The sequence below is a fragment of the Triticum aestivum genome, chromosome 5A, assembly GCF_018294505.1.
Source record: "Triticum aestivum cultivar Chinese Spring chromosome 5A, IWGSC CS RefSeq v2.1, whole genome shotgun sequence".
NCBI classification, from domain to species: domain Eukaryota; kingdom Viridiplantae; phylum Streptophyta; class Magnoliopsida; order Poales; family Poaceae; genus Triticum; species Triticum aestivum.
In genome coordinates this window covers 496,529,706-496,601,794 of record NC_057806.1, presented here as the reverse complement: position 1 = coordinate 496,601,794, position 72,089 = coordinate 496,529,706, and the positions used below count along the sequence as shown (strand labels likewise).

At 45.3% G+C, this 72,089-nt stretch overlaps 2 protein-coding genes and 2 long non-coding RNA genes across 4 annotated transcripts; 3 read left to right on the top strand and 1 right to left on the bottom strand.

The window, feature by feature from the left end:
- Positions 1-32,750: 32,750 nt before the first annotated feature.
- On the bottom strand, positions 32,751-35,489 carry LOC123107369 (uncharacterized). The gene is made up of 4 exons (XR_006451653.1): positions 35,277-35,489; positions 35,121-35,170; positions 32,990-33,175; positions 32,751-32,885 (listed from the first exon to the last, which is right to left on the bottom strand). It is a non-coding gene; the product is annotated as an uncharacterized lncRNA (long non-coding RNA).
- A 1,451-nt stretch (positions 35,490-36,940) lies between these two features.
- Positions 36,941-39,495, top strand: LOC123107368 (uncharacterized). Its single transcript, XR_006451652.1, has 4 exons — positions 36,941-37,256; positions 37,529-37,568; positions 37,810-38,781; positions 38,867-39,495. It is a non-coding gene; the product is annotated as an uncharacterized lncRNA (long non-coding RNA).
- Positions 39,496-41,977: 2,482 nt separating this feature from the next.
- On the top strand, positions 41,978-47,700 carry LOC123104321 (probable protein S-acyltransferase 7). The gene is made up of 5 exons (XM_044526146.1): positions 41,978-42,444; positions 44,490-44,672; positions 46,043-46,342; positions 46,460-46,693; positions 46,781-47,700. Exons 1-5 carry the CDS (start codon positions 42,361-42,363, stop codon positions 47,303-47,305), a joined length of 1,326 nt encoding a protein of 441 aa, XP_044382081.1. The 5' UTR covers positions 41,978-42,360; the 3' UTR covers positions 47,306-47,700.
- Positions 47,701-53,011: 5,311 nt separating this feature from the next.
- Positions 53,012-54,684, top strand: LOC123107367 (bidirectional sugar transporter SWEET11). Its single transcript, XM_044529353.1, has 5 exons — positions 53,012-53,197; positions 53,322-53,358; positions 53,472-53,844; positions 53,938-54,057; positions 54,139-54,684. Exons 1-5 carry the CDS (start codon positions 53,140-53,142, stop codon positions 54,412-54,414), a joined length of 864 nt encoding a protein of 287 aa, XP_044385288.1. The 5' UTR covers positions 53,012-53,139; the 3' UTR covers positions 54,415-54,684.
- Positions 54,685-72,089: the final 17,405 nt, after the last annotated feature.

Below are 72,089 nucleotides of genomic sequence, written 5' to 3'. Positions count from 1 at the left end.
CAAAAATGGCATAGGTAATTATGGTGGAGTAAACACATTTTTATAAAATGCCTAAATACTTTAAATGAATTAAAACAGAAAACAAATAATAAAAGAAAATACAAAAGAGAAACAGAAAACAAAAAAAACTAAAGGGGGAGAAGCCCCCCCCCCCTGCTGGACCGCGGCCCAGCTGGCCATCGGGCCAACCAGGCCGGCCCAGGTCGGCCCCGCTCCTCTCCCTTATCCCCTCGGTCCAGCCCGCAACCCCCACCGACACCCCCCACTCCACCCACTCGCCCCCCCACCTCTCGCCCGATCTGGATCGGGATCCAGAGGAGACCACCGCCGTCACCCCCCCCCCCGATTCACCCAACGTCGGCGCTCCGCCGGCCCCCACCCGCATACGCCACCTCCCCGCCGGACCGCCTCGTCACCTCCCCGCCCCCCCCCCCCCGGAGGCCGCCGCTCGCCGCCTGAACACCGATGCTTCCCGGAGCTACCTCGCCCCCGCCGCGCGAGGACCGCGCCGCCGGAGCCCCTCACCGTCTTCCCCGAATCGCCGTCGCCTCGCCGGACCTCCTCGCCGGTCGGCTTCCTCCACGACGCGTCGTCCCCGACGTCCTCCTCACCCCCCACTGCCTAGACCCTACGCGCCCCTCCCCGTGAGCACCTCTCCTCCTCCTCCCCGGCGCGCGCCTAGCTCCGTCCCGGCCCCGACCGCGACCACCCACGGCCACCGGCGTAAGCCGTGCGCCCGCCCTTCGCACGCCCTCCCGTCGTCGCCCGCGCGCGCCCGGCCGCACTTGTTGCCGCCCCGGGCCGCGGCCTCCTCTCGGCGCCCTCCTCCGGCGACCGTCCGCCCTGCCGTGGCCGGCGCCTCGCCGTGGCCACCGGCCTCCCCTGCTCCCCTCGCCCTGCCGGCTCCGCCCACCCCCCTGGGCGTGCGCCCGAACGAACGGGTGCGGGTTGCGCCCGAACCCGCACCGCCCTGTGCCCGCTAGCCCCCCCGGGCCACTGACTAGGGGGCCCCGCCCCATAACGTTTTTTTTAAATAAAATAAAAATAATAATAATAAATAATAAAATAAATAAATAAATATATTAAATAAATAAATGAATAATAACTAAAATAATTAAAATATTAATTAATTAAGTAATTAAGTAATTAATTAAGTTAATTAATCCTGATTAGATTAACCTAATCACTAATTAAAATTAACTAACAAGTAATTAAACTAAACAGAGAATGACAGGTGGGTCCCACTGGACCCACACGTCAGGTTGACCAGGTCAATGGTCAACGTTGACTGCTGACATCACCCTGATGTCATGCTGACGTCAACTTTTACTGTTCTGGATAATGTTGGGTTAAATAATTAATTAAATTCCAGAAATTAGTAAAATCTTTAGAAAATCATATCTTTTAATCCGTAACTCGGATTAAAATACTTTCTACATGAAAGTTGCTGAGAACGAAGAGACGAATCCGGATACGCAGCCCGTTCGTCCGCCACACACCCTAGCATAGCAAACACGCAACTTTCCCCCTCCGGTTCATCTGTCCGAAAACGCGAAACTCCGGGAATACTTTCCCGGATGTTTCCCCCCTTCGTCGGTATCACTTACTACCGCGTTAGGGCACACCAAACACCGCGTATTGTCTTGTTACGCTTTGTGATGCTTTGATTGTTCTGTTATTTATTGTGTTCCCTCTCCGTTACTTCTTTCCGATAGACCCCGAGACTGCCGGCGACCCCCAGTTCGACTACGGTGTTGGTGACTCTTCCTTCTTGCCAGAGCAACCAGGCAAGCCCCCCCCTTGATCACCAGATATCGCCTATTCTACTCTATACTGCTTGCATTAGAGTAGTGTAGCATGTTACTGCTTTCCGTTATACCTATCCTGATGCATAGCCTGTCCTTGTTACTACTGTTGATACCTTTACCTGCAATCCTATATGCTTAGTATAGGATGCTAGTATTTTCCATCTGTGGCCCTACATTCTTGTCCGTCAGCCGTGCTATACTATCGGGCCGTGATCACTCGGGAGGTGATCACGGGTATATACTATATACTTCATACATGATACATGTGGTGACCAAAGACGGGTCGGCTGGTGGAGCACCCGCGAGTGGATCTTTGTGGCAGAGCGACAGGGCAGGTTGAGACCGCCTAGGAGAGAGGTGGGCCTGGCCCTGTTTGGCATTCGCGGATATTTAACACGCTTAACGAGATCTTGGTATTTGATCTGAGTTGGCTACGAGCCTATACGCACTAACCAACTACGTGGGAAAGATATGGGCACTCGGCGTCGTGGTATCAGCCGAAGCACTTCATGACGCCAGCGACTGAGTGGCGCGCGCCGGATTGGAACGTAAGCCTGCTCTTGTATTAAGGGGGCTAGTTCTGCTTTCGGCCGCGTACGCAACGTGCAGGTGTGCTATGGGCGATGGGCCCAGACCCATGTGCGCTTAGGTTTAGACCGGCGTGCTGGCCTCTCTGTTGAGCCTAGGTGGGGCTACGACGTGTTGATCTTTCGCGTCCGGGCATGACCCGGGAAAGTGTGTCCGGCCAAATGGGATCAAGCGTGTTGGGTAAGTTGGTGCACCCCTGCAGGGAAGTTAATCTATTCGAATAGCCGTGATCTTCGGTAACAGGACGACTTGGAGTTGTACCTTGACCTTATGACAACTAGAATCGGATACTTAATAAAACACACCCTTCCAAGTTCCACAGACAACCCGGTGATCGCTTTTCCACAGGGCGACGAGGGGAGGATCGCCGAGTAGGATTATGCTATGCGATGCGATTGGGGATGCTACTTGGAGATGCTACTTGGAGATGCTACTTGGAGGACTTCGATCTACTCTCTTCTACATGCTGCAAGACGGAGGCTACCAGAAGCATACTCTTCGATAAGACTAGCTATCCCCCTCTTATTCTGGCATTCTGCAGTTCAGTCCACTGATATGGCCCTTTACACATATATCCATGCATATGTAGTGTAGATCCTTGCTTGCGAGTACTTTGGATGAGTACTCACGGTTGCTTTCTCCCCCTTTTTTCCCCTTTCCTTTCTTTCTGGTTGTCGCAACCAGATTCTGGAGCCCTGGAGCCAGACGCCACCGTCGATGATGACTCCTACTACACCGGAGGTGCCTATTACTACGTGCAGCCCGCTGACGTCGACCAAGAGTAGTTTAGGAGGATCCCAGGCAGGAGGCCTGCGCCTCTTTCGATCTGTATCCCAGTTTGTGCTAGCCTTCTTAAGGCAAACTTGTTTAACTTATGTCTGTACTAGATATTGTTGCTTCCGCTGACTCGTCTATGATCGAGCACTTGTATTCGAGCCCTCGAGGCCCCTGGCTTGTATTATGATGCTTGTATGACTTATTTATGTTTTAGAGTTGTGTTGTGATATCTTCCCGTGAGTCCCTGATCTTGATCGTACACGTTTGCGTGCATGATTAGTGTACGATTAAATCGGGGGCGTCACAGATTTTCCCTTGAGTTTGCCCATAAAGGCCTCAAACTCATTAGTCTCCACATTAGCTCCCTCAAGTTCATTAATGCTATCTGTCGGAGAAGGATGATTAATGATGGTAGTTTTGATGTTGGGGGTTACCTTGTTGGTGGCTTTAGCCATGAGGCACTTGGCGGTGATGCTCTCATTGGGTGAGTCGAAGAGAGACACCCGTGAAGTCGTCGCAATGGCAGCGGAGGCCATGGCAACCGACTCATCACCTTCATCATCGTCATCATCCTCATTGTACTCTTCTTGTACCACCAATGCCTTGGGAGGAGTCTTCTTGGTGAAGTTGCTCTTGTTGGGGAACAACTTGGCCCTGTCCTTTCGGATGAGCTTGCCACCATTGTCTTCCCTCTTCTCATACGGGCACTCCCCAACAAAATGACTCACGTTGCCGCAATTGTAGCAAGTCCTTACACGTTGCTTGCTCTTCGTGCCACTTGAGTTGTTTTTGCTAAAGTTTGGCCTTGAGTTTTTCTTGCTCCAAAATTGCCTTGAAGCAAGTGCCATGTGTTCATGATAAGCATACTTCGTATCTTCGGGGTTGCTCTCCTCTTCTTCCTCTTCTTCTTCTTCAACGGTGAGCTTGGCCTTTAATGCAAGGTTAGGCTTCTTTGCCCATAGAGAACGGAGCACCGCATTGTCGGCAGTCTTGTCCAAAATGTTCATGGCCACAAACTCATCCAACACTTCTCTTGAGGCCAAAGTGTGGAAGTCCGGTCTTTGACGAATGACGGAGGACATGGCCTTGTGGTAGGGCATCATTGCCTTGAGGAATTTGCGCTTGATCCAATTGTCATCCGTGTCCTTGCTCCCGTGATCTCGTAGTGAGACCGCGAGTTTGGTTACTCTCCGATAAAGCTCACGAGGTTCTTCATCTTCTTTCATAGCAAACTCATCGGCCTCATCTTGCACCACTTCACAGTTGAAGCGTTGAATGCTTGCGCTTCCCCGGTAGACAGAGACAACACAATGCCATACAACTTTGGCCAAGGAGAAGGGACGAAGATGAGGTAGGTCTTCGGGTGGAATGTTTGAAATATGCCCTAGAGGTAATAATAAAATGGTTATTATTGTATTTCCTTGTTCATGATAATTGTCTATTGTTCATGTTATAATTGTATTAACTGGAAACCATAATACATGTGCGAATACATAGACCACAACATGTCCCTAGTGAGCCTCTAGTTGACTAGCTCGTTGATCAATAGATGGTTATGGTTTCCTGACCATGGACATTAGATGTCATTGATAATGGGATCACATCATTAGGAGAATGATGTGATGGACAAGACCCAATCCTAAGCATAGCACAAGATCGTGTAGTTCGTTTGCTAAAAGCTTTTCTGATGTCAAGTATCATTTCCTTAGACCATGAGATTGTGCAACTCCCGGATACCGTAGGAATGCTTTGGGTGCACCAAACGCCACAACGTAACTGGGTGGCTATAAAGGTGCACTACAGGTATCTCCGAAAGTGTCTGTTGGGTTGTGTTGACACACGAACACGTCACGTGTACCCTCGACGCCGGGGGTGATGCACCGCAGCTCACGTCGAAGGAGACCCGACCGACAGCGTGATACGCAAGACAATCAGCGGGCGCTTTTGAAGACCCGAAACCCCACACGCCCGGGAGGGACCCCGTCAGGGAGTGCGGCGGCTATGGGCTGCCCTAGGTCGATTCGCTCGCCCCTAGAGCCTCGAGGATCGCTGCCCTCCAACGCGAAGAATGAACGAATAACGAGAAAGAAAGATACAAGGGTAGGGGATAAAGATAGATGAACACAAAAGTGTAATAGATTGATTGGTTCGATTGGTGTTGTTACAATCGGCCGTCACCCCCAACATATATAAGAGGCGGTTGGACTTCCCGTACAAGCAAAGGATTTATCTAGGCTTTCCTTACAAGAAAATTACATCAATTCACGTCCAAAACCCTAGTCAAATTCGGACTGGTTTTATCCGAACTTTCCAAAACTGTTCGGTTTAAACTGGCTGCACCTTGCGGGTCTTTTTTGCGGTGGTAACCGATCTCGGATGAAAACAAGCCCAAAAGCAATCTTGACCGTTTCGACGAGATGAACAACTTTCATGTTGAAGGTTTTTTGATCAGAGATCATCTTGAGGGTCATATCGGTATCGCAATACAGGCTATCTCCTCGCGCTACCCGTCAGACATGTGTCTGGTGGGGCGCGCCACATCTCGCCTCGTGACAGGGCTGCACTCCGATTGCTCTAATTTTTGCATACAACCTCGGATTTGAACGATTTTTATATCAAAATCGATCGTTTCGACGAGACGAAGACAACCCGTGTAGATCATTTTTTCATTTGAGGTCGTCTTGGGGGCTTAACTGGCTAAATTGTACTTTGAATATAAGATCTTGGTACTTCGGGCATAGTTTCGGCCTTCGAGATGAAATCGGACGGCGATGACCCAAATTTCAAAGATGTTCATATCAATAATACGGAACTCTTTCATGTAGATCACTTCTCCATTTGAGTCCATCTAGATAATCATTTGAGCCCATCTTCAGCTTCTGGTCGGATTGACTATCACAACCTCCACCCCGGCAGGCCTTCCACCCGGGTAAGCTTTCCGCACCGACAAGGTTTCGGCAAGGTTTTTTACACCGTCAAGGGTTCTCCCTAGCTCGGCAAGGTTTCTACCCCGGCAAGAGTTCCTCCTCGGCAAGGTTTCTACCCCGGCAAGAGTTCCTCTTCGGCAAGGTTTCTCCCTCGGCAAGATTTCACACCGGCAAGCTTCTTCGCCGGCAAGCTTTCCACGCCGGCAAGCTTCTCCGCCGGCAATCTTTCCACATCGGTAAGCCCTCACATCGGCAAGGTTTTACCCCGGCAAGGTTTCATTCAGCCGGCAAAGGCCGAATACTTTCTCACTCAGGGCTGGCCCGTGAAGTGTTGCCTCTAACTTTTGCATACGAACCCTGATTCGTGACCATGCCAAAATCTGGTGTCAACACATGCCCTCCTGTTTTTTGGCAAAGCTTGCGTGCCGAAAAATAACTTGTATTGTGTTTGTTCTAAGGACGATGTCAACACTCCATCGGCCATTTATTTTCCTCAGGACGATAATCAGGTATCGGCCATGTTTGTGCTAAGGGCGATAATCATATATTGGCCATGTCTTGTGTGAACTTTCTGATGCAAACTTGGGTGAAACCTTCTCAGCTTCATTAACAATCCGGTGATAAAGTTCCATAGATATGTATCTCAATGTCATCCTCCGAACCATATTGTTCACCCTTTTGCTAGGATTTTGCAGACAATCAACAATAAACTTTCTCCAATCCTTACTTTCGCCTGCATAAAAATATCATTAGTGGCCGAAGTTGTGGACTCCAATTCGGCCTTACCTATGTTGGCAAGAATAAGCATCGGCTATTGATAGATGTGCAATACACCATGACCAACATGGTAGCCAAATGCTTGCTATGCCAACTCTCTCCAATTATCATGTCCAGATATATGAAGAATCTTAAAACAACCATGGTAAATTTTACATCTAGACATACCTCAAGATAAACTAAAAATAATTCGTCGAAACATTGATAACCATTGGATATTTGTTGCACTACTAGTAATGAATCACCGGAAGCATCAATATGTATAGCACCTATAGCAAGGCAAAGCTCCAATCCGAATGACAATGCATATTCGGCTTTGATCATTGTGCAAAAATATTTTAAGCGGCATGAGGCTTCACAAAATAGCACCATAAGGATATATATATAAACAACACCAACACCTTGGCCATTGCTACAAATTTAACCATCAATATATAATCTCCATGGTTCTAGAGAGATGAAGCTGAAATCAATATTATGCATGATGTCAATATGATGCTCAATAATAAAATCAACCATGATTTGGCCTTACATAAATTCTGAAAACTAATAAGCCAAAGCACACCCAATCAAAACATAAGTTCACTTTGCAATTTTGGTGAATTGGTCTATGCATAATATCTTCAATGGCATCAATTTGACAAATTCCTTTGCAAGCACTTATCTCAAACTAAGGACGATGTTAGAATACCACACCGGCCATTCTTAGATATATTCTTAGGGCGATAGATAAATATCGGCCATTACAATGAGGTCCATGTAGTATTCACCCACCAAGGTATGTATAGCTGAAATAAACAAATGAAATAGCAATAAGATATTTCGGCCCCTTTGTATTAGCAACAAAAATGTAACTAACCAAATGTATAGTGATTTGGTAATACTCTGTCATGATATAGAAAATTATGTTGCATCCATGGATCAAAATAAGTCCATGGAGGGTAACTGGTCATACCTGTGGATGAATTCCATGGCAAAGGCATCAATGGCATTGTTGAAGAAAATGGATGATGTGCTAACCGAAGATTTTGATGTTGTGATCCACACCTTCGGCTTAATTGTTTGTTGCTTCCATTCTTCTCTTTCTTCACTTTTATTGTACTTGTTGCAATAGAAGCATGCACATCATTTTTGTTATGAATGATCCTCTTGGGAACCCATGCCATGTTCTTCTGTCTCAGCTCTTGTGCACTAAGATTTTGTAATTCCTTCTTTTGCCAATACGTTAAGCGGAGTGGGCATCTCGGCTGTAATTCTGTTTTGACCAATGGCAGTTCCTTTTTGGCCTTATGCACTCTCAACTTCTTTTCTTCAGATTTGGCACTTTGACTTTCAATAATTGGTTGCTTTGTCTCATTGCCTTTAATAGCCAATGTTAACACTTTAATTGGCTCTTTTTTATTTGAGATCAAATCTGAAGTTGCACTCTTACGACCATGTCTTTTAACACAGTAAACTTGCTTGACCACCTCTTTCTTCATCCTTGAGCTCTGGACCGATTCCTTATGATTGAAACGGTCTTTAACATGTGATTGTTCAGATATTGATCTTCTCGGAGCTGCATAATATTGGTGAGATGGTCTAAAATAAGATGGAGAATGTGCCCTTGTATCATACCTGTCCCATGATGGATATGGATCTATATGAGCATAGGGAGGCATCCACGGTATTGGCATTGGCGGCCCAAAATAAGGATATGAATATGTTGCATTAAAATTCTCACTTTGCCAATACCGATCCTCATATTTGCGCCTTGGGGGTGATCTTGGTTTCCTTGCATGATTGGGCCGATAAGAATTCTTCTCTTCACTCTTCTTTTGATATTTATCTAATAGTTCAGCGAAGGTGATTTTTGATCTCTTACACTTGCGCTTATCTCGGCCTTTGTTTCCTTTTGGTTTGCTTTCATCGATCATTGGATTTGCTTGCTGCCCCCCAGTCCTTGGCGTCTCCATTGTAGTTTCGATGGAATTATTGCCCTCAAGATTATGTTCATTATGCTCTTCGACAACTTCTTTACTTGAAAGCTTGATCCCATCACCTGCAGTTTTTACCTTCTCTTCAAATGGATCGGCTTGAAGCAGCCGATGCAAAAACTTTCTACCATCGGGACCAATCGGAATAGACTGGTCAGCTCTTGGTGTCTCAACAAATTTCAATCATCCTTTATCAATGGACGATTTAACTATTTGACGAAACATGTTGCAATCCTCAAAATTACTCTTGGACGAATCATGCAACTTACAATACATTCGTCCCTGGACAAATGCCTCAACATGGTGATCAAGAATTCTAATATAATTATTCCTCAACAACAAATCAAAGATTTTATCACACATGTTTGAATTAAAGGTAAACCTTTTATTTTCTAGCCGATCTTGATGTGAGAACGGCTTTGGAATTAAGCAAAATGAATGGTTCAGATTTTGCACCACACCATTCGGCTAAGCATTGTGTTTTGCACTCTATTTACGATGTCTTTGGGTAAGATATTATACTAGCATCGGTTTTCTCAACAGAATTTAACCTTGGCTTTAAATTTCTAAAACGAAAATAGTTAGAACATACATGTCTCAATTGATACCAAGTGCAAGCCAAGTATGAAATAAGCAAAGCTACCCAAATAGATATGAACTTTAGATAAAGCAACGGGGAAAGCTTTGGCTGTAATAATAAGTCACTATAGGTCTTTATAAATGGCGTAATGGGTTGACCGATATGTTCAATAACAACTTTATTGCTAGCAAGTAAATTACCCTTCTTCATTGGTCTTTCAAAATTACTTATGAGGATTTTTCTAATAGATGTATCAACAATAAAGTCCTGACCAAATCTGAAAATAGGTAAATTACTTGTTAAACATACCTCTTCAAATATGTTGGGAGAGCACGATGGTGGTGTGACTTGAACAATATCTTGCTCCGCCTTTGGATGGCTCCCCAACGCCTCTTCATCATCTTTTTCTTGATTCCGTGCATCATTACATTGAAATTTTTTGTCAGCCGAACTTTGTTCGGCTACTTGGTCTTGTCCTTGAAGTTCATCATTTTCTCTGGCATGAAACTCATAGGGCAGGAAGTAGGTTCCATTAACTTTAGAAAAATCAAGTATGGTCGCTTTGCTATGCTTGCCATGCCCTTTCTCAATAATGCTTGCCTCTTTGCATTTGATGGATTCAGAATATATACTTCTTGATTCGGCTCTTTTAACTGGAGCACTTTCATGTTCTGAATCATCTTTTTTTACATTGCTTCTACCAATTGGCAATGCTTCTTTCACCTGAGTCAATTATGTTTCTTTTTGTTTCTGGCGGCGAGCGGCGAAATTGGCTTTAATCTTTTTCTCAATTTCAGCCCACTTCGGATACGATTGCCCCCAATGCTTTTAGATTCTTTCGGCAATGGCACATGGGTGTTGCCGAAACTTTGCAATTGTGTAGGTGATGTATAATATGATGTAGTATTAGGTGAAGGCATATGCATTGTTGTAAAACCATATTTTTGCTCGCCAATTTTGTCAATTGGCAAAGATTCATCTTCTTGTAAAACGCTAGCTTTTATTGCAGCATAATCAGGAAACAACCCCTTTTCATATTGTTCAAGGCAAAGAGCACTAACCCTCTTGTTTTGTGCCAAGCTCTTTTTTAATGCAGCCACAACCGCTTCTGGAAGGGATTGCTCCGCAACGCTTTCAGATTCTTTCGGCAATGATTCGTGAGTGTTGCCGAAATTCTTGAATTGCATAGAGTATGCATTATATGCTACAGTATTTGATGACGGCACATGTGTTCCTGTAAAATTTTCACTTATTCGGCTGTGGCCATGAAGATTCGGGGCCGAATTATGAACATCTACAGTTGCATACGATGCTAAAAAATTACTAACATGAGGTGTAGCATATGATGGTTGAGAGTAACTGGCCGAATAGCTAGTAGTAGAATGGCCAATTCTCCCATCCATTGGCAAGGTTGGATTCACATATTGCAAATCAGTTGCCGATGAATAAAAAGGTGAAACACTTTCTTGTATGCTATTGGAAATTTTAACATGAGGTGTTTCAAATTGATTAACCAAACCCATCATGTTGTTCATCGGCATATGGATTTGTGGGGTTGCTGATGCATGAGAGTTTGGATACATATGTGGTACGTTGCTAAAATCATAAGAATTTGAAGCATGAAAATTGTTTTGCATCGGCCCTTGCGCATAATTAGATGCATGATTGATAAAACTAGGGCTAGCCAATACATTATGCTCATTAGGTGATCCAGCAACAACATATGAATTATTTGCATCTACAAAGGGGAATTCGGTATTCATATTACCTTTGTAGATTTCAGCAACTTGATGACGATCTCTTTGTAGCAAGAACGGGCCAGAGACCGTTCGAAACTTGGTCCCCAGCGGAGTCGCCAAAAAGCGGACCGACCGACAGCGTGATACGCAAGACAATCAGCGGGCGCTTTTGAAGACCCGAAACCCCACATGCCCGGGAGGGACCCCGTCAGGGAGTGCGACGGCTATGGGCTGCCCTAGGTCGATTCGCTCGCCCCTAGAGCCTCGTGGATCGCTGCCCTCCAATGCGAAGAACGAACCAATAACGAGAAAGAAAGATACAAGAGTAGGGGATAAAGATAAATGAACACAAAAGTGTAATAGATTGATTGGTTCGATTGATGTTGTTTCAATCGGCCGTCACCCGCACCATATATAAGAGGCGGCTGGACTTCCCCTACAAGCAAAGGATTTATCTAGGCTTTCCTTACAAGAAAATTACATCAATCCACGTCCAAAACCCTAGTCAAATTCGGATTGATTTTATCCGAACTTTCCAAAACTGTTCGGTTTAAACTGGATGCACCTTGCGGGTCTTTTTTGCGGTGGTAAACGATCTCGGATGAAAACAAGCCCAAAAGCAATCTTGACCGTTTCAACGAGATGAACAACTTTCATGTTGAAGGTTTTTTAATCAGAGAACATCTTGAGGGTCAGATCGGTCTCGCAACACAGGCTATCTCCTCGCGCTACCCGTCAGACATGTGTCTGGTGGGGCGCGCCACATCTCGCCTCGTGACAGGGCTGCACTCCGATTGCTCTAACTTTTGCATACGAACTCAGATTTGAACGATTTTTATATCAAAATCGATCGTTTTGACGAGACGAAGACATCCCGTGTAGATCATTTTTTCATTTGAGGTCGTATTGGGGGCTTAATAGGCTAAACAGTACTTTGAATATAAGATCTTGGTACTTCGAGCATAGTTTCGGCCTTCGAGATGAAATCGGACGGCGATGACCCAAATTTCAAAGATGTTCATATCAATAATACGGAACTCTTTCATGTAGATCACTTCTCCATTTGAGTCCATCTAGATAATCATTTGAGCCCATCTTCAGCTTCTGGTCGGATTGACTATCACAACCTCCACCCCGGCAGGCCTTCTACCCGGGTAAGCTTTCCGCACCGACAAGGTTTCACCCCGGCAAGGTTTTTTACACCGGCAAGGTTTCTCCCTAGCTCGGCAAGGTTTCTACCCCGGCAAGAGTTCCTCCTCGGCAAGGTTTCTACCCCGGCAAGAGTTCCTCTTCGGCAAGGTTTCTCCCTTGGCAAGCTTTCACACCGGCAAGCTTCTTCGCCGGCAAGCTTTCCACGCCGGCAAGCTTCTCCGCCGGCAAGCTTTCCACATTGGTAAGCCCTCACATCGGCAAGGTTTTACCCCGGCAAGGTTTCATTCAGCCGGCAAAGGCCGAATACTTTCTCACTCAGGGCCGACCCGCGAAGTGTTGCCTCTAACTTTTGCATACGAACCCTGATTCATGACCATGCCAAAATCTGGTGTCAACAGGTTGGTACGAATCGAGACTGGGATTTGTCACTCCGTATGACGGAGAGGTATCTCTGGGCCCACTCGGTAATGCATCATCATAATGAGCTCAATGTGACTAAGCAGTTAGTCACAGGGTCATGCATTACGGAACGAGTAAAGTGACTAGCCGGTAACGAGATTGAACAAGGTATTGGGATACCGACGATCAAATCTCGGGCAAGTAACATACCGATTGACAAAGGGAATTGAATATGGGATTGATCGAATCCCCGACATCGTGGTTCATCCGATGAGATCATCGTGGAACATGTGGGAGCCAATATGGGTATCCAGATCCCGCTATTGTTATTGGCCGGAGAGGTGTCTCGGTCATGTCTGCATGGTTCCCGAACCCGTAGGGTCTACACACTTAAGGTTTGGTGACGCTAGAGTTGTTATGGAAAATAGTATGTGGTTACCGAAGGTAGTTCAGAGTCATGGATGAGATTCCAGACATCACGAGGAGTTCCGGAATGGTCCGGCGGTGAAGATTGATATATTGGACGAAGGGTATTGGAGTCCGGAAGTGTTCTGGAGGTACCAGGCTATGGCCAGCATGACCGAAAGGTGTTTCGGAAGCCCCGGCAAGTGTTGGAGGGCCTCATGGGCCAAGGGAAAGGGGCAAACCAGCCCACTAAGGGGTGGTGTGCCCCCCACACCCTTTCCCATGTTACTTGGGGAGGTGGGGCGCCTCCACCAAGCTTGGGAGGCAAGCCTCCACCTGCTTGGCTTGGAAGGGCAAGTCTCCCTAGGATTTTCCCTAGGGAGATTCAATCTGCTTGGCCGCCGCCCCCTAGGGGATACCCTAGGGCGCCTCCCCCTATCCCCTTGCCCCTATATATAGTGGAGGGATGGGAGGGCAGCCGCACCTCTTCCCTGGTGCAGCCCTCCCTCCTCCTATACCTCCTCCTCCATAGTGCTTGGCGAAGCCCTGCTGGAGAACCACGAGCTCCATCTCCACCATGCCGTCGTGTTGCTGGAGTTCTCCCTCAACTTCTCCTCTTCCCTTGCTGGATCAAGAAGGAGGAGACGTCCCCGGGCTATACGTGTGTTGAATGCGGAGGCGCCATTCGTTCGACGCTAGATCGGATCTTCCGCGATTTGAATCACCGCGAGTACGACTCCATCAACCGCCTTCTTGTAACGCTTCCGCTTAGCGATATTTAAGGATATGAAGATGCACTCCCTCTCTCTCGTTGCTAGTATCTCCTAGATTGATCTTGGTGACACGTAGGAAAATTTTGAATTATTGCTACGTTCCCCAACATGGAATTGCATCTTGAATGATGAAGAGAGCATTCTCATTGAATTGATTATCCATGGTTTCTCGAGGAGTGAAGTTGCTTGGATCATGCGGATAGAAACCTTCTTCAATGATTCTCCAAAGGTTAGTGTTCACATGATTTAAATGACGTTTAAAGCGGTAAACCCAAGAATCAAAGTCCTCATTTTTCACAATCTTAGGGAGAGGACCGGCATGATTCAAATGAGTAGAAGGAACTGGTCCACCATAAACAAGTGGTGGTTCCACATGAGCAAAGATGCCGGTGCCATTTTTACCACTAGAAGAAGGAGTCTTTTCACTACTAGCTTCCCCCTTGTCGGGGATAGCATCCGTCACCTTGTCGGTGGGGTCACCCACTTTTAACGGTGCGGTGGATAGTTTAAGCCCCTCAAGAAATTTAGTAAACATGCTTTCAACCTCGGTCGTCATGGAGGTTTTCAATGTCTCCAAGGCCACATTGAACTCCTCAGGAGAGACCGAGGTTCCCCCATCGCCCGTAGACGAGGTCCGATTCACACCGGAGTGTTCCTCCACACCGTCTACGGTATCAACCATACTCTTTGGACGGTAAAGTCCTTAATAAAGAGACGAGGCTCTGATACCAATTGAAAGGATCGATATGGTTGACTAGAGGGGGGGGGTGAATAGGCAACTACCAATTTTTAACTTTTCTTTATCAAATTAAACTTTGCATCAAAGTAGGTTGTCTAGATGTGCAACTAGGTGAGCAAACCTATATGATGCAATAACAACAAGCATACAATCAAGCAAGAGAAGTAACACTAAAGAGCTTGCACAAGTAAAGGTAAGAGATAACCAAGAGTGGATCCGGTGAAGACGAGGATGTGTTACCGAAGTTCCTTCCTTTTGAGGGGAAGTACGTCTCTTTTAGAGCGGTGTGGAGGCACAATGCTCCCCAAGAAGCCACTAGGGCCACCGTATTCTCCTCATGCCCTCACACAATGCGAGATGCCGTGATTCCACTATTGGTGCCCTTGAAGGCGGCGACCGAACCTTTACAAACAAGGTTGGGGAAATCTCCACAACTTAATCGGAGGCCCCCAACAAAACCACGAAGCTTCACCACAATGGCCTATGGCTCCGTGGTGACCTCAACCGCTTAGGGTGCTCAAACACCCAAGAGTAACAAGACCCGCTAGGGATGAGTGGGGGAATCGAAAATCCCTTGGTGGAAGTGTAGATCGGGGCCTTCTCAACCACTCCCGAGCAAATCAACAAGTTTGATTGGCTAGAGAGATAGATCAGGCGAAAATGGAGCTTGGAGCATTTAATGGAGCTTGAGCATTAATGGAGCTTGAGGGGGGAAGAGGTAGGTCAAAGGGAAGAAGGGGACCCCCTTTTATAGTGGGGGCAACAAACCAACCGTTGCCCCCACCAACCAGCCCTGCACAGGGCGGTACTACCGCTAAGAGGGGGCGGTACTACCGCTAGCTCAGCGGTACTGCCGCTCCAACCAGTGGTACTGCCGTGCAGAGAAGACTAGTAGGGAATAGGACCCAGCGCGGTACTACCGCGGTGGTAAGGGCGGTACTACCGCTCCTGAAATGGTACTACTGCCTCTACAATCGCAACTAGTGCCGCAAAACCCGACACGAGAAAAAGAGCCCTCGAGTCGAGGCGGTAGGAGCCAGACAGCCTAGCGGTACTATGGCAGCGGGGTCACGGGCGGTACTACCGCTGCGGAGCGGTAATGCCTCTTGTGACCCTTCGGCGGTACTACCGCTGGTAGTGCGGTACTATCGCCGGGACACAGAAGAGAGAGAGAGGATCTCTCCAAAGAGGCTGAGGATGAGGCGGTGGTGCCAGGCACCCCAGCGGTACTACTATTGTGGAGTCACGGGCGGTACTACCGCTGCGGAGCGGTACTGCCGCTTGTGGCTCCTCAGCGGTACTACCGCTGGGTTGCGCGGTACTACCGCTGGAACCCAGCCAGGACATAGAAAAGAGGAGAGATCTCTTCTATGAAGTGGAAGAGCTCGAAGGGTGAGAAGCTGATGTGTACGTGTTGATTCCACCGATGCAATACCCAAGCGGACCCCCTCTTGATAGTACGGTGCCCTCTACGCAACTAGTCCACCGATAGAGGAACGAAAGAGCTACACCGTCTTGAATGACACTCCGAAGGGAAGAAAACGTCTCGTGCCAGGGATGAATCTGTGAACTACTCAGAGCACATGATTAGTCCGCAAACATGTTGCCATCAAACACCAAAACTACATTGAGAGAGATATGCCTCAACAATACCCTTTGTGGAGACTACTATAACCCAAGATGGCACGTTGCTTGGAGCGAAACTCAAGTTTGTGTTTGTTGAACGGGCGCAAGTTAGGCCAAACAACACAACCAAAGATACGGAGAAAATTATATTTGGGTTTGGTGCCAAAGAGGCGTTCTAGTGGAGTTTGATTTTTGATAACTCTACTAGGAACACGATTAATGAGATATACCACTGTGAGGAATGCTTCATCCCAAAACTTAAGAGGCATAAAAGCATGAGCTAGGAGGGAGAGGGCAACTTCCACTATGTGGCGATGTTTCCGCTCGGCAGATCCAATCTGTTGGTGTGCATGAGGGCAAGCATGATGAGTGATACCAATGCGTTCAAAGAAAGAGTTTAGACTTTGGTACTCACCACCCCAATCTGTTTGCATAGCAATAATTTTGCGATTAAACAAACGTTCAACATGAGCTTGAAAGAGATGAAATTTCTCAAACACATCAGACTTGTTCTTAAGCAAATAGATCCAACTGAATTTGCTAAAATCATCAATGAAACTGACATAATAATTTTATCTGCCTACAGAGATGGGTCCAGGACCCCAAACATCTGAAAAAATAAGCTCTAAAGGAGCTTTGGATTCACTAACTGAGCGGGGATAGGGAAGTTGGTGGCTCTTGGCCATCTGACATGCATCACACACTAGAAGGTGATCTTGTTTATTGGACACAGGAAGATTAAAATCTCGAACAATTTTCTGGACTACCGGAAGGGAGGGATGTCCTAGACACTTGTGCCACTGGGATGTAGATGGTTTGATTGCTCCAAAGACTTGTCGTTGGGGAGCACTGTGGTGCCCGGTCACCGGGAACATACGCCATCTACTCTTGTTTTGAAGTATGGTCCTCCGGGAAGCCTGATCCTTGACAAGAAAAGTTTTAGGATGAAGTTCAATAAACACGACATTATCTTTCATGAGTTGATAGGCAGAAAGAAGGCTTTGCTCAGATTTAGGGACATGAAGAATATTATTCAAGTTCAATGACCCGGAGGGAGTAGATAAAACTGAATGTCCAACGTGTGCAATGGCCATACCTTGCCCGCTAGCGGTATGAATCTGTACGTTGCCGGTGTAGCGGTCCCGAACAACAAGCTTGTCGAGTTCGCCGGTGATATGATCGGTCGCACCGGTGTCAAGATACCAATTGGTATCTACACCGTATGAGTGTGCAGCGTTGGCAGACCGGTGTTGGCCGCCATTGCCACCACCGCCGCCACCATTGTTGCCGCCACCACCGCCTCATGCAGGGTTTCAGACATTGTTGTTGTAGCCCTTGTCGTAGCGCTTCCTACATTGCCACGCTCCATGGCCGTCCTCTTTGCAGATCTGACAGTGTTCGCGGTCACCGCGATCACCGTGATCACCACCTTGCTTGCGCGGTGCACCACCACCAGAGTTGTCGTTGTAGCGAAGAGGGCCGGAGTTGTTGTTGTAGCCACCTCGTCCGCCACTGCTGCCGCCTCCACGACCACCGCGGCCACCACCACGGGAAGCAAGATTGGCGGAGTGGTTGGGGGAGAAGGTAGCCTGTTGGGCGAGGATGCGTGACTCGGCTGCCAAGAGCAATGAGAAGAGCACAATGAGCCCAATCTGTTGGTCCATGGCAGCACGGGTGGAGATCGCGGAGACGAAGCCGTTGTATTCCAGCTCATGCACCAGGCCTTGGAGAATCTGGTTGACGAGGTCATCTTCTCCAAGGGGCTTGCCGGCGGCTGCGAGCTCATCGGCGATGCCCTTCATCTTGGTGAAGTAGGCAGCGGCCGAGAGATCCCCCTTGCGTGTGTTCCCTAGGGCTGAGCGGAGTTGGATGGTGCATGCCCTGGACTGCGAAGAAAAGCTCTGGCACAAGGCTTGCCAGATGCTAGCAGGGGTGGTGTGGTTTGAAACTTGCATGAGAACATCGCGGGAGAGAGAGGCAATCAGGAACGTGAGAACCTGTTGATCCTGCGTTACCCAGATGGCGTACTCCGGGTTGGGCGTGGTGACGGTCTCCTTCTTCCCGTCACCGATCTCCTTCTCAGAGAGGAGGGCGGCGTTCAGCTCCTTGATCGAGCCATCGAGGTAGCCCATCATCCCTGCCGCTTTGATATGCGGCAGGACTTGCGCCTTCCACACCAGGAAGTTCTCCCTGGTGAGCTTCTCGGTGATCGTGTGTCCAAGCGATGCGAGGGAAGGTGAGGCCATGGCGACGGGAGAGGAGGAAGAAGACATGACCTAGATGTGTTGGAAGGGTTAAGCTCTGTATACCATGTGGAAAGAGAGGCTTAAGCGTATGCAAATTAGCAGGGACGCGTGCGTGTTAATATAGCCACGAAGGGCTGCGAGATTACAAGGTTGTTAGGTCACGGATTGATCTCCAAGTCATAGGCTAGGATAAGATGCAATCGCAACAACCTAACAGGAGTACAACATCTACACGCACACATACAATATACGGTTTATAGATATACCGTATGTACATTGTTTAACACACTTTTTGACATATGCTCACGTCACTGCGCATGAGGAGTCACGCGAATGCCCTTGAAGATGAAGTACGATGAGCGCTACGCGCCGTACTTTAGGAGAGCCCGACTATATTATAAGAGCATTACTAGTAGTACCCCTAAACCCTCAAACCCTCATAAATAACCATTTTTTTTGCGGGTTGCAACAAAAAAACGCAAAGACTAGAACCCCTAAACCCTCAAACCCTAAAAAAAGTAAGGGTCCAACCCTCAAACCCAATTTCGAACCGTAGAAGTGAGGGTTGGAGGGGGGCGCTCGACCCCAGCCCGCACTCCCTTCCCCCGTCGCGCGGGAGGGAAGTTTCCCGTCCCCAACCTCCCGCTTCCTCCCTCCCAAGCCGCCGGCCGTCGCCCGCTGCCAATCCGGCCGACCCCCGCCTCCCCTCGACGCCGCCGCCGTCCCGCCCCTGCGCCACGCTCCCCGTCGCCGGATCCGCCCTTCCCCGCCTCCCCTCGACGCCCCCGCGCCCCGGCGCCCGGCCGCCCCGCCCCGAGCCCCGCCCCCCGGCCTCCCGCGTCGCCGCCTCCCGCCCCGGCGTCCCGCCCCCCGGCCTCCCGCGCCGCCGCCTCCTGCCCCGGCGCCCCGCCCCCGCCCGCCCGCATTAGCCGTCGGCCCCGCCCCCCGCCACCAGTCGCCTCCCGCCCCCAGCCGCCTCCCGCCCCCCAGAGGCCAGAGGCAGGCCGGCCTCCTCGAGCCGCCGCGCCAGACGCCCCCGCCTCCCCTCGACGCCCCCGCCTCCTGCCCCCAACCCGCAGGTATGCTTCCTGTTCTTCCTTTTTGTTTTATTTTTTTTCCTTTTTGATTCATTATTGGCACTCACAATTTATTGTTTATTGTATTGTGTAGATGGAGGTGCGCATTGGTCCATGATGTATCTTTGTTTTACTTTTCTATGTCCTATTTGATTCGAACAATTATGTAATTTGCTCAAACATTGTTGTAATAATTTGAATGATTATTGTTTTATTCGGTGTTGTAATAATAACTAGAATGATTATTGTTTTATGTCAAATATGATGGAATTTGTGATATGTCATATGATGAAATGTGTGATATATGAAATGACAGTTTTAAAGGTTGGGGTTGAGGCAAAGACTAGAACCCTCAAATCCAATCCTTAAAGCAGTTTAAGGGTTGGGTTTGAGGGTTTTAGTCTTTGCCCCTGTTTTTCAACCCTTAAAAATGTCAAAAAGTGGCACTTCTCAACCCTTAAAACTGCTATAAGGGTTTGAGGGTTTAGGGGTTCTACTAGTAATGCTCTAAGCACTTCATTATGAAGCGGATGGAGTATATATCAGGATCAGTGTATACGAAACAATCATACCATTCATATCCACCCGTACCCTACACTACAAGTCTACAAGTCTCCCGTCTAGACACCTAAAGTAGAGTGGCACAATCTGGCATTAATGTTATCATTTACGGCGTTCTGCAGCCATCCATGACGATTGCTCTCAGAGAGTCAGTCCGTCGTCACGGTTGTTTCCATCGCCGGACCGGCCGGCCGTCCACTACGTCTACGTGCATGTGGCAGCGGCGAAGGTACGTTTGTTGTGTAGAAATCTATGAACGACAACACTGTGGATCCACTCTGTTGCCTGTTGGAGTAAAGCATCGTCGCGATCGAGATCGAGACGATGAACGCAAGATGACGTGTGTTGCCAGGAGCTGCATGCCGATCCTTCGGACGACGGAGCATTGCTAAATGCTAATGGGAGTATCATAGGTAGGGTGATGCTTAGTCTGATGCTTAGGCTAGTTGTAATGGGAGTATCATAACTAGTATCATGCATGCCAAGTAGGCAATTTTGATGATGTGCCATAGAATTAAATAAAGAAAGAGATGGTTGAGTATACAATGATACCGTATCATAATAAATGCAAGGGACATTTACATCTATGCCCTTAACTCGAACCCACTACTCAATTTTGCCCCTAATTTTTAGGTATGCTCAGTTTTGCCCCTCCGCCGTTAGTTTCACTTATAGAAATGCCCTTCTCTGCCGTTACCATCCGGTCAAAGGTCTTTGACCGTCCTGAAAAAATAGCAAAAAAGATCAAAAAAATATGAAATTTGGTGGGATCGAAGATAGTCATGTCCGCAAGGCGCATGCACATTTTCATGCCGTTCGGACACTCCGGGAGCTCGTGTCAAAGGAAAACATAAATTTTATACGCATGCGAGCAGTAAATTCAAAAAAATAGAAAAAAATCAAAAAAAATATGAAAGTTCGTGGGACTGAAGATATTCAGGTTGGCAAGATGTGTGCATGTTTTTGTTATGTTTGGACATCGTAGGAGCTCGTGGAGAAGAAAAACAAATTTTAGCTCAAAAAAACTTTGAAAAAATGCAGTATTTTGTTTTTTTCTCTCTAGAGCGCCTCGTACGTCATTTGATCACCAAAACTTGCAAGCACCTTGTGCACTCAAGCCTCTTTGACGCCAAATAAATTCAATTTTTTTAAAACTTTTTTGCTATTTTTTTCGAATTTACTGTTCATAGGCATAAATTATTTATTTTTTCCTTTGCCACAAGCTCCCAGAGTGTCCAACCAACACAAAATTATGCACGCGCCTTGCGGACATGACTATCTTCGATCCCACCAAATTTCATATTTTTTGATTTTTTTGCTATTTTTTTCTGGATGGTCAAAGTACTTTGACCGGACGGTAACGGCGCAAAAGGGCATTTCTATAAGTGACACTAACGGCGGAGGGGCAAAACTGAGCATACCTGAAAATTAGGGGCAAAACTAAGTAGTGGGTTTGAGTTAGGGGCAGAACTGGAATTGGCCCTAAATGCAATGCTACTATGTGTCATGCATGGCAATAAATAAAGTCATCTATAATACTAGTACATGATACTGTGCACTAAAGAGGTAGGTCACGCACTAGTACCATATGCATGATACTACTAACTTATGATATTACCCATTACAAGCAGCCTCACCATTCATCGAGCCGGCTTGGACGTGCATGCATGGAAGTTGGCTTTTGCATTACGTGTGGATGTGAAGTTATGGCCCGCCCATGACATACATGCAAGTCCACGTCGCCCCCGAGGTGAAATTCCTCTTTTGCTCAAAGTAATTTCACAGAAGGATCTGATTTCATAGAAAGTAAATCTATAGGTCATGTTTGACTTGTAGGATTAGAATCCACAACAAACTTTCCTACGCCCTTCTTTGTGACTTTGTGTGCAACCAAACATGCCCATACGGCGTTACCCGAGTAACGATGCTTCTAACCCTTCACACTTCTCATTTACTAGTTAATGGTACATGTGTAAGTGCACTAAACACGGCAAGCATCTTGATGGAGATATTATAAGGACGCAATAATTTCATTGTGAGATGTCATTTTTTTTTATCAAATGTGTTGGTTTCTCACAACAAAATACAATAACGAATAATGATCATACGTTCCAGTATACCTATTCTTAAAACTTAACAAAATGTGTAATTTTCAAGTGTTAAAAAAATCAATGAAAAACATTATTGAGTGAAAACTTATCCGTGGAAATTTCGCAAATAATATGACCGATTTACAGTCTGGGTGAAAGTTCGAAAAAGAGAATGCTATGGTTTGAGATTCAAAACTTAATTTGCATATGTCTTGCTTTTATCCTGGTCACGAACAGTAAAAGAATATTTTTGGCAACTTGCACATGTATCTTCTTAATCAATACTTATGTGTATTGCTCCATGCAAAAAAATAATACTTATGTGTATTGCTGGAATTAAAACTCGAAGCTCGTCTTGGAAAAAAAAGGTTGACAAAAACAAAAATTCAAAGCTCATAAGCAAAATGAGTATGTCGGAACTCGGCTTGAACTCTTTGACTGATGAGTCGAGTCCAGTTTTAATCTAAACCCGCTGACAGAATGAGTTTAATGAGACAAGCTAACGAGTTACTCATTTAACTCGGTAAGCTTGTTAATCAAAAGGGTTAATCGAAAGGGATACAACATTAGTGGGGTACACCATGTGCCCTATGTGGTGTAAATTGTTTATTAATGTGACGTGTGAAGATATGTAGTACTTATAATAGCCACGCCGGCACGTTACTAACGAATGTTTGTTCAATATTTTTCTCTTTCTGAATGCAGTTACAATGGCCCTAAAGTGTATAGGACGGTTCTAAGCGGTACTTTGAGATAGTAGTTATTTCTATACCGTCCTGGAAACAACGAACCAGATTTTAATCCAGGTGAAGTGCAACGGCTCAACCGTAGATACCATGATTGACTCAAAACAAAGTAAAAAATAGGGAGAACTGGCTCTGGTTTGGTTCATACAGATCGATGCCTACTAGTACAAGTGCAATTATAGGCACGTGGAAGGAACACTTGGTAGTACGTGTGACTTTTGCCGCTGATGGTGGCCGTTCCACACTCATTGTGATTATTGTGAGTAGTAGTACGATTAATTCATTTTTTGACGAATCGTTGTCTAGTCTCTTTTGTGTCCAAGTACTAGCTAACTTAGTTCGCTTGTTGAAGTTTGAAACTTTAGATCAAGTCATTCCGACGGCGAAGTCAACGGAAATGCTTCAAAGATATCAGGAGAGCAGTAGATGTACAAATTAACAAGCCAAAATTGTTAATTACGGTCTTCGTGTTATTTTCAACCCCACTCTCCTCTCGCTGAACAGCTTACTTCTTTACATACAGTATGTTTTCTACTTGTACGGCTTTTCATTTTTAAACTCTACGACTTATACCGCTCCATTTCCTCGCAGTTGGATCATAGACTTGATCTAGTCTACTGTTGTCAGCAACACCCGTGCCAATGGTCGCTTGTTTGCTGCCCAAGACTGCAAAATGACAGGCGAATGATACAGATAGGGAATTCCCACATCATTTTGAAGAAATAGAGAACAAATCCCAGTATCGTAAGATCGTTATTTTCAACTTAGCAAAATAAAAATCCAAGTCTTTTGTAAAAATGTGAAAATTAATTCGCGTGGAGTGCAAATAAAAACATATGTGTGAGTTTTGGTACAATATATCACTATCATTTATGACATGTATTTAGTTGTGACTTTGGATGTTTTTTGCTTGCATTACAAAATCATGCCTTACTATCGCTTGACTTGTGACAACTTTTGTTCTTTCTAGACTCATAGATTATCATATTTTCTTCTTAATTTCCACATGTGTATGTGTCTACATATCTTTTACATGCTTGATTTTACACAATTTTGGGAACTTATAGTATATAGAAATGTAGTGTATGATTCTTCACTAGTGCCCCATTCGTTTGATAATGTAGAGTGTATGGATTATTTAAAAGTCAAACATTACAAACTTTGACCATCTTTATAGACAAAAAAACCTACGTTTAAAATACGTAATGCATATCACTGGATACATCATGGTTATACTTTCATGTTTTATGTGATTAGAACTGTACATATAAATAGTTTACTGAGAAAATCGATCAAAGTTTGCTTAGTTTGACCTTTTCGAAACTCTGTGCGCACTACATTGTGAAACAGATGAAGTATATATCACGATCAGTGTATACAAAACAATCATACCATTCATATCCACCCGTGCCCTATACTACAAGTCTACAAGTCTCCCGTCTAGACAAAGTAGAGTGGTACAATCTGGTATTGATAGTAGCATTTACGGCGTTGTGCAGCCATCCATGATGATTGCTCTCAGAGACTCAGAGAGAGTCAGTCCGTCGTCACGGTTGTCTCCACCGCCGGACCGGCCGGCCGTCCACCACGTGCATGTAGCAGCGGCGAAGGTACGTACATCGAACCGCGCCGCGCTTCGTCATGGCCCCATTTGTTGACACACGGCGGTTGAGCTGTGTTTTTACGTCGAAATCCATGAACGACGCTGTGGATCAACTCTGTTGCCTGTTGGTGTAAAACATCGTCGCCATCGAGATCGAGACGATGAACGCGAGATGACGTGTGTTGCCAGGAGCTGCGGAGGTGTTTGGTTGCAAAATGGTAACGCAAACGCAAACGTAAATGGGTTACACCGTCAACGTAAACGGCATGGGCAAAAATCATATCTTGTTTAGGTATACGCTGTAACGTTAATGAATACCAGAGTTGCGGATGTATCAATCGAGGACGAACCGCCGGCTGGAAGCATGCCGGCGTAGCTTCTCTACCAACATCATTCGTGTCTTGGGGGCGAGGTCCTGAGAGCGAGGCCAACGCTAACGACGACGACGCCGGATGCACTGACGGAGGCGGCGGCCGGTGGAACGACGGCGACGGCGCCGGCGGATGCAGCGACTGGGGCAGCGGCGGATGCAACGACGAGGGCGCCGGCGGATGCACCGACGGGGGCGGCGGCCGGTGGAACGACGGCGACAGCGGACGGAGCTGGCAGCGGCTAGTTGCGGCGGCGCACGGAGGCGTGGACGGCTGGTCGCGGCAACGACGCTTTCGCAGAGGAGATAGCGAGGGGGGAGACGGCTGTAGCGGCTTTTATTACGGACGATTTTGACCGGTAACAGATTTGTACTAGGCTGGGATCTAATACCGTGTTATGGGATTACGGAGCAACCAAAACAAACAAGATCTGAAACAGAAGCAAAAAAACGTGTTCCCCTCGAGTTAGGGTTTGAGTTCCTCCAGCGGCGCCGCCGCTGAGAGTTTGCATCTCCTTCGATCGCACATATCGATCCCCTCCCGTGGCACGTCTCTCTAATCGATCCCCATCTGGCGGAGAGTGCTGGTGGGTAGGGTCTCTTTTCTCCCCTCGATAGAGGGCTAGGGCTTGAGAGCTACTGGTGAGATGGCATCGCAGGGGGAGGCTGGTGGATCGCGTCCGCGTGGTGAGCCTGTTGAGGAGCTGCTGCGTCGTCTTGATCTGCAGGAGGATGAGGTTGACCAGTTTGTGTGGGAAGATGAGTTCAAGGATGAACAGATCGCGGCCAAGTGGCTAGCGATTGCAAAGGTACACACGGAAAAGGGGTTCAGTCCATCGGCCCTGTATGCGGATATGAGAGCGGCATGGAATCCAGCAAAGGAACCACGCTGGAGAAAGATAGAGGACAACCTCTTCACAGTACAATTCCATTGTTTGGGGGACTGGAACACTGCTATGAACATGGGACCTTGGCTATTCCGTGACCAGGGCGTCCTCATGGCTGAGTATGATGGATTTACCAATCCACGCTCTGTGGTACTGGACAAGATAGTAGTGTGGGCGAGGATCCTAAAACTCCCTGACAACTATCTGTTCCCTGCAGCGATCAAAGGGATGTGCAGGAAGATGGGCAAAATTCTTGATGTGCAAACCACTCTTCCGGCGGGATTTGCAGGAGAATTTGTTAGAGTGAGGGTTGAATTGAATGTGACAAAGAAGCTGGTACGATTTGTGGGTATAACAAAGAAGGAAGAGACAGAGTATTATCAGGTTCAATATAAAAAGTTGCCGATTTTCTGTGGGAATTGTGGTATGCTAGGCCACTGGTATCAAGAATGTGGTACTGGCGAGCACGATCTGACGAAACTTGAATGGGGGGATTTCATGCTAGCTGATGGTGGACGTGGAAGAGGAAGAGGTCGTGGATACGGCCGCGGCTCTGGACGCAGTTCTGGTCGCGGCTTCGAACGCGGTCGAGGTGCTCCCGGTGGATACACAGGCAATGCTAAAGAAGGTAATGAAAACCCTCCCTTTGTTCCTGCATGGGGAGCGGCACGAAGCTGGCGCCATAATGCATTATTTCATGAAGGAACAGCTGACATGGAAACGGAGGCCGGAAATCAGCAGAATGGTAATGAGAGTCAGGATGCTAGGAACATGAATATTTTAGGCAAGCGTACTGCAGAGTCTCTGGTGCCGGTAACTTCTGCGGCGCTGGCCATGATTCATGTTGTTCCTAATAAGCCTTCAGTGGTAGCGAGGCTTGTGGACAGAATAGAAGGAGAAACCCAGCCGGGTAAGACCCAAGATGAGATGAACACACCACAGAAGAACGCCAATAAGAAGAAACAGAAGTGCGATGATGGTGATGCAATCAACAGTGCGAAAGATGTTCCAACCTCTGAGATATCGGCGTCCTCCCTTGTGGGGGACGACCGGACGCAATGAAAATATTAGCTTGGAACTGTCGGGGGCTCGGGAACGCCCCGGTGGTTCGAGCGTTGCTGGACGTCCAGCGACGATGCAGCCCTGATGTGATGTTCTTGTCGGAGACTCATCTCAATATCTATCCGGCTGAGTGTTTGCGTAGGAGATTGGGGATGGACCATATACTGGTGTGTCCTAGTGATGGTAGGAAGGGAGGTCTCGCTCTCTACTGGAGAAATAATATCAAAGTTCATAGGTTAGCTCTTGATTCAATGTTCATTGATGTTAAAATTGAGGAAATAAATAATACTGTTTGGCGCTTGACTGGGATGTACGGAGAATTTAAGTGGGAAAATAAACATTTAACATGGAGTCGTATGCGGCAACTCCATCAGGCGTATAATCTCCCTTGGCTACTAATAGGCGATCTGAACGAAATACAGTTCTTGCATGATAAAGAAGGAGGGAATCCTAGACCTCCCCAATATATGCGTGCATTCCAGGATGCCATTGATGGCTGTGAATTACATGACATGGGCTTCATTGGTGACCGGTTCACTTGGTACAGAGGAAGAATAAAAGAAAGACTAGACCGTGGGCTAGTGAATGATGCTTGGATTAACATGTTCCCCCAAGCTGCACTGGAAAACTTGGAGTTCAATCATTCAGATCATCGCCCTCTGCTAGTGGATTCAGAATACCACCGTGGGGCAGCCCGATCAAGTAACAATGCTCAACCGAAGAGATTTGAGGCTCGTTGGCTGCGTGAGGAGAGTTTTAATGACACTGTTGAGAAAGCTTGGACTGATATCGGGTCAGACCCATCAATCAGCAATATATATGATAAACTAAACAAGATGCACGCCCTATTTCATGACTGGGACCAGAGGGTCCTCAAGAAACCAAAGAAGCGGCTCCGGAAAGCGCAAAAAGACCTTGAGAAAATTATGGCAGGACCAATGGACGATGCTAGTGAAGAAAGAAGAAAAGAATTAGCGGAACTGATAGAATACCTCTTGGAACTTGAGGAGATTCAGGTTATGCAAAGATCAAGAGCAAACCGGTTGAAGTACGGAGATCGCAACACAGGTTTCTTCCAGGCTTTTGCCTCGGCGAGAAGAAAAAAGAATTTTGTGAAACGGTTAAAGGATGATGAGGGTAATTGGCTGGAGGGAATGCCCGAGCTGAATAATCACATTCTTAATTATTTCTCTCACTTGTTTAGTTCAGAAGTGCAACATACAGATCCGGCCTTATTGCAGAAGGTCCAACACAAAGTTTCTGACCAAATGAATAACTTTCTAATGGCGCCTTTTACGGCTGATGATGTAAAGAAAGCAGTATTCAGTATAGGAGACTTCAAGGCCCCAGGACCAGATGGACTACACGCGGTATTCTTTAAAAGGTACTGGAACTTAATTGGAGAAGAAATAACCCTGGAAGTACTAGCTGCTATCAACTCCAAACAGATACCTGCTGAATGGAATGACACCATTGTTGTCATGATACCCAAGATAGATTCTCCAGAACTGGTAACACAATTTCGCCCTATTAGCCTTTGCAATGTGTTATACAAAATAATTTCTAAGATGCTAGCTCAAAGACTGAAAAGTATCCTGCCAGAGATTATTTCCCCTACACAAAGTGCTTTCGTGCCAGGACGGATGATTACTGATAACATCTTGATTGCATATGAATGTGTGCACAAAATCAAGAATAAGAGAGCTGGACAGACGGGATTGTGTGCGGTCAAGCTTGATATGCACAAAGCTTATGATAGGGTGGAATGGTCTTTTCTGCGTGATATGATGCTCACACTCGGTTTCGATAATCAGTGGGTTGAGATGATGATGGCATGTGTGAGCTCTGTGAGATATAAAGTAAGGTTCAACTCTCAAGAGACAGATTCATTTACTCCAACGAGAGGTATTAGGCAGGGGGACCCCCTTTCTCCCTATCTATTTCTCTTATGTGCAGAAGGTCTTTCTAGTTTACTGCAGTATGAAGAAGAAGCTGGTGGCATAGAGGGAATTAGAGTGTGTAGAAATGCACCGTCAGTATCACACCTTTTATTCGCTGACGATTCTCTTATTCTTATGAAAGCAGATGTTTTAAATGCAGCTTCCTTACAGCATGTTCTAGATACCTACTATCATAGCTCGGGACAGATGGTGAGTCTGCCAAAATCAAGTGTATTTTTTAGTCCTAACACTCCGGCCACATCAAGGACTGAGATTTGTCAGGAATTACATATTGATACTGAAGCATTGTCTGACAAGTATCTGGGGCTGCCGGCAATGGTGGGGGCTGATAGAAGCGATTGTTTCAAACATTTTTATGAAAGAATCAAAGAGAGACTAAAGGGATGGATGGAAAAGCAATTATCTATAGGGGGTAAAGAGATTCTTATTAAGGCGGTGGCCCAAGCTATCCCGGTGTTTGCTATGTCAGTGTTTAGCCTACCTAAAGGGGTCTGTAAAGACATCACCGATTTGATTGCCCAATTCTGGTGGGGTGATGACGAAGACCACAAAAGATTGCATTGGTACACCTGGTGGAAGCTTTGTTACCCAAAAAATGAAGGAGGCATGGGCTTTAGGGATCTCCACTCCTTTAATCTTGCTATGCTATCAAAACAATGCTGGCGTCTCATAACCAATCCAGAGTCTCTTTGTGCGAGGGTACTAAAAGTGAAATATTTTCCTAATTGTAGTCTGCTCCATGCTACATTGAAAAATGGATCCTCCTTCACTTGGCAAAGTATCATGAAAGGATTGGAAACTTTCAAATTGGGATACATTTGGAGGATTGAAAACGGTGAGAAGGTCAATATATGGACTGATCCATGGATCTCAGGGAGCCCGGATAGGAAGGTTATTTCAGGTCGTGGTCATACTCTGCTCAATTTTGTTAGTGACTTAATCGATCCTATATCAGGGACATGGGATGAAGCACTGCTTCGAACAATTCTGAATCCGGTGGACGTTAGGCGAATTATGCAAATCCCGCTGAGTTACAATGCTTTTGACGATTTTATTGCGTGGCATCCTGGCCGCAGAGGGATATTCACTGTACGATCGGCGTACAAAATACAGTGGTATCGGACTTTTGGGACACACACAAACATGGTTGAACGCCCAAGGCAATCCCAAGCTCCGGAAGTGTGGACTAGACTCTGGAAACTAAATATACCACATAAAGTTTCGATATTTTGCTGGCGTGCTCTTCATGGAATCATCCCTCTAAAATCCATACTGATGAACAGGCATGTGGGATCGGATGGTGCTTGTCCGGTTTGTCATGGAGCTGCTGAGGATATAAAACATCTTCTTTTTGAATGTTTCACGGCCAGAGAACTTTGGAGAGGCCTGGGCATATTGGAAATTCTTGACGAAGCTGCAACGGTGGATCGCTCCGGTTTGGTAATATTGGAGCATTTACTGTTGGCAGAGGATAAGCCAGTTCCAATGAAGCCGAACTTGGATATTAAACAAATTCTTGCTGTTGGTAGTTGGTACCTCTGATGGACTCGTCGCCAACACACTCATGATGGAGCAACACCCCCGCCAATGAGATGGCCTATGTCTGTCCTAGCAATTGCGAACAATTTTCATCAAGCAAATGAGAAGAACAGGGTGACAAATGAACAAAGATGGTTGAAATCCAGTCCAAAATTTGTTAAGTTAAATGTAGATGCCTCCTTCTATGCGGATGAGGGTGCTGGAGCATCGGCGGCAATCCTTAGAGATGAGAAGGGTAATTTTTTGGCAGCTCAGTGCAAATATATTCAGTATGCATCTGATGTAGTTACCTCGGAAGCTATGGCGATGAGAGATGGATTGATCTTTGCAGGCTCATTAGGATTCAACAGGGTGGAGGCAGAGTCAGATTCTTCAATTGTTATTGACTATTGCTCGGAACAGACAGAATGGTGGGATTCGGCTGCAGCAGTATTTGCGGAATGCGTTGACGTGTCTTTGTCAATTGGGAGGGTTATCTTTAAACATTGTGCTCGTTCTTCGAATCAAGCGGCGCATGTGCTAGCTAGTTACTGTTTTTGTAATAAGATTTGTAGTTCATGGACTGATGAGCCCCCGGCTTGTCTTGTTTCCAAACTCATAGACGATGTAATTCCTATTTGAAATCAATAAAGCTAGCCATGATGGCCTTCCCTCACAAAAAACAAACAAGATCTGACGGTATCCATTAACGCTGTAATCAGGTTACGATACAAAAAGGGCGAACCAAACACCTCCTGCATGCCGATCCTCGGACGACGGGGGACTGCTAAATGCTGATCGGTGCTTAGTGTGATGCTTACCCTCCGACGAGCCGGCTTGGACGTGCATGCATGGAAGTTGGTTTTGCATTACGTGTGGAGGTGAAGTTATTGGCTCGCCCATGACATGACATACACGTCGCCCCTGAGGTGAAATTCCTCTTTTGTTCAAAGTAATTTCACAGAAGGATTTGATTTCTTCGAGAATAAATCTATGGATCATGTTTGACTTGTAGGATTAGAAACCACAATAAATTTTCCTACGACCTACTTTGTGACTTTGTGTGGAAGCAAACATGCCCATGCAGGCGTTACCCGAGTAACGATGCTTCTAACCCTTAACACTTCTCACTTACCAATTAAATAATGGTACATGTGTAAGTGCACTAAACACGGTAAGCATCTTGATGGAAATATTATAAGGACGCAATAATGTCATTGTGAGACGGGAATTGGCAATGGCTCCTAGGTGCATATGCACCCATTGTCTAAATACATGTTTTGAAAGGTTGAAATTTTTTGAACAAAAACCCCGTGTGTATATCCAGACGTTCTATGTGCATGCACAAAGTTATTGGTGAAAAACAAGGTTTTTTGTAGCTTGTGTAAAAAAGACAATCTCTGATGCTTCATTACAACTATTCATTTTGCATTTCTTTATCTTTTTTACACAAGCCACAAAAAACATCGTTTTTCACCGAAACTTTGTGCATGCACATAGAATGTCCGGATATACCCGTGGGATTTTTGTTTCAAATTTTTCAACTTTTCAAAATGTGTTTTTAGACAATGGGTGCATATGCACCTAGGAGCCAAAACACCGCGTATTGTGAGATGTCATTGTTTTAATCAAAAGTGTTGGTTTCTAACAACAAAATACAAGAATGAAGAATGATCGTAGGTTCCAGTATACCGCGTCTTAAAACTTAACAAAAAATGCGTAATTTTCAAGTGTTGAAGAAAAATCAATGAAAAACATTATCGAGTGAAAACCTATCCGTGGAAATTTCGCAAAATAATATGACCAATTTAAAATTTGGGTGCAAGTTAGAAAAAGAGGAATGCTTTTGTTTAAGATTCGAAACTTAATTTGCATATTTGTTTTACTTTTATCCTAGCCACGAGCAGTTTTTTTTGCCAATTTGCATAGGTATCTTCTTAATCATACTTATGTGTATGGCTGGAATTAAAACTCAAAGCTCGTCTTGAAAAAAAAAAGGTCTGGCAAAAACAAAAACTCGAAGCTCGTGAGCAAAACAAGTAGGTCATGACTCGGCTCGGACTCTTTGACTAACTAGATGATACCCCACGCATTGCTGCGGGAATTTGCAGTAGTGTACATGAGGATTAATTTATAGTGAGAAATAGTGAAACTTATGGAAACAATAATGTAAATACGTGTCTATTTGAATCTTTGAATCATATAAAATGTCATGCAAATTAATATGTGGTAGACTATCTCCGTATTTGCATAATTAGAAGAATGCATCACCAACAGTAAGAGAAGTAACATATATTGTAATGAAATTTTACTCATAATAATTCAAGATAATATCATTTGGTTGTCTATTAGAAGAGCATCGGAGCAAGAAACAGATATATTTCATACTAATTTGCCAGCCTCGTGGTGTTAATGTCCCCGAAAGTAATCATCTTGCATTCTCCACCTTGATCCGCCTATTGGATGAAAGATAACCAGCTATACAAAATGTCATCGTTCCTGAGTAGACACATGTGCATTCCATTTTACTACAGAGTATTATTTAACACACGACCAACAAACAAAGAGCTAATAAATTGAATGACAATGAGAACAGCCCATACCTTATCCTCTCAGCGAGTTAAAACCTTTGAGGTTAGAATTGTTATTAGCAGCATAACAATCAAATACTGATAGTCACCACATAGTTATTTTAAATTTGAGAAAGAATGCAAGTATGTTCATAAGAGTAACTTCCAATATTTTTTTCATTTATGTACGTAGATGATTGTTGCGGCAACAGAAGAACCCTGCAGTACGGGAAGAACAACAATGTCAATCACACAATTGTATCACTCACATAATAGAAAGATACCATAAAATTTACAATGGAACACTACTCACAGGGAACAAATTTCCCGAAAATGAAACCCAGTGCCATATGTTGTGATTTTACAAAACAACCAGAGAAGAGCAATAAAGTACACAATTCGTACTAAATTAAGATGTGTGAGAGGGAGGGGAATTATTTATCCAAAACCACTACATTATGGGCTAGGGTAACAGATCGGTACCACATTTGAGGCAGGGCACAAAAAACCACCAACAATGGAGCTAATCTGTAACGCGGAGCACTGATTCTTCGTTTTAGCCCAGAAAACAGCAAATCCGACAGGTGGGTCCCTCCTGTCGGGCTGGCCTGGAAAAAAAATTCCAGGTGGGCAGGTTGACTAGTCTCTTTCTCCTCTCTCTCCTCTCTTCTCGCCGTTCCCGTCGGCCATGGCTGACCTCGGTTGCGCATACGCACCCATGCACACCTGCCATCTCTCCTGGTCCTGGCACGCACGCGCACTTGCAGCCGCCCCTGGCCGTGGCACGCACGCAGGACCGCAGCCGCCCTCGCCGCCACCGCAGGCGAGACCAGGAGCACTCCTGCAGGCTGCAGCCACCGCTAGCCGTGACGATTCCGGCAACCATTCAACGCTAGGCTGCGTTTTATAGGATGCTGGTGACCGTGCGCATCGACTGGTGGTGGTGGAAAGTGCTAGGTTGGCCGACAGAGTTGACGGCGGCGAGCTGGGCGGCGGCAGAGCTCCGGCTTGCGCGAGCGCCGGGTTACAGTTTGCAACCGAGCGGCCTAATAGTCCAGATGGCCTCCTGCGAGCTCTAGCATCTCGGTACGGTGCTCAGACGTGACCAATTCGTGCTCAAACGACGGCGGTGGAGACTGGAAAGGCACGTCAGCGGGAGCTCTCGGGCATGGCGGACGAACTAGTTATGGGACGAATTGACAATGGGGGAAAGGGGTAGACAGAGAGGGAATCATGGTGATTCAGATGAGCAGGCCGACGAGGCCGGGGGTGCTCTGAAGGTGGCGAATTCGCCGCCGCCGGCCGGCGGCTCCGAGGTTGAAGACGCAATCGATTATGTCGTTCTACGGCGTCTAGGCTCTTGTTCGTTGTTGAGGATGACCAGCGCGAGGAGGCAAAGCTCTAGGACATTATTTGTCGGCAAAACTACGGCGATGGCCACGCTAGCGCGGAGCGGCGTCGACGGCTAGCTCTCGGACAACAACGGGGAGAGGGCTGGAGGACGGGAGCGAGCTCCAGACGAAGAGGAAAAGGGAGAGGAGGATCTGGACGTCGGGTAGGGCCTCGGCTGCCATGGCCATGGAGCTCTCGACTTGCATCGGCAGAGATGGCTCGCCGCACACAAGCTGCTCGACACAATGCTCCATAGAAATAGAGATGGGATGAAGATGACCATGTAGTCAATGACAGGCGGGGCCCGCGGCTCATCTACCACCTCAGCTAGTCAAAGGTTTTTTGTGTGCTTGGTATTTGCCACGCCATCCCGACAGACGGGCCCCACCTGTCGGTTTCACCGTTTTCTCGACTAAATTCGAGTATCAGTGCTCCGCGTTACGCATTAGGCGCAAAAATGGTGGTTTTTTGTGACCTGGTCCAAATGTGGTATCAAGTTGTTACCCTAGCCCATAATGTGGTGGTTTTCGGTAAATAACTCGAGGGAGGGAGACAGAGAGATGCAGTTTTAATTGGGCAACAGTACGTGGTAGCTTCATCTGTTTGTTCTTTGCAACACAAAAGGAAGAAGAAATCATCATCTAGCGCCTCCAATAAGAAACAGCCGGATTGGAGAAACACCAATGATCCATCACATCTCGTCATATGTCTATCCGCAGTACTACTGCGGCAGTAGTTGAGTTAAAAGGGATTTGGGGGGAGAGAGACTTACCGGAATTGTTGCCGCGGGGAAGGTCGCTGGGGATGGAAAAGAGCTCCCTACTATGAAATTTCGGATCACACACAGATCAGAGCGTCAAAATAGCTAACTCAAAAAATATGTTCATATGTGAGAAGATTGAGAGGAAGGAGAGCACCGAGCACCCACCTCTGGCGCAAGTGATGTTAGAGGAGGAGATCGGCGGCGGCATGTACAACTCGCCTTGTCGACACCTTGGAGTAGTTCTTGGGCCATCATGACCAGCGACGGCGGGGATCGCAGGGTTCCGAGAGAGATAGAGGGAACAATCATGAGGCTCCGAGCCGGCAGCAGTGAGCAGATCTTCGATGGTGACAAACTGTGAAAGCTTTGGCCGCGGCAGTGCACACAGTATGGAAAGAGAGGTAGAGATAGGGAAGATGAGAAGAATTGGGGGGATTTTTTAAGGGAGTCGGTGGAGATTAATCGTTTGTGGAGGTTAGGCTGGTCACAATGGGCAAGAATATAAGCTAGTAACTTCACACTTCCCTAGACTATGTTACTACCTCCATAGTGGGTAGGAACATCTATGTAGTGTCATGCAATGATGTATTTATTAGGTTATAGACTCATTGTTTCTTGGAGTGTGTGATGTTCCGGTAACTTAGCTAGTTACCACAAACACCTCTCTCTTCATTAAATACGTGCCACATAAGTAAAGTTGTATTGAAGTGTGTGATGTTACTCCTAAGTTCCTCCCCACTGTGACCAGCCTTAAAGAACCTCCGGGAGTTCTGTTGATCAGATAAGCTAAGACGAAAGGTTAAAGATAACACCTCAGAAAAATATTCAATCCTTTCTACTCCCTCCGGCTTGGAATCTGAACTGGAATCAGTGCTGCGTGGCATTAAATGGATCAATTACCCACGTCCCCCGCATGCAAGAATTAATCCCAACGCTAGTTAGGCTGGTCATAGTGGGGAGTAACTTAGACTAGTGTCTAGTCTAAATTACTACCTTCATAGTACTAGTGTCATATGTAACCTTATTTAATAGCTTGTAGACTCATGTTATCTTGGAAAGCGCTATGTTACAGTAATATATTACTCCCTTCTTTCCGGTTTATAGGGCTTATCTCAAAATTTTAGTTTTTCCATTTCATAAGGTTTAATTTGATTGTTTTTCATCACATGTTCAGATTCCAAGGTGCACTAAATCATTGCATGCAAGTACTAAGAGAAAATTGACCAATGCATGTAATTTATGCATGCATGCATTGCAATTAATGCATTGGTAAACATACTTTTTTGAGGAAAACAAGAGCATTAATTGGGTGCTTTTGCAAACTACAAAAAATATTCCACCACTCACCATCTACCTTGGTTGGTGAGAATTTTGAATTGAGCCTTATAAACCGGAAAGGAGGGAGTATGTTACTACTTCTCATTAACTACTTGCCACATAGGCAAAAAATTCTTGAGGTGCGCTATGTTACTACCTAAGTTACTCCCACTATGACTAGCCTTAAGGAGAATGCATGACCTTTTACTATCTAAGAATTTCACCGTGAGGAGTTTTTGCGATGCCGGAATCACTGCATGCACGTATCGATGGACGCTTGCATGCAGAATCTAATGATACTTTTTTTCTAATCTACCATTTTTAAGAAGTTGCTCCCCATTACTTCTTATTCTTTTACCATGCACACTGTTCACATCAACGATGTGCCACATCATCCTATATAGACCTAAGCAGTGTGCCACATCAGCGAGTTAAACTTTTTTCTTAATAAATAATCATCTCCACGACACCCTTGGTTTCCTCAATTTATTTTCTCCACGACACGGTTGATCTCCTCTGTTATTGCCCTCTATCTTCCGGCCGGCTCCTCGATTCCACTCACGCCAAAAAACTGAAACGCACGCCGTGGTGGGGAAAGAAGGTTCCGAGCGCGCCGTTCTTCTTCTCTCATTGCATCTATCGATCTCTACATACTCCGCTATCTGCCAAGCCTTCGAGGTCTGCCACCACCAGAGATTTTTTGTTGCTGTCAACCTGGATCCCCATGGTCGCCACCGCCGTCGGCTTTGCTGGTCTGCTGCCGTCGGCTTTGCTGGTCTGCTGCCGGCCGGGTGCCGGCGTCCTCTTCCAAAATCACCTGGATTAGAGGTTGGGACTCTTCTACCTCTCAGTCTCCTCAGATTTGCGGTTATTTTAGTTGGCTTGGTTGGAGCTTCTGATTTGTGTGTGCAGGAAGTTCTTTTCTGTCCACTATCTTCTCCTCTGTGGTAGCAAGTCCGATCACACCCCCACACCCCCTCTCTCATGTTAGATTAGTACGAACAACTACACTATTGATACAGTCCTGCATCTCTCTCTTTCTCATGTTTGATTAGTAAAAAAATCGGTATCCAGTTTGAATTATTATTATTGTTTTGTAGGATCACAGGTTATGGCATATATAGTCCAGTTCATTTTCAGGTACGTTGTTTGCTGGCAGTATTATTCCATTGTAAACGACATGGGTTTGATATAATTCTCGAGTGATACAATTTTTTGATTGACTATGTTGTTCTTTCTGTACAAATGGTACACGATCATCTACTTACAATACAAAGTTGCTCTTATGAACGTACTTGTATTCTCTCTGAAATTCAAGATAACTATATTGATGCCTATAGTCCTATACTACATGCTTGCTAACACATATTGTATTGAACAGGACGCCTGCATAATGTTAGATAAATATATCGGAATACACCCTTCAGATATGTGATAGTAAAGCCCATGATCAAATAATGCACACTGATCCCAATTTCAAAGGTTTGTTTTTTATTTCCTTAATTTGCCGGCACATTACAACTTCCAAATGCCTTATGGTGTTCAGCTGCATGTTCTCCCTCCTCATGCAGTGGTAACTGACATAGTTTCTCTCCCATATAAGCAGTTGAGATTCTTTCTTCCTGCCGTCTTCACAGATTATGGTCCACAAATTACAAATTTTCTCAGATAATTTACCTTGATGGGATGAATTTGAAGTCTCTGTTGTGGACACCCGTTGTTTGTTGGTGCCGCGTGTGTTAGCTGGGACACATCTGAAGCCCTTGAAGGATAGACAAGATGTGGTGAACCTGAGCCAATCGTCCCTATAAGTTGCATCCCTCTCTGGACCAACTTATGCTTGGAGCCCCAAACTGGTATTCTGCTGTGCAGAGACTTTTGTCGTGCAGTACTTTGCACACAAAAGCAGGTGATAAGGAATTGAAATACAAATTTTCTCAGATCATAGATTGGTGTCAGTCCTGACAAACTCCATCCTTCTCGGAAAAACATCGCAGCTCCACCGCACCAATGTAGAGTGTATATCTGGACTGGTCCATTTTTTATATACAAAATTGCTAGGCTTTTTCTTAACCACATTGGGCTACTCTGTTTACACTAGGGTGGTAGGGAGTTCTTCACATGAATGTGCTTTCGTTAAGATTGTACTACTTAACTGTCTTTCTTTGTAATGTTATATCTACAGTTCTCTCCGTCGCAAGCGACTCTGCCGCTCCAGTCACCCGTGCCACCCTATTCGCCCTCTTCTCCTTGGCTGCAGGGCTCTGCCTTGCTCAGGATCGACCAGCACGTTGCTCTACCGACTGCCCTCCATTTGCAATGTCCTATCAACTCCAATCTTCCATTGGCAAAGGTACAGTTCAACCTGATTCCTCATTCATAAAACTCCTCTTCACTATGTGGCTCTTGCTATCGGTCTGAATCTTCTTTCTGTACAGTACAAGCCAACCTGATTTGGCGTATCACCGCAGCCTTCAATCCGCCTCCACGCGGTCGACTCGCCTCTCAACTTTGTTCAAAACTTGCATGGACGCTGCAATCCACCCGCAAACACGCCATGCTCCAACCACGTGCACCTATATCCCAGGCCTTAAAAATCTTCTCAACATGTACGTGTGCTGCAGCCAGCAATCCAAGTCTGTAAGGCTAATCAATATCAGAATAGAAGCGCTTCGCAATCCTGGACACCGTCGAGTTTGTCGCCCACCAAACTCAGGCAGGTAACCCCAAACATTAACACACATGCTTTGTTCTTGGCTCTACTATGCCTTTTGTGTAGCATTGAAGGTCCTTTTTCTCTTATCATAAACAGAGGCGATGTAATCTCTTTTAATATTCTATCTTTTGTAAGCATCAAGATGCATAAATTCTTTATATTTTAATGTCATTCTATTTTTCATGGATTGTATTAATACTCATCCCCTTTTCAGTTTCCATCAGGACATTTCCTGCCAATATTGCAATGCAGTTTCGTTGAGATGGAGAGCTAACTCTCTGTCCTCTGAACTGTTAGATGAGAGTTCCTGCCAATCACCAATGCCTATTTGATTTGTTGAATTTTTGTTTGCTCTTTTTGTGAGATTTTTCGATGAACAAATGATTTAGTGCTCACTATATTTGGTCACTTACAACTGAAAGACCAGTAATATTGATATTTCTAAAAGGAAAATGGAAAATATTTGTATTTGTATTGTGTATTGTTCAATCTCATGAAATGTGTTTAATTTATCCAAGAGACAACGTAGTCAACAAGTATATTCAAACTATCATAATTTCATTTGTGTAATTATCCAACTTTTATTGCTAAGATTCCCGCGACAACGCGTGGGGTGTTATCTAGTTATCTGATATACGGGGGAAGGCTGCCAAAGATTACGCTCGTCATGCCTGTTGGTGAAAGTCTATGTGGCAAATTGATGACGTGGATAGTGTGCATGTTAAGAGAATGCTAATAGTGGGGAGCAACTTTTTAAGAACGGTAGATGAGTCGAGCCCAGTTTTAATCTAAACCCGTTAACAGAATGAGTTAAACGGGACAACCTAACGAGATACTCATTTAACTCGGTAAGCCTCGTTAATCAAAAGGGGACACGTTAGTAGGCTACGCCATGTGCCCTATGTGGTGTAAATTGTTTATTATTGTGACTTGTGAAGATATGTACTTACAATAGCCAAGCCGACACGTTACTAAGGAATGTTTGTCCAATAATTTTCTCTTTCTCAATGCACTTACAATTGCCCTAAAGTGTATATGGTTCTAAGCGGTACTTTGAGATAGTAGTTATTTCTATATCCTCCCAGAAGCAGCGAGCCAGATTTTATTCCAGGTGAAGTGCAACGGCTCAACCGTAGATACCATGATTGACTCAAAACAAAGTAAAATAGGGAGAACTGGCTCTGGTTTGGTTCATACAGACCGATGCCTACTAGTACAAGTGCATTTATAGGCACGTGGAAGGAACACTTGGTAGTACGTATGACTTTTGCCGTTGATGGTGGCCGTTCGGCCGTTCCACACTTTTTTTTGATATGGAAGACTGTTCCACACTTATTCTGAGTGGTACGATTAATTTATTTTTTGACGAATCGTCGTCTAGTTTTTTTGGTGTCCAAGTACTCCCTCCGTCCCATAATATAAGAACATTTTTCAAGCTAACATAGTTTGAAAAACGTTCTTATATTTTAGGACGGAGGAAGTACTAGCTAGCTTAGTTCGCTTGTTGAAGTATGAAACTTCAGAGTAAGTTAGATTGCGAGAGAGTGGAGGAAGAGCCGCCGCCTTTTGTACCAAGTCACTCCGAAGGCGAAGTCAACGGTAATGTTTCAAACATATTAGAAGATCAATAGTTGTACAAATTAGCAAGCCACCATTGTTAATTATGGTCTTCGTGTTGTTACCACCCCCTCCTCCTCGTTGAACAGCTTAATTACTTATTTACATAATGTAGTATGTCTTCTACTTGTACAGATTTCCATTTTATACTTTTTTTGACAAATTTTTCATTTCCATTTTATGCTATACGACTTACACCGCTCCATTTCCTCGCAGTTGGATCATAGACTGGATCTAGTCTACTGTTGTCAGCACTCCTTTTGCCAATGGTCGCTTGTTTGCTGCCCAAGACTGCAAAAAAATGGGCGAATGATATAAATAGAAAATTTCCACATCAATTTTAGTCCAGTCACGCCGATGTCTGAGCATGTGGAGTACTTGCTCATGTCTACATTTATACCTCTTAAGTTTTGAAAACTTTAGGGCAATGTATCTCCACAAAAACATGGGGCAACAAATTGATAATTCCAATTATATGATCCCACGCCATATGACTTCAATTTCGACAATGGTAGGGCGCGTCGTCGCTGCATCGCTAATCCTTGCTACCTTTCTTTCGACGCCGCCACCCATTCTTCTCGTCTTTCTCCGCGTTGACCACCATTGTTGAGATCCGCCCGTCCACGTACACCTGAGGTTCGGCGATGCTTCCATTCAAGCTTGAGGGATGCCTAGTACCCACACGGCGCCAACGAGCCTCTGTGTCGTTGCTTTGAAACACGGCGATCATCGTATGGTTGTTCCAAGATCCGCCCCTCCCCACCTCCTCCCACATCTTCATCCTCCCCCGCTTTTCCATCAAGATCAAACGGCCACCGACCGTCCGTTCCAAAGGCAACGAGGGTGAACATCCAGTCACCACGTTTCCCTCTCTTCATCCACGACCATAGCCTAGCAAGCCCTGAAATTCTCCGATCACCAACTTAGGCACGGCCCGGTCAAATCAAGTGACGGCATCAATGCGGTCGATGGATCGATCGCTCATCGGCCGCTCACCCACTCGTCGTCCCCGGCAGCAGCAGTACCGCTCCCACCACCAGCAGCTAACCACGAGTCAGTCCTCCACAACAGAAAAAGTCAGATAAATCCTCCCACCATCATCACACACAGCCTTCAAACCCCACCGGTCTCCCAACGGCCCCCGTCCCCGCCCCCGTCGCTGCCACGCGGGCCCCACCGCGCGACTAACCAGGCCGCGCGGCTGGTGATGCTGCTAGGCGCACGCCGGCCTGTCCCCCAGCGCGCGTACACATCTCGCGAGTAGTCGCGCTCGACTATTCGTCCCCCCCACCCCACCCCCCTCCCTCTCCCCTGATTGCCTCGCCATTTCGCCTCTCGTCTTCGCATCGCGCGCCCCGCCGCCGCCGCCTCCTCCTCCTCCCCCCCACGCCCGTCCAGCGCGGCGCAGCCGCGCCGGGCCCGGGCTTGCTCCGTGCGGCGAGATCTCGGCCGGGGTTTACCGCGCGTGCCGTCGTAGAGTTGGAGGAGGCGGCGGGGGTGGTTGGTGGGCGGGGCCTGGTGGCGGCCTAGCGGTTCGGGCTCGCCGGAGTCGCAGCAGCAGGAGGAGGACTGGTCGTCGTCTAGCGGGTGGCGGCGGGGATGTACGTGCCGCAGTCGTCCCGCGGCGGGGGCGGCTCCTCCGGGGAGCAGCCTAGGGTTTACCAAGTCTGGCGGGGAAGCAACGTAAGCGCTCCCTCCTCCCTCTCCCTCTCCCTCGATTCGGTGCCGTGCGCAGCGGATCTGGATCTGGTCGTGCTGCTCGTGCGCGCCATGATTGCCTGCCTGCCTGCCTAGGGGTTTGCGTGCCGATGTAGCCTTTTCTAGGCGTCGATTCCGTTCGGCTGGGTGGGGAATCAGATGCTCAGCTGGTGCGGTGCGGCGTCCTTTGTTCACATGACTGGAATTCGTGCCTTGCTAGGTTTGGGATGCGCAGCTAGTTTACTGGGGGAGAATGGCGTCAAGGTGTGCTGCGTTGAATGAACCAAAAGTGATGTGGTCTACTCGTTTTTACTTTGTTAGCTGGAAAATATGGATGGCCCCAGTTGATTTAAGTAGCACTTGGTAGTGTGTTGTGGCTGTTGGGCTGCCACTTTTGGAATGTTTGTTGGTTGGCGTCCTGGATATGCATACTACGTGCAGTGTAAAAGAGTTCTCACATTTTCTGATGGTGTCGTGTGCTTGGTTCACCTGATAGGAATTTGTGCTTGGGCAGTATACCGGATGGCAACAAGATGTGCTATGCTGAACCGAGCGCAGTGGTCTAGTCGTTTTTACTTGTTAGCTGGAAATATGGCTCCGGTTGTGATATAAATAGTACTCCCTCCGTAAACTAATATAAGAACGTTTAGATCACTACTTTAGTGATCTAAACGCTCTTATATTAGTTTACAGAGGAAGTACCTGTTAGTATGTTGTAGCTGTACCTCTATGGAATGTTGGTCGGCATCTTGGATACGTGTGCTACATGCAGTGTAAATAGTTCTTATATTTTCAGCGTTTTTATCAAGTTGCTTGGGAAGTACTAGTTTGCATGATGCCAATACTTTTGTTGGAAATGTTCAACTTCTTTATGGACTTGGCTTTGTTCTGGTCTCATATGTATGCATCATGATTTGTCTTTAGCAAGTAGGAAAGGCGTGTGCTACTACCGGACATTATTTTGAGTACATTTGGCATAAGAGCTTTATGTTTGTAGTGCATGGTCATGCTTGACGGGGAAATACCAATTTACGTGGGATCACAAACTGCCTTTTGATGCACTTGACGTAGTATGGCATATTGCTAGTAGTAAATATCACCTTATCTGCAAATAAGAGGCACCCGTGCAGCTGTGCCCTGCACGTGTAATGTGCAGCACCAAATCTTCGCTCACACGTGTACCATTAAATATATCGGTCATTCATCTAGTTCTAAATGTCACCTTATATGCAAAGAAGAAGCACCTGTTCGTGCAGCGCCCTGCACGTGTAATGTGCAGCCCCATTTCTGCTCTCACATGTGTACTGCCAATAAAACAGCGCCCCCACACGTGTAATGTGCAGCCCATTTATGCTCTCACACGTGTACTGCCAATAAATATATGTGTCATCCATCTAGTGGTAAATATCACCTTATCTTCAAAGAAGAGGCATCCGTGAAGCTCCCCCCTGCATGTGTAATGTGCAGCCCCAATTCTGCTCTCACACGTTTACTGCTAATGAATTAACTTGTCATCCATCTATGAAACAAGGTCTACGGAGGCATTCTTTCAGGGAGAGTCTGCTTGGGCGGCAGTGGCTCTGCATTTTGTAGATTTTATAAGATAGAATTGTAGAAATTTCCTTCCATTTATAACCAGTTACAGATGTTACCAAGTCACTAATCCTTAGTAAATGTTTTCTTAACCGCCCCATGTAACAGCGCACATGATAGTGTCTGCGCGAGTGCTGTTTCGGAACTCCGTATCCACAGCCACTCAAGTATATGTTAGCATATCTCTTTAGTTTCGAGTAATTGTTCACTCTCTAGAGCTTTTAGTTTTCTATTGGCTTCTGTATTCCATCAACCTTTATCTTAATGTGCTGAGAGGATATTTGTGTTCCTTAGCGACTAAGGGGCTAAATTATTGCAAACAACATCATTTTTCATAGAATACATGTTATTTTGAGTTTACTACTTTTGTATTTGCAATTGTCGCTTTTACTTTCATCAATTGGTCTTTGTTGACGACAGTTTGAATGTTCTTTCAGGAGTTTCTCTTGCAAGGGCGGTTCATATTTGGACCTGATGTGAGATCCTTGTTTCTCACTATATTCCTCATCCTTGCACCAGTGTTGGTCTTCTGTATATTTGTTGCCAGACATCTGATGAATGATTTTCCTGATCACTGGGGGATTTCAGTTATGGTTGTAGCGGTTGTCTTCACAGTATATGTAAGTGTTGTTTTTTACTTCACTTCTGTTTTGCTCTGATCATTTTAGAACAACTTAACCAGCTGGTCTGGAGTTGTGTAATTTCTATTGACAGTTACACTATGCTCCCTTTCATGCTAATTGAAGTTTCTCTGCATACATAATTATTCATTGGACAGTGATGAATTATCATACACAGAGGGTCCCCAACTTTCCTACCTTGCTTTGGTTGCTAAAACATTGTTAATTCCAATTTTATTTTAGATAAATTCTTGCATCAATCTGTCAGAAGTGACCCTCGATTGAATGTGATGATAAGAGTGCCTAGAAATGCAAGATGATACTATTACACCTTACATATTTGATAATGAGTATTTTCAGAGTAGAGTGGTTCTTTGTGTCCGCCATCTCCACCCCATCTTCTATTGCACTAATTTCAGCTCAGCGTCTCTTGGTGTTGTGTTCCATGTTTTTCGAAATTCCAGCAATGATCCTCTTTTGTCTAGTACCGGGCAATGACCTACAAATAGTGTTGGGATGGATGGCCAAATGGCACCTCCCTTTTCTGGAAAATGGTGATTGGGGAAGCCACACCATGTACCATGAGTGGACCTCTTTGGTTTGCAGGAAAGAAGCACATGAATAGGATATCATGACACGTGAAGATGTGGAACCCTACACGTGAGGAGTTGTTTAGTTGCACCACAGGAAAAAAAACACAGGAATTATCTCTAGATAGTGAGTGCATGTCATAGTTGTCATAGACACAGAGGGAATTTTCCAAGAGGTCTAATAGCTAGCTTGGAATCCTAGGAATTGTAGTGTAGAGAAGCAATCAAAAAGAATTTTGAAGGGTTCATTTGTTTGAACTCCGTAGGAAAAATCTGTTATGGATTGGATTCCTACAACATTCATTTGAAATTACTTTGAACCATTTCTCTAATTTAAAATCAAACAATACAGAGGAGCTGCAATTCTTTCTATCTTGTTGATTTTCTGCTCAGATGAAGGTTGATCAGAAGGATTAGTTCATTTTACCTTAACTAGCTGAGCTCAGAGCTTAAATTCTTTTAGCGTTTCCCTTGATTAGCTGCAGTTAGGATATTTTGAGCAGTAGTCTTATTTGGGAATGCCTGTGTAACATTTTGTGTGACCTTTCAAAGGCGATGACTTGACCTCTTTTATGGATCCTTTTAATTGAAGGAAACACAGTATTTGAGAAAAGGTTTGTCATTTCTAATACAATAATCATGAAGATGAACATGGTAGGCAGGTGGGTGCGGTTGATACGAAAGTTAAAAATTGATGATTCTGTTCTTACCTGAGTTCCTATGAATATGCACTGTTGTAGAGTTCACACTTGTCTGAGCCTTGTTCCTTTCATTTTCCAGGATTTGACGCTGCTGCTTCTTACCTCTGGTAGAGATCCTGGTATAGTACCTCGTAACACGCACCCCCCTGAACCTGAATCCCTTGATGGGAACAATGATACTGGAAATGGTCAGACTCCACAACAATTGCGCTTACCACGGACAAAGGATGTTTATGTAAATGGAGTTGTTGTAAAGGTCAAGTACTGCGACACCTGCATGCTGTATCGGCCACCTCGTTGCTCTCACTGTTCTATCTGTAACAACTGTGTGGAGCGTTTTGATCATCACTGTCCTTGGGTTGGTCAATGCATAGGACTGGTAAGTAGCTTAATGCTTCACAGTCTAATATTTTATTGTTATCCGAATGTGCACGGTGACTCTCTGTTGCTACTATTAATCACTGATCGGCGCTAACTACCAGCTTTTCTGCTGCAGCGTAATTATCGCTTCTTTTATATGTTTGTCTTCTCGACCACATTACTCTGCCTCTACGTATTTGGGTTCTGCTGGGTGTACATAATTAAGATCAGAGATGCAGAAGGTTCATCGATTTGGAAGGCAATGTTGAAGACACCCGCCTCAATGGTTCTGATCATCTACTGTTTTATTTGTGTGTGGTTTGTTGGTGGTCTTTCTGTCTTCCATTTCTACCTGATGAGCACCAACCAGGTTCCTTCCCTTCCCCTGTTTTAAAACTTTTGATATTTAAAGCAGTTGGTCGCAACTTGGTAATCATCCAATCTTTCACCTTTGCAGACTACATATGAGAACTTCAGGTATCGGTACGACCGGCGGGCTAACCCATATAACGTAGGTGTGGTGAACAACTTTCTGGAGATCTTCTGCACTGCTGTCCCCGCTTCCAAGAACAATTTCCGAGCTAGGGTCCCAGTAGAGCAAGGTTTACAGCAATCACGCCCACCAACCAGGGGTTTCATGAGCCCAAACATGGGCAAACCTGTTGGAGACCTTGAATTGGGCAGGAAGCCAGTATCATGGGACGAACCTCGGTCAGGAGCTGATATAAGAGATTTAGGAGTTGGGGGCATGCTGGATGAGAAAGAGGGCAGAATAACCCATGCGTCACCGGATCTGAGCAGAGAAGCCCTTCCAGTTGAGCTCATGGAAGGCAGGGCTGTTATGCATTCGAGACGATCAAGCTGGGGTCACAGAAGTGGGACCTCAGAGTCGATGGACAGCATCGCCGTGCAGATGGGAGGTGGAGAAACTAACTGGGGCTCGGTCAGCAGTGGCCACGGCACAACCAGTGGAACTCACTAGCAAACCGTGCGCCGCTTTCTGACGCCGCACCGGGTCTGATCTCAACAAGGAACAACCCTGTCTGATCTCCAAAATGAAGAACCGGCCTTTCTGAGTATCCTGTGAGCTTGTGCCTTTCACCTAGGGTATACAATATGCCAATGCTTTCTTACCTGTGTCCGTTTCATCTTGGAAGGGCGTCAGTCCTTTTGATGTGCCTCTCGTTTGGTGTTTTAAGTAAGCAAAGAAAATAACAGAAGAGATTTAACTCCTGCTGCGTGGCTTGGATTGTCTTATCTGTGTGTATATATTTATCATTGGAACAGTGTGTAAGAAAGTGTGCTCTGTATGATTTGCTGCTTGTAATATTCGTAGCTTTGAAATCATGTTTTATAAATGTACTGTAGTTATCATCAGTTTAGGGTTGTGATTTGTGAGACATGGTTGCCTAGTTGACAAGTTGTAAACTCAAAGCTGCTTCCGTGGAATTATTATTCTACCAATAGCTGAGACTGGGCAGAGACATTCCACAATCTTTCCGGGATAAAAAAGAGATCGTTACACAGCTCATCCAGCGGTGCTACTTCTCGGGCGAAAGGTCAATGCTGGCTTGCGCTTTCCTGCTCCTCTAGCACGATCATTTTCCTTGCTGCACCCGTGGAATTTCGGTAGTGCGCTACTGATTTAATGCGGCGACCATTTCCTGTGTTTTTTCCCCATAAAAAATGACTTTCGTTGTTATCGATTTTTATTTATGGACCGTGCTATTTGGCACACGTGTGCCACATAGCTAAAACTACCACACATACCTTATCCATTTCCCTCTAAGTACAAAACAACTTCCCCTCTCTTCGATCCCTCATCCTCCCGAACAACCCCGCAGACTCGCCCAAAAAATCTGCTTTTCCCGCACATCTCGCGCGCCCACCCCTATGAAAACTGTCACTTCTTCTCGTCTCCCACATAATAAAAAAAATTGCGCATGTGGGATTCGAACCCACAACCCCGAGGCACCAAAGCGCACCATCACAACCAACTCATCCTTATGGATTTGTTGCTCAACTAAAGAAAACTATTCCTTTTGACGTTTTTTTTACAATCGTGTTATTACAGAAAATTACCATGATTTTCCCTCGGGTCAAAGTTACCATGGTATTCGTATGCAAGTTATCAGGCCTATGTTGCGTAACTTATCATGTTATTTATATAGAACTTATCAGGTACTATGTTTCAACAACTACACCCTCTTTCAAAGTTACCACTGTGTTCTATACATAAGTTATTCAGCTCCTCGATGCGTAATATACCGTGGTACTAACACATAAATTATCAAGGTATGTTTACATCAACCTCCTCCGGTCAAAGTTACCATGGGGGATTGTACATGAGTTACTGATTCTACGGTTCGTATATTATCATGGTACTTATACCTAAAAACCCGGGTGTGTTTCAGTAGCTTTTTCCATAGGTGAAAAATTACAACGAAATTTTTGCGTAACTTAATTTATCATGCCTATAGCGGGTCAAAGTGGACCATTTTTTTTTCGGCCAACTCACAAGCACGTGTGCCCCTCATGACACTAAACATTATGTGACTTTCTCGTGGCACACCATGTGTTGTGTTCATCCAAGAGCCCCCGCGAGACGAGTGTATGTTTTTAACAACTTTCTTTTCCTTTGGTAAAATGTTACCATGATGCTTATATGTAAGTTATCGGTTATGGGTGCTTGTATTATCATGTTATTTACACAAAAATATTTATCGGGAATGTTTTGAACAACTTTTTTCCGGGTCAAAAAGTTATCATGGTGATTCTAGGTAACCTATCAAGCCCGCCATGCTTAAAAAATCATGCTATTTAAACAAAAATTATCAGGGGTATATTTCAGCAAAAATTTCCCCCATGGATCAAAATTTATCATGGTGTTTAGTTATCGCAGTGCATATGTTTTCATGCTATTACACAGAAAAATACCAGGGGAAGGAGGTATACTACCGTGCTATTTACACATAAGTTACCGGAGTATCTTTTCAATAATTTTCTTCCCTATGGTCGAAGTTACCATGGTGTTTCTATCTCAGTTATCAGATGTGCGCTACGTATATTATCATCTATTTACACAGAAATTATCGGGTATATTTTCACGTTTTTTCCCCAATGTTTAAAGGTACGATGATGCTTGTATCTAAGTTATCAGGTCTACGGCGTGAAAGTTATCATGCTATTTACTGAAATTACCGAAGGGTTGGGGGAGGGGGGGGGGGGGGTGTTCAACAAATTTCTTCCCCAATCATCAAAGTTACCACGATGCTTTCACCAAAGTTATCACGCCTCCGGTGCTTATATGACCATGCTCTTACACATAATGTAATGTGTGGTATACAAAAGTTATCATGTTGGTGGTGCGTTAGTTATCATGATGGTGATGGAGAATTTACCACGGGAAAAGTTTATGTGTCGGGTTTGATAGGTGAAACGAAAAGATTTTCTGTGCTAACATATTAAAGGCAAAACATGTCGAAACCGTATTTTTCCTTAGCTTGTTCAACAATGAGTTGTACGTGAGATGGTCAGCTCCCTTCATTGATTATATGTAGACCAGAGATCAAATCCCATTGCAAGCACTATTTTTACCCAAAAATCAAAAACTAAAGAAGGAAGGAAATCGGAAGGGCGAGGCGGGCGCGCGCGATCGGATCTCCTAAAAATCGGGAGGCGCGAAAATTAGGGAGGTACATGCAGGTGCGGATGCGCGATAAAATCGGGAGGACGTGCGGGAAAGCTATAGAAGGAAGGAAATCGGAATGGCGGGGCAGGTGCGCGCGATCGGATCTGATGATGCTAGATGCGTGTGGTAGTTTTTGCAATCTGCCACACAGTTGCCACATACATATTTCGTTTATTTATTTTATAATAATAACTACGAATCTCCAGCTTCTGTCTGCGCGGCTTCTTTGTCATTTCACGGTACTTGGTCAGCTCAGTTGTTATTCTGTAGGTCAACCACACCACCACCCCATGAAATGACAGACGCTTCTTACTTTCTTCTGTTAGAAAAAACAGGAAAGGCGTTTCTTATGTATTTATATTCATTCTCCTAGAGAAAATGGTCTGATGTGAAGCAGCACGAGAGACATTCAACCAACGACAAGACAAGTAATGAAATGATTTTTCCGGCGAAATAATATCTGTGTTATGTTCCCCTGTCCGGCTGCAAGTAGAGCGAGCAGTAGGTGAAGTGGAAGGTCCACTGCAGCCTTGAGCCTTGATCATGGAGCAAATGGACGCCGGATCGATTGCTCTTCACTCATGGCATACTCACTAGGCCACCCACATCCTCCTAGTACGTCCAGTGCTAGCTAGTAGAACAGACACTTGCGAAGTTGCGAGCGATGATGCTACGGTAAGCCAGTGGCCGAGCAGATCGCAGCAAGTCGCGGAGGATGCATGGGATGCTAGAAGATAATTAGATACACGGCCGGCTCGTTCGCCCGAGTGTAAGATGAATGGATGGTGGTGCGCATGAGGAGGAGCACCCAGCACGGCGAGCCGGATGCCGATCTGCTGCGACTTTGCGCAGATGATAATACGGGGTGGCAGAGGTAGCTACGGCCACGGCACTCGCAATGGTGCCCTGGCATGGCATGGCATCATTGCGCCGTGCGCCCATGCGCATGTTCCTTGGCGACGCGCTGTGCTGGCTGGAAGTCTGGAAGCCAGACAGAATGAAAGCTGGAGGGGAGTACGAGTATATTCTTCTGCATGCACCTTAACAGAATCTGACTCTGCGTCTTGGCGGCAGGCACTAGGTGGAATCGGTGCCACTTGGCCGCCGAACGTACCGTGCCGTACCGCCTTGGCTCGATCATGCATCCACGCGTACCTTGCTCAGACACCATTTCATTTACCAGTTTTTTCTCGGAGGCCGGCCAAGAGTCTCCGAGGTCGGCCAGTCGGTTGGGTTGCACACGTACGAACCCCACTAGCCCGCTTGACCAAACGAGCAGCGCGTGCGTGCATGGATGGATGGATGCCAAGCCACTCGTGTCGCCGTCACCTTTGCCAGTCGGCCGATCTCTCTTGCACAAAAGCACGGCAGCTGCATTATTCACAGCAGCAGCAACAGGATCGATCGGCGCCAGTGAAACGAGCACCGAGGAGTTTCCGTTTCGTCGCCTCGCCAGTGGCAGAGGCGGAAAAGGCCCCCGTTGCCGCATATGCTTATACAGCCAGCTACTCTGCAGGTAATAATTTGCCCGCGGCCTAGGTATTAGGTAGCCTGAATTGATCGATCCATCGATCGTCGATGCTGCGCGTGACAGTAGCACTGAGATGTTTCCGCTTCTTCACCTCGCCAGTGGCACGGCGCAGAAAAGCACCGCTGCCGCATACACCATGCATACCAGCTACCAGACGAACTACGTGCGTGCGTAAAATGCCCCTCGTCCCTCGCTCCACCTACAGTGGTGGGATGCAACTGTAAAGTAAAAGAGACAGGGGGGGCAGTACATACATACATACATACACACATGAGGTGAAACGGAACAGGGGAGAGACCAATCGACGGTGACGGGTAACTTAATGGTATCACACACGATGGCGATCGTTAAGCCCGTGCATGCAGGTGCAATGTATCATGCATCAAGAAGTCGGGAAAGATCTCGCCCTAACTATCCTTTCTGCATCAAAACGTTCGACCTAATGAACCGGACTTCGGTTGTGTAACCGAACGGACCCAAAGATGTAACTGCATCGTTGAGTGCTGGGTGTGACGTGTCGGTTGTTAGGTCAGGTCAGGTCAGTCCACGCATTGACAGGAAGAGAAAATGCATAGCCCTCGCCGCGGCGGCCACTTCGGCACTCGCTGCAAGTTTTAGCTAGCAGCTTCGGCTACCGGCCTAACTGTAGCTGCATGCAAGCACATATCTTTTCAGCGGGATACAACGATAGCATCATATCCTGTTGGCGATCGATGGATCAGAGAAAGCATCCGCCGGTGATGCAAGGCTCATACCAGTTGGTGCACCATGGCATCGTTATTGCACACGTGGATTTTCACCGCTCTAATAAAGTAATCTAAGTGCTGTAAAGGCGTACATATATACTAGAGCCGTGCTATACATACGACAAAATATGTACGACTCATAGACGATGCTTAAAATATGGTCAGACATTCGTGCATACATCGGGCACGGGCCGCTGGATTTCGGTGTCGTGCATTCATCAGGCACCAGGATCATGCATGAAGCAGTTTCGTATGTACTTCGTTTTATGCTTTGGTTTCTCTTTCTGTTTTACTAGTAGCCTCGACGTACCCAGTGGTTCTGTGGAACTAATGTAATGTACATGCACGTTTGCATTACCACTTTCAATTTTGTCACATGTACTTGTAGACTGGCTACTCGCGCAGCACGCACGTGGTAATAACAGTAGTATATGGCAGTAACCGATCAGCCCTTTTTTGCTTCCGGTAATGTCCATACGGAATGCTGTGCACGTATTCTTCATCTTGGCTGGGAAAAGGATGCATGCGTACATGTTTACATGAATGGTACACCGATACACTTGTAACCGCGCACTCACGCACACTTGTTGAATTTTCACCACTGTGGCTGCCCTGGAATTCCACTACGTACTCGTCGTAGAGGTAGAGCGGGGACGGGGAGGGGCTCTGCTACTGCTATATATACACGGCTTGTTTCCATTCGAAAAACCACACAAGCACTGCCTTCTCTCCCTAGTCTTTTTTTTGAAGGTCTCTCCCTAGTCTTTGGGAAGGAGAAGAACATACAGTAGATACATTCATCTGATCTGCTTAGTTACCGTGCTTTGTACTCGTGATCACTGATCAGGATGGCAGAAGGGCTCTTCTCCATGGCTCACCCGTGGGCCTCCGCCTTTGGCATCCTAGGTAGGCATGCATGCTGCTCAACTGTTGATGCATCATCCATGCATGTATTTCCAAGCCATTTGTTTTGTCACATGATTAAGCCTTACTGACACAAAGTGTCGTTTCCCATTCCCTTTTTCTGCAGGCAACATCATATCCTTCCTGGTGTTCCTCGCACCGACGTAAGTGACATAATCCTCTTGCATCTTTTGGCCGTACGTCGTGCATGCATGGTCACTTGGTCAGCACGCGTTCTTAGTTTCTGACGAGCTAAAGCTTATGCATGTGTACGTAGGCCGACGTTCCTGCGGGTGTACCGGAAGAAGTCGACGGAGGGGTTCAGCGCGGTGCCGTACGTGGTGGCGCTCTTCAGCTGCATGCTGTGGATCTTCTACGCGCTGGTCAAGACCAACTCCAGCCCGCTGCTGACCATCAACGCCTTCGGCTGCGTCGTCGAGTCCTTCTACATCCTGCTCTACGTGGTGTACGCGCCCAGGAACGCCAGGCACCGCGCCCTCGCCTTCTTCCTCCTCCTCGACGTCGCCGCCTTCTCCCTCATCGTCGTCGTCACCGTCTTCCTCGTGCCCCAGCCCAGCCGCGTCAAGGTCCTCGGCAGCGTCTGCCTCGCCTTCTCCATGGCCGTCTTCGTCGCCCCCCTCAGCGTCATCGTAAGCTCTACCACTACTGCTCTTGCTTGAGTGATCAAGACCATGAGATCTAACTAACTAACTATCCGGCCGGTGAATAATGCATGCATGCAGTTCGTGGTGATCAAGACCAAGAGCGCCGAGTACATGCCCTTCTCGCTCTCCTTCTTCCTCACCCTCAGCGCCGTCGCCTGGTTCTTCTACGGCCTCTTCACCAAGGACATCTACGTCACCGTACGTCTTCTTTGGCAAACGTCAATACGTTTCATTCTTAACTATCGATCCATGGATGTCACTCAATATATGGGTATGCAGCTCCCGAACGTGGGCGGCTTCTTCTTCGGCGTGGCCCAGATGACGCTCTACTTCTGCTACCGCAAGCCGGACACGTCGGCCCTGGTGCTGCCGACGGGGATCCACGACGTGTCCACGGAGGCGGCGGCGCAGCAGGAGGTGGAGCTGCCGGAGGGCACCCACCCGGCGGTGGCCATGCTAACGGTGAGCACGCTGCCGATGCTGGCGGAGCTGCAGAAGATGGAGCAGGAGATCAGCTCGCCCACCCCGCGCAAGGGCTACATCAAGGCTTTCTGATCGATCAAGGGCTGATGCACGCACGGGTGCATGCAGGAGATGAATCGCTAACGATTGGCGAACCGACCGCCAAAAGAAATACTTACGTTTATATAGTTCTTAATTTCAGTCGTTCGTTTGTAATGGTCTGTAGTAGTAGTAGCACATTCGTGTGTGTTGTCGTCCAAGGGTCTGATATACCGGCCGGCCGGGCAAGTGACTGATCTACCATTCCACGTCTGCCCTGGGAAATAAAGTTATAAACAGAAGCTCGCGTTCGTTGTTGATTCAGTGATGCCACAGCGAAGTGATACTGTACTATGTGTGTTATACATGGATTGTCCTTGTTTATTCGTACGTACTAGTATTGTACTGTGTGCTCCACAATGCACGAGAGAGGTGCCGGGTGCGTGTGCCATAGAAGCTAGGAGTGGGAGTTGTCTGATTAGTCGGAGTACAACTTTTTTTTAACACCGTGCCCACATATACACGCATACATTCACCTTGACGAACGAACGCATGCATACCCTACCCATATGAAGCACCTTTGAAATTGCCTCGTAGTCGAGAGGAACATCTCCTCCCACCGAACGAGACTTGAATCCTGGTGGGCTGATTGCACAACAAAAAACCTAACCAGCTAAGCTACGCTCAATTCGCGAGTACAAGGCGATCGAAGGCGATGTTTAGCATTAAAACCGGAAACTGAGCAGGAAATATAACCTATTTTTCTTTTTATTTTATTTTGCAAAGAGGCCAACGGCCATATATATCAATTTAAGTTTTTTTAGGGATATATGTCAATTTAAGTGATCGAGCTGAGTTTGGGGTTGGCGTCTACTTGGCGCCATCTGCGCCCGTTTTAGCCTATTTTGCAAAACATCTCACACACCCGCCGTTCCTTCGATTCCTAATGGGCCGATCCATGAAGCTCACGAGAGGGAAGATTCCTCCCCTGTTTTGGGAAGCTTCCAATCCAGTTTAGGGAAGCTTTTGGATCATTTTTTTATGAACCGGGGATTGTTCTGTTTTTTGATTTTCTTTTCCTTTCCTTTTTTTCTTCCCTTTTCATTCCATTTCCGATTTTTCCAAATGCATAACTTTTTTTCAATTTTATTATTACTTTTTATTTTTATATACATGAACTTATTTAAAATTTGAAAACTTATTCAATTTTTGTGAACTTTTCTCAAATTCAGTGAACCACTTTTTTCAAAACTCTTGAACTCTTTTCAGATTTATGAACATCTTTTCTGATCCCGCGAACTTATTCAAATCATGAATATATTGAAATTCATAAACATTTCCCCAAATTACGATTTTTATAAATATGTTTTTTTTGGAAATCTGTGAACTATATTCAAATCATGTTTTTCCCATTTCATGATTTTTTTGAATTTATCCAAATCCATGAACTTTATTGAATTCATGATTGTTTTAGTTTTTTTGGGCATTCCCCCAAATTTAAAAGAGTTTCGGGTCAACTGGTCAACCGTGCACCGAGCGAACCAAGTGCGCCCTGGCAAGCGACCGCGTCGCCATGTGGTGGGCTAGCCCATGTATGCGAGCGTGTGGGCGCCAGAATCCCTAACCGGCGGCGCACAATGTGCCGATTAGGAGGTTTTGCGTGTGCATGCAATGAGTGGCCGTTCGCCTGCGAGCCCTGCCACGTGTTGTTTTCCCGGTTGGACTCCCAACCCCTTCAGCTTGGAACCACCTCACTCATCCGTCCGGGACTGACGAGCCCAACGACTATTTATCACATTAAGTGAGTCCACAAGGATCTCTTGCGTCCATGTGAACAGTGTCGGCCTGGCCCATTTAGCGTGCGTAGATTCAGAAAAAATGGAAATAATGAGGGCACCCCTAGAATCGAACCCTGGTAGGGTTTTCCTAGGGTTCCACCCATCCTCTGGCGATTTTGCCAGAGTCGACGTCAACTCTCGTCGGATTGCCGGGGTTTCCCGATAATCAGCGAGATCAACCATTGCTCGGCGGGCGTACGCATGTGCATGGCTGAATCGGAGTCAAGGGAGATGGAGGCCCAGGGGGTAGATCGGGCGGCGGCAAGTGTGGCGATGGCGCCGGGTGGGGGGTTTGAATCGGAGGATGGCGAGCAAATTCGGGAGGTGGGAGCAGATGTGCAGGCAGGTAGAAGGGAAGGATTAGGACGCAGATGGGGGGGTTCGACGGATGAAGAGGAGGATTATGGTGAAGATGTTGGAGCCGATCCAGATCTGGAGAACCAATTTGCGGGGATGAGGCTGCACGGGAAGGAGGAAGAAGATCTTGATTTCTCGGCTGAGGTAGACGATCTGGTCAAGGACGTCCGATGGCTTGCACTGTTCCGAGTTCATACCACTAAACCTTTTAGTCATGCGGCACTCCTATCCCAGATGTGTAATACATGCATGAAAGCGCAGGGGGTCACTTTCAACATCAAGGGGCCTAATCTTTTCCTGGTGCAGTGTCACTGTTTAGGGGACTGGAGGAAGATTATGAAGGGAGGTCCGTGGCTGTTTCGAAGGGCACCGGTAGTTCTGCAGGAGTATGATGGTTTCTCGGATGTTATAGAGTATAAACTCAACATGATACCGGTGTGGACTAGGGTCAAAGGCCTGCCTGATGGTCTGACAAGGAAGCGACAGCTTGCTGAAAAAGTGGCGGCGGAGGTTGGCAATCCTCCTTTCAATGTGATTGTCAATGAGGGGCGCATCAACCCAGCTAGCACCCTGCGTGCAAGGGTGTTTATTGATGTGAATACACCTTTGGTTCGTTTTGTTCATATAACTTTGAAGGAACGGAAGAAATATAGCGTCTACTATGAGAAACTCCCAGATTTTTGCTTTGCGTGTGGCCTCATGGGGCATCTTGCGGATGAATGTGGGGATGGAGTGCATGACCCGAGATCCTTTGAATGGGGGGAGTGGCTGTTGTGGGAACCGGAGATTCCAGCGGGCCAAACTTATGGTGCCCGGGGAAGAGGTGACGGTGGAGCTAGAGGAAGAGGAAGGGATTTTGGTAGAGCAGATCGGGGGGGACGGGGGGGGGGGGGTAGAGGTTGGGGGGCATCGGCAGGAGGCAGCGGTCGAGGAGAAGCAACAAGGCCTAAGTCACCAGCCCCGCAACGCATGGACATGGATATTAGTGGGGACAATCATGAACGTGGAGAGAAGGGAGCTCGCAAACGGCTGGTTAATGCGGATGTCTCTCTTACTATTATGGGGCAGACCATTTCAAACCTTGGAAGGTAGCTGGGATGGTAAAGCTACTCAAAGGTGCTACCCCGAGCTCAAGCAATACTGTGACGGTATCCACACCAGAGAAAGATCCGCTGGTCAAGAGGAGGAAGCAACAAGATGATGAGGAGTTGATCAAGGCACAAGCAATGGAGGCGGCCTCCTTCGAGGAGGGTTGTCGAACCAAATGAGAGCTTTATGCTGGAATTGTCGTGGGATTGGCGACCCTGCGACAGTCCATGAGCTCCGCTATCTCGTGGGGGCTAGTGCGCCATCGGTTCTTGCATTGTGGAGACTCAATTAGCAAAAAATCGAGTGGAAGGCTTGGCGGCCTCTTTAGGTTTTCAAAACAGCTTTGCAGTATCTAGTAGTGGTTGTAGTGGTGGTCTTTGTATTTTCTGGAAGGCAGATGTTAATTTGATAATAAAGAATTTCTCGCAGTATCACATAGACTCCTGGGTATCTGAACTAGGGTCTGAGCAATGGCGCCTCACATGCTTTTATGGAGAGGCAAACCGGAGCCTGAGGTACAAAACATGGGATACCATGAAAATGTTGAGGGAAGAAAGCACATTACCTTGGCTCTGCATGGGCGATTTCAATGAGATACTTCGCCAGGAGGAGCAGATGGGCCCTAACCCGTGGGATAGCGGTCAAATGGAGGGGTTTAGGGAAGCTGTGGATGTATGTGAGCTGGCGGATTTGTGCTATACCGGCTTAGACTGGACTTTTGAGAAACGTGTTACAGGAGGCCAGTTTTGTAGGGTCCGGTTGGACTGGGCTCTAGCTTTGGCAAGTTGGTCGAACATGTTCCCGTTTGCACAAGTGGAGCATCTAACAACAGTTAGGAGTGATCATAGCCCTATCCTGCTTATGAATGAAATGGAAGCTGGGAATCAGCGCATCGCGGTGAAGAAACCTTTTTGCTATGAATGTGTCTGGGAGAGAGATGGTCCTTTCAAGGATGTTGTGGAAGCTGCATGGAATGGCGATGGACCTGCCTCGCCGGTGACGAAGTTGGCCAACAAACTACAGTCGGTGGCCACTTCTCTTTCGAGGTGGGGATTGAGCTCTTTTGGATCGGTTCGGCAGGAGCAAAGATTGCTTCGACGGAAACTTGCTATGCTGCGTGCAGATCTGATGAGAACCGGACCAAGCGAGGAGGAACGCAAGGTCGAGGAGCGCATGGTGGAACTGGCGTACAGAGAGGAAATTATGGCGAGACAGCGGTCACGCATCACATGGCTGTCCGAGGGTGATAGTAACACCAAGTTTTTCCAGAGGAAGGCTAGTGCTAGACGGGCCAAAAACAGCATAACCCAACTTGATCGTGCTGATGGGACTACTTGCACGGATCCGGTGGAACTGGAAAATATGGCTACGACATTTTATTCAAATCTCTATACGTCGGAAGGAACAATAGGTATGGAAGAGGTGTTATCGCACATACCGGTGAGGGTGGATGGTAATATGAACGCCTGCCTAAATGCCACTTATAGTAATGATGAGGTTAAGGAAGCTCTCTTTCAAATGTTTCCAACTAAGGCACCGGGGCCGGACGGTTTTCCTGCAAATTTTTTCCAGAAGCATTGGGACTTATGTGGTGATGAAGTTACGAGGATGATCATCAGAGTGCTTGATGGTGTGGACTCACCGGAGGAGATAAATAGCATGTTCACCATTTTAATTCCAAAGATAGCAAGTCCAAAGGTTTTAGGACAGTTTCGGCCGATAAGCCTTTGTAATGTGATCTACAAGATTGCTTCAAAGGTCTTAGCTAACAGGCTGAAAGTAATCATCCCCGAGATCATTTCCGAAGAGCAGTCGGCTTTTGTCCATGGACGTCTTATCACAGACAACTTCATCACAGCCTATGAATGTTTACATTATATGAAGACTAAGAGGGTGAAGGGTAACAGATACTGTGCTCCGAAATTGGATATGATGAAAGCGTATGATCGCTTGGAGTGGTCATATTTGAGAGCTGTAATGCTCAAGATGGGTTTTAGCCCCTGCTTCACTGACACAGTTATGAGATGTGTGACGTCCGTATCCTTTTCGGTTCTGTTTAATGGAAGGAGTCTGGATGGTTTCAAGCCTTCTCGGGGTTTGCGCCAGGGCGATCCGAGCTCGCCATATTTGTTCTTGTTAGCAGCTGAAGGGCTTTCGTGCTTGCTGAAAGCTGGTGCAGGAGTACGGGGGATCACAGTTGCACCGAATGCACCATCTGTTAATCATCTACTCTTTGCTGACGATAGCCTACTTTTCTTTGAAGCAAATGATGATAGTGCCACCCGGATTGATGAGCTATTGCGGATCTATTGCAACGCCTCCGGACAAAGGGTAAATATGGGGAAGTCATCCATTTTCTTCAGTAAAGGAGTACCCAACTCTGCTCGTGACTCCATAAAGAATATCCTCGCTGTCCACAATGAATCGTTGACAGAGAAATACCTGGGCTTGCCTTCGGATGTTGGGAGGGCAAAAGAAGGACCATTTAAGTACTTGAAAGATAGAATCTAGAAGAAGGTGCAAGGGTGGATGGAGAAGTGCTTATCAGCCGGAGGGAAAGAGGTACTTATAAATTCTGTAACTCAATCTATCCCAACGTACTCTATGTCATGTTTCAAACTGCCACGGGGCTTGTGTGAGCATATCAATGGTATTCTCCGGAAGTTCTTGTGGGGAAGCAATGATGGCCAACGGAAAACTGCATGGGTTTCATGGAAAATTATGTCAAAACCTATGTTCATGGGTGGATTGGGCTTTAGGGATGTGGAGTTGTTCAATCTAGCATTACTCGCACGCCAAGCATGGAGGTTACTACAGGATCCGGACTCGCTCAGTGCTTGTATTCTAAAAGCCAGGTACTACCCAGATTGCCACCTCTTGGAGGCCACCTTGGGTGCAGGTCCGTCCCAAGTTTGGCGCTCCATACTAGAGGGAAGAGATGTTCTAGCGCAAGGGCTCATCAAACGCATTGGTTCTGGAACGCATACGAACATATGGCACGACAATTGGCTGCCGAGGGATTACAAACTCAGACCAATATGCTCACGGTCGGCCAACCCGCCAGTTCTGGTCTCAGATCTGATTGATCCTACCACTAGGTCATGGAACAAGAAGGTACTCATGGAACATTTTATCGCTCCCGATGTTGAAGTCATTTAGAACATACCACTGAGTACCAGGGTACAGGATGATTTTTGGGCCTGGCACTACGATAAGAAGGGAGTTTTTTCGGTTTGATTGGCCTACCGTATGATTTCTGTAGTCAAGGCTCAGAGGGAGGATTGGCTTGATCATCGGCCGGGACACTCAAACATCGCAGCCGATAGGAACTCTTGGTCGCAACTGTGGAAAGTATGGGTTCCCTCCAAGATCAGGGTTTTTGTATGGAGATTAGCACATACCTCGATCCCGACGGGGCTCGTGCGACATGAGAGAAATATGGCAGATTCACCAGCATGCTCGATTTGCGGGGCAAATGAGGACACTTGGCGTCATTCACTGTTAAGCTGCTGCATGGCGCGATGCGTATGGGCATTGGGCGATGAAGAGTGCTACCTCTTGAGCACTGTGTTGGTTTTCCCCGAAGAGGAAGAGATGACGCAGCACAGTGGCGTAAGTATTTCCCTCAGTTTTTGAGAACCAAGGTATCAATCCAGTAGGAGGCTACGCGCGAGTCCCTCATACCTGCACAAAACAAATAAATCCTCACAACCAACACAAATAGGGGTTGTCAATCCCTATAAGGCCACTTACGAGAGTGAGATCTGATAGATATGATAAGATAATATTTTTGGTATTTTTATGATAAAGATGCAAAGTAAAATAAAGGCAAAGTAAATAGCAAAGGAAATAACTAAGTAGTAGGAGATTAATATGATAAAGATAGACCCGGGGCCATAGGTTTCACTAGTGGCTTCTCTCGAGAGCATAAATATTCTACGGTGGGTGAACAAATTACTGTTGAGCAATTGACAGAATTGAGCATAGTTATGAGAATATCTAGGTATGATCATGTATATAGGCATCACGTCCGAGACAAGTAGACCGACTCCTGCCTGCATCTACTACTATTACTCCACTCATCGACCGCTATCCAGCATGCATCTAGAGTATTAAGTTAAAAACAGAGTAACGCCTTAAGCAAGATGACATGATGTAGAGGGATAGACTCATGCAATATGAAGAAAACCCCATCTTGTTATCCTCGATGGCAACAATACAATACGTGCCTTGCTGCCCCTACTGTCACTGGGAAAGGACACCGCAAGATTGAACCCAAAGCTAAGCACTTCTCCCATTGCAAGAAAGATCAATCTAGTAGGCCAAACCAAACTGATAATTCGAAGAGACTTGCAAAGATAACCAATCATACATAAAAGAATTCAGAGAAGATTCAAATATTATTCATAGATAGACTTGATCATAAACCCACAATTCATCGGTCTCAACAAACACACCGCAAAAAGAAGATTACATCGAATAGTTCTCCACAAGAGAGGGGGAGAACATTGTATTGAGATCCAAAAAGAGAGAAGAAGCCATCTAGCTACTAACTATGGACCCATAGGTCTGAGGTAAACTACTCACACTTCATCGGAGGGGCTATGGTGTTGATGTAGAAGCCCTCCGTGATCGATGCCCCCTCCGGCGGAGCTCCGGAACAGGCCCCAAGATGGGATCTCGTGGATACAGAAAGTTGCGGCGGTGGAATTAGGTTTTTGGCTCCGTCTCTGATCGTTTGGGGGTATATAGGTATATATAGGAGGAAGGAGTACGTCGGTGGAGCAACAGGGGGCCCACGAGGGTGGAGGGCGCGCCTGGTGGGGGTGGGCGCGCCCCCTACCTCGTGGACTCATCTTTTCTTTCTTGACGTAGGGTCCAAGTCTCCCGGGTCTTGTTCGTTGAGAAAATCACGTTACCGAAGGTTTCATTCCGTTTGGACTCCGTTTGATATTCCTTTTCTTCGAAACCCTAAAACAGGCAAAAAACAACAATTCTGGGCTGGGCCTCCGGTTAATAGGTTAGTCCCAAAAATAATATAAAAGTGGATAATAAAGCCCAATAATATCCAAAATAGTAGATAATATAGCATGGAGCAATCAAAAATTATAGATACGTTGGAGACGTATCAAGCATCCCCAAGCTTAATTCCTGCTCGTCCTCGAGTAGGTAAATGATAAAAACAGAATTTTTGATGCGGAGTGCTACTTGGCATAATTTTAATGTAATTCTTCTTAATTGTGGTATGAATATTCAGATCCGAAAGATTCAAGACAAAAGTTCATATTGACATAAAAATAATAATACTTCAAGCATACTAACAAAGCAATTATGTCTTCTCAAAATAACATGGCTAAAGAAAGTTATCCCTACAAAATCATATAGTCTGGCTATGCTCTATCTTCACCACACAAAATATTTAAATCATGCACAACCCCGATGACAAGCCAAGCAATTGTTTCATACTTTTGACATTCTCAAAACTTTTTCAATCTTCACGCAATACATGAGCGTGAGCCATGGATATAGCACTATAGGTGGAATAGAGTGGTGGTTGTGGAGAAGACAAAAAGGGAGAAGATAGTCTCACATCAACTAGGCGTATCAACGGGCTATGGAGATGCCCATCAATAGATATCAATGTGAGTGAGTAGGGATTGCCATGCAACGGATGCACTAGAGCTATAAGTATATGAAAGCTCAAAAAGAAACTAAGTGGGTGTGCATCCAACTTGCTTGCTCATGAAGACCTAGGGCATTTTGAGGAAGCCCATCATTGGAATATACAAGCCAAGTTCTATAATGAAAATTCCCACTAGTATATGAAAGTGATAACATGAGAGACTCTCTACTATGAAGATCATGGTGCTACTTTGAAGCACAAGTGTGGTAAAAGGATAGTAACATTGTCCCTTCTCTCTTTTTCTCTCATTTTTTATTTGGGTCTTTTCTCTTTTTTATGGCCTCTTTTCTTTCTCTTTTTTATTTCTCGCCCGGCGTCTCATTCGGACTTGTGGGGGAATCATAGTCTCCATCATCCTTTCCTCACTGGGACAATGCTCTAATAATGATGATCATCACACTTTTATTTTTCTTACAACTCAACAATTACAACTCGATACTTAGAACAAAATACGACTCTATATTAATGCCTCCGGCGGTGTACCAGGATATGCAATGACTCATGAGTGACATGTATGAAAGAATTATGAATGTTAGCTTTGCCACAAATACGATGTCGACTACATGATCATGCTAAGCAATATGATTATAATGGAGTGTGTCATAATAAACAGAACGGTGGAAAGTTGCATGGCAATATATCTCGGAATGGCTATGGAAATGCCACAATAGGTAGGTATGGTGGCTGTTTTGAGGAAGGTATATGGTGGGTATATGATACCGACGAAAGGTGCACGGTATTAGAGAGGCTAGCAAAGGTTGAAGTGTGAGAGTGCATATAATTCATGGACTCAACATTAGTCATAAAGAACTCATATACTTATTGCAAAAATATACAAGTTATCAAAGAAAAGTATTACGCGCATGCTCCTAGGGGGATAGATTGGTAGGAAAATATCACCGCTCGTCCACGACCGCCACTCATAAGGAAGACAATCAATAAATAAATCATGCTCTGACTTCATCACATAACGGTTCACCATATGTGCATGCTATGGGAATCACAAGCTTCAACACAAGTATTTCTCAAATTCACAACTACTCAACTAGCATGACTTTAATATTACCATCTCCATATCTCAAAACAATTATCAAGTATCAAACTTATCATAGTATTCAACACACTCATAAGAGAATTTTTTTATTCTTGAATACCTAGCATATTAGGATTTTAAGCAAATTACCATGCTATTAAGACTCTCAAAATAATCTAAGTGAAGCATGAGAGATCAATAGTTTCTATAAAACAAATCCACCACCGTGCTCTAAAAGATATAAGTGAAGTACTAGAGCAAAATTATATAACTCAAAAGATATAAGCGAAGCACATAGAGTATTCTAACAAATTCCAAATCATGTATGGCTCTCTCAAAAGGTGTGTACAGCAAGGATGATTGTGGTAAACTAACAAGCAAAGACTCAAATAATACAAGACGCTCCAAGCAAAACACATATCATGTGGCGAATAAAAATATAGCTCCAAGTAAAGTTACCGATAGAAGTAGACGAAAGAGGGGATGCCTTCCGGGGCATACCCAAGCTTTGGCTTTTAGGTGTCCTTAGATTATCTTGGGGGTGCCATGGGCATCCCCAAGCTTAGGCTCTTGCCACTCCTTGTTCCATAATCCATCAAATCTTTACCCAAAACTTGAAAACTTCACAACACAAAACTTAAAGTAGAAAATCTCGTGAGCTCCGTTAGCGAAAGAAAATAAAAGACCACTTCAAGGTACTGTAATGAACTCATTCTTTATTTATATTGGTGTTATACCTACTGTATTCCAACTTCTCTATGGTTTATAAACTATTTTACTAGCCATAGATTCATCAAAATAAGCAAACAACACACGAAAAACAGAATCTGTCAAAAACAGAACAGTCTGTAGTAATCTGTAGCTAGCGCAAGATCTGGAACCCCAAAAATTCTAAAATAAATTGCTGGACGTGAGGAATTTATCTATTAATCATCTTCAAAAATAATTAACTAAATATCACTTTCCAAATAAAAATGACAGCAGTTCTCGTGAGCGCTAAAGTTTCTGTTTTTTACAGCAAGTTCAACAAGACTTTCCCCAAGTCTTCCCAACGGTTCTACTTGGCACAAACACTAATTAAACACAAAAACACAACCAAAACAGAGGCTAGATAAATTATTTATTACTAAACAGGAGCAAAAAGCAAGGAATAAAAATAAAATTGGGTTGCCTCCCAACAAGCGCTATCGTTTAACGCCCCTAGCTAGGCATAACAAGCAAGAATAGATCTAGGTATTGCCATCTTTGGTAGGCAATCCATAAGTGGCTCTCATAATAGATTCATAAGGTAATTTAATTTTCTTTCTAGGAAAGTGTTCCATGCCTTTCCTTAATGGAAATTGGAATCTAATATTTCCTTCCTTCATATCAATAATTGCACCAATCGTTCTAAGGAAAGGTCTACCAAGAATAATAGGACATGAAGGATTGCAATCTATGTCAAGAACAATAAAATCTACGGGCACATAATTCCTATTTGCAACAATAAGAACATCATTAATTCTTCCCATAGGTTTCTTAATAGTGGAATCCGCAAGGTGCAAGTTTAGAGAGCAATCATCAAAATCACGGAAACCTAACAAATCACACAAAGTCTTTGGAATCGTGGAAACACTAGCACCCAAATCACATAAAGCATAGCATTCATGATCTTTAATTTTAATTTTAATAGTTGGTTCCCACTCATCATAAAGTTTTCTAGGGATAGAAACTTCCAATTCAAGTTTTTCTTCATAAGATTGCATCAAGGCATCAACGATATGTTTAGTAAACGCTTTATTTTGACTATAAGCATGAGGAGAATTTAGCACGGATTGCAACAAGGAAATACAATCAATCAAAGAGCAATTTTCATAGTTAAATTCCTTGAAATCCATAATAGTGGGTTTAGCAACATCTAGGGTTTTAATTTCTTCAATCCCACTTTTATCAAATTTAGCATCAAGATCAACAAATTCCGAATTCTTGGAACGCCTTCTAGGTAAAGGTGGATCATATTCAGTCCCATCATTATCAAGATTCATATTGCAAAACAAAGATTTAATAGGGGACACATCAATAACTTTTAGATCTTCATCTTTATTTTCATAGGAACTAGAAGAACACGCTCTTATAAAGGCATCTTTCTTAGCACGCATCCTAGCGGTTCTTTCTTTGCACTCATCAATGGAAATTCTCATGGCTTTGAGAGACTCATTGATATCATGCTTAGGTGGAATAGATCTAAGTTTCAAAGAATCAACATCAAGAGCAATTCTATCAACGTTCCTAGCCAAATCATCAATCTTAAGCAATTTTTCTTCAATCATAGCATTAAAATTCTTTTGCGAAGTAATAAATTCTTTAATATTAGATTCAAAATCAGAGGGCATCTTATTATAATTTCCATAAGAATTGTTGTAGGAATTACCATAATTATTAGAGGGATTACTAGGATAAGGCCTAGGATTAAAATTTCCTCTATACGCGTTGTTACCAAAATTGTTCCTACCAACAAAATTCACATCCATAGATTCATTATTATTCTCAATCAAAGTAGACAAGGGCATATCATTAGGATCAGAAGAAACACTCTTATTAGCAAATAATTTCATAAGTTCATCCATCTTTCCACTCAAAACATTAATTTCTTCTATCGCATGCACCTTTTTATTAGTAGATCTTTCAGTATGCCATTGAGAATAATTAACCATAATATTATCTAGGAGTTTAGTAGCTTCTCCTAAAGTGATTTCCATAAAAGTGCCTCCCGCGGCCGAATCTAAAAGATTTCTAGAAGCAAAATTCAATCCGGCATAAAATTTTTGTATAATCATCCACAAATTTAAACCATGAGTAGGGCAATTACGTATCATTAATTTCATTCTCTCCCAAGCTTGTGCAACATGTTCATGATCAAGTTGCTTAAAATTCATAATATCGTTTCTAAGAGAGATGATCTTAGCGGGAGGAAAATACTTAGAGATAAAAGCATCTTTGCACTTGTTCCATGAATCAATACTATTTTTAGGCAAAGACGAAAACCAAGCTTTAGCACGATCTCTAAGCGAAAAAGGAAATAGCTTCAATTTAACAATATCATTATCCACATCTTTCTTCTTTTGCATGTCACACAAATCAACGAAGCTATTTAGATGGGTAGCGGCATCTTCACTAGGAAGGCCGGAAAACGGATCTTTCATGACAAGATTCAGCAAAGCAGTATTAATTTCACAAGATTCAGCATCGGTAAGAGGAGCAATCGGAGTGCTAATAAAATCATTGTTGTTGGTATTGGTGAAGTCACACAATTTAGTATTATCTTGAGCCATCGTGACAAGCAAGCAAACTAACACACAAGCAAACAAAAAGCAAGCGGGCAAAAAGAGGCAAATAGAGAAGAGGGAGGATAGAGAGAGAGGGCGAATAAAACGGCAAGGGTGAAGTGGGGGAGAGGAAAACGAGAGGCAAATGGCAAATAATGTAATGCGGGAGATAAGGGTATGTGATGGGTACTTGGTATGTTGACTTTTGCGTAGACCTCCCCGGCAACGGCGCCAGAAATCCTTCTTGCTACCTCTTGAGCACTGCGTTGGTTTTCCCCGAAGAGGAAGGGATGATGCAGCAAAGTAGCGTAAGTATTTCCCTCAGTTTTTGAGAACCAAGGTATCAATCCAGTAGGAGGCTACGCGCGAGTCCCTCGTACCTGCACAAAACAAATAAATCCTCGCAACCAACGCAAATAGGGGTTGTCAATCCCTATAAGGCCACTTACGAGAGTGAGATCTGATAGATATGATAAGATAATATTTTTGGTATTTTTATGATAAAGATGCAAAGTAAAATAAAGGCAAAGTAAATAGCAAAGGAAATAACTAAGTAGTAGGAGATTAATATGATAAAGATAGACCCGGGGGCCATAGGTTTCACTAGTGGCTTCTCTCGAGAGCATAAGTATTCTACGGTGGGTGAACAAATTACTGTTGAGCAATTGACAGAATTGAGCATAGTTATGAGAATATCTAGGTATGATCATGTATATAGGCATCACGTCCGAGACAAGTAGACCGACTCCTGCCTGCATCTACTACTATTACTCCACTCATCGACCGCTATCCAGCATGCATCTAGAGTATTAAGTTAAAAACAGAGTAACGCCTTAAGCAAGATGACATGATGTAGAGGGATAGACTCATGCAATATGAAGAAAACCCCATCTTGTTATCCTCGATGGCAACAATACAATACGTGCCTTGCTGCCCCTACTGTCACTGGGAAAGGACACCGCAAGATTGAACCCAAAGCTAAGCACTTCTCCCATTGCAAGAAAGATCAATCTAGTAGGCCAAACCAAACTGATAATTCGAAGAGACTTGCAAAGATAACCAATCATACATAAAAGAATTCAGAGAAGATTCAAATATTATTCATAGATAGACTTGATCATAAACCCACAATTCATCGGTCTCAACAAACACACCGCAAAAAGAAGATTACATCGAATAGTTCTCCACAAGAGAGGGGGAGAACATTGTATTGAGATCCAAAAAGAGAGAAGAAGCCATCTAGCTAATAACTATGGACCCGTAGGTCTGAGGTAAACTACTCACACTTCATCGGAGGGGCTATGGTGTTGATGTAGAAGCCCTCCGTGATTGATGCCCCCTCCGGCGGAGCTCCGGAACAGGCCCCAAGATGGGATCTCATGGATACAGAAAGTTGCGGCGGTGGAATTAGGTTTTTGGCTCCGTCTCTGATTGTTTGGGGGTATGTAGGTATATATAGGAGGAAGGAGTACGTCGGTGGAGCAACAGGGGGCCCACGAGGGTGGAGGGCGCGCCTGGTGGGGGTGGGCGCACCCCCTACCTCGTGGCCTCCTCTTTTCTTTCTTGACGTAGGGTCCAAGTCTCCTGGGTCTTGTTCTCTGAGAAAATCACGTTCTCGAAGGGTTCATTCCGTTTGGACTCCGTTTGATATTCCTTTTCTTCAAAACCCTAAAACAGGCAAAAACAGCAATTCTGGGCTAGGCCTCCGGTTAATAGGTTAGTCCCAAAAAAAATATAAAAGTGGATAATAAAGCCCAAAAATGTCCAAAACAGTAGATAATATAGCATGGAGCAATCAAAAATTATAGATACGTTGGAGACATATTAAAGAGCTCCTCGAGCATGTGATATCAAACCAGAACACTGATGCACGTCTATGGCTGTTTTGGCTGTTCGAATCAACAAGCCAACGTGATTTAACTCAGGTTCTAGTGACAATGTGGGCAATTTGGTGGGCGCGCCGAAAAGCAATCCATGAGAACGAGTTTCAAAGACCTTTGTCAACCATGAGTTTCATCAGGCACTTCTTGGAGGATTTGGATATTGTTGAATCCCAAAAGTCGCGACCGGTGCCGCTGCCTGCTGCTCCGAGAGCACGTACATGGTTGCCGCCCGAGGGTGGAGCGGTGAAGTTTAACTGTGATGGTGCATTATCAACCCTGGGCGATAAGGGAGCGGCGGCTGTGATTTGTCGATACAAGTCAGGGAAGTTTCTTGGAGCATCAGCACTAGTCTTTGATGGCTTGATCGACCCAACGAGTTTGGAGGCGCACGCGTGCAATGAGGTACTTGCCCTTGCTCGCCATTTGAATGTGCAGGAGATGGTGATCGCGTCTAATTGTTTAGAACTGGTCTCAAATATCAACACACAAGCATCACTAGTGTATGCGCCTATTCTGCAGGATATACACATTAGCATGAACCTTTTCGCTTCAGTTATCTTTCGTTTTGAGCATAGAGAAAATAATTTCGAGGCCCACTCGGTTGCAAAATGAGCTGTGTCTCTGCCGGTGGGCCGCCACGTGTGGCTAGGGATCCTTCATGATATTGCTTGTATTCCGGATGTGATGAACTTTGAATAAAATTCCCTAGTTACCTTCAAAAGAAAAGAATCGAACCCTGGTCTCCAAGGTTCTAGAGGCGATTGAGCTGGTCTTCTCCATTTTTTCTTGTACTTTTTTCGTTTTCTTTTGTTTCATTTCTTTTTTCTTCTCCATATTTTGTTTTTCTTTTGTTTGTTTTTGGTTTCACTCTACATTTTCATACATGTCAAAAACATATTTTGTAACAAGTGATCAACATTTTTTGTATACACATTCAACATTGTCCCAATGCTATTTCAACATTTTTCAAATACTTGTTCAACATTTTAATAGTTATTCAACTTTTTTTGAAATACTTGTTCACCATTTTTATAATTATTCAACATTTTGAAATACATGTTCAACATTTTAGAAAAATGAGAACAAAAAAGAGAAAAAAACAGGTTGTGGCTCCAGCGCGGCTGGTCCGGCCCGTGTGGGTCTCGCCCCGAAGCGAGCGCGTCCCCTGTCTTGCTTAAAGGCATAAGGGGCATGGTGCCACGTCGAGGTCTTGGTTCCTTTCTGTTCTCTTCTATATTTGTTTTTCATTTTTCTATTCTTTTATTTATTTTGTCCTTTTACTAAAGTTTTCTCGAGCGAGCAGAACATTTGTCCTTTACTAAAATTTAAACATTTTTCTATAGACTCATGATTATTTTCAAAATGATACAACACTTAAAAAATGTAAGCACATTTTAGGAAGTACATGAAATTTTTTTCTAATTTTCTTTAAAGTCTGAAAGAAAATTTTATAATTACACACATATTTCCAAAATTACATGCATATGTTTTAGAAGTGTAGAAAAATCTTAATTGTAGAAAAAGAGTTGCCCACTAAAAAAGCCAATATGGAGAAGAAGAGTTTGTTCGGGGTTTCTCATCAAGTCATCATACTGGAGTACATGGAGGGAGGAGTGGTGGTGGTGGTCTCCTTTCTTTGTTCCTGGGCTCACTAGTAGAAAAGGGCTCATTTGTCCTGGTTCATAAGGCCCATTTGTCTCGGTTCGAGAACCGGGACTAAAGGGTCAGTACTAAAGCCCAATACCTTTAGTCCCGGTTCTTATACGAACCGGGACAGATGGGGCTCCACGTGGCCACTGCGGCTTGCCCAGGCCGGAGGGCCTTTTGTCCCGGTTGGTAGCACCAACCGGGACCAAAAGGCATCCACGCGTCAGCAATTCAAGGGCTGGGGTTTTTGCTTTTTGTTTTTGAAGGGGAGGGGGGTTGGGGGTTTTGGGGGTTTTGTAGGGTTAATGTAGGGGTTTCGTATATTGTGTTAGCTAGCTAATAGAGAGAAGTGTCCTCTCTTATATCCATGCTTGGTCGACGCTACGTAGTGTATAGAGAGGACTCGACACGCTAGCTAGTAAGCAAATGAAGGAAACCATTAAGTACAGAAGATCGTCATGAACATATACAGAGAGAAGTGATCGACCTCTCCTTCTCCGAGAGATTGGTCGAACAACAAGTTTTCGTATATCTATCCGACGCTACTGGCTACATATATACAATATTAAGATCTCTTACAATCTCCTAACTTCTGAACTCAAGTTCCACATGGTATTCTCCGGCTTTACTGATGACGTGGTCAAGAAAGAATCCCGCCAATTCCTCTTGAATTGCTCGTATGCGATCTTGTGGTAGGAGTTCATTCCGCATCTGCCACGTCTAATTTGAAGAAGGGGGTCAATACATATATATGAATGAAACTCAACACAAATGATGGTATAATAAAATGAAATTATGAATATTATTGCTTACGCACTTCAATTGTCTTTTAGAGTAGCCCCGCTTATTTTTGCAAGTCGCGTTGTAGATGAACTCGCAAACGTAGTATCCACA

Coding starts and splice junctions, on each gene's coding strand:
- LOC123104321 (XM_044526146.1), top strand. CDS start 42,361: ATGTACGTGCCGCAGTCGTCCCGCGGCGGGGGCGGCTCCTCCGGGGAG. Junction 42,445..44,489: donor AAGTCTGGCGGGGAAGCAAC/GTAAGCGCTCCC, acceptor ATGTTCTTTCAG/GAGTTTCTCTTGCAAGGGCG. Junction 46,694..46,780: donor ACCTGATGAGCACCAACCAG/GTTCCTTCCCTT, acceptor TCACCTTTGCAG/ACTACATATGAGAACTTCAG.
- LOC123107367 (XM_044529353.1), top strand. CDS start 53,140: ATGGCAGAAGGGCTCTTCTCCATGGCTCACCCGTGGGCCTCCGCCTTT. Junction 53,198..53,321: donor CTCCGCCTTTGGCATCCTAG/GTAGGCATGCAT, acceptor CTTTTTCTGCAG/GCAACATCATATCCTTCCTG. Junction 54,058..54,138: donor CCAAGGACATCTACGTCACC/GTACGTCTTCTT, acceptor ATGGGTATGCAG/CTCCCGAACGTGGGCGGCTT.